Below are 69836 nucleotides of genomic sequence, written 5' to 3' on the forward strand. Positions count from 1 at the left end.
AAAGGGTACAAATGTCTCAGTCCCTCTAATATAATGTACATTGCAGATACTGTTCATTTTCAAGAACAAGAGTTTCCTTATTCTAATATGTTTACTCTTCCAAGTCCTGCTCCTATTGAATACTCCACTAATATACTTCCAATCTTGCCTCTACCTGACACTCCAGTTCCACATCAAGTCAATCTACCTGCATTAGAAAGCTCTCCCTCATCTGAAAGTTCTCCTCCTTCATCATCATCATCTTCTTCCACATCTTCAGCTCTTCTTTCTGCCACATCCTCTGCATCATCACCTCCTGCTCCATCTCCCTCTCCAACACCCTCTCCATCTCTCTTACCTCTCCCATCTCCAACCCCATCACCACCACCACCACCTCCTCCTCCTCTTCCCCTATCATCCACCACAACTACTCACTCCATGATTACCAGATCTAAGCGTGGGATTTTCAAGCCCAAAAGTTATATTGTTGATCAAGTTTCTGCTACTGTCAATTCTAATCAGGGTACTCTCACATCCTCCACTACTTCTTTAGGCTGCTTCACTATACAACAACATGAGGCCTTTATTGTTCAGAATATTACATCATCTTCTGCCTCCCAGCTGCCTTCTCTTCCCAAAACAGATGATGAGGCCTTAGCTCATCCAGAATGGTGCTCTGCTATGGAAAAAGAATTTCAGGCTCTGAATATTAAAGGTACCTGGACTTTAATACCGTCTTCTCCATTATACAAGATTATCAGCAATAAATGGCTTTACATAATTAAATCTCTCTCTTCTGGTGAGATGGATAAGCTTAAGGCAAGGCTTGTTACCCGAGGATTTGAGTAGTTGGCTGGTGTGGATTTCTTAGAAATTTTTAGCCCTGTTGTTAAGTCTTCTACTATTAGACTAATGTTTGCACTCGCAGCTTCAAAAGGGTGGGGTATCCAGCAGATTGATGTGAATAACGCATTTCTCAATGGAGATCTTGAGGATACTATTTACATGTCCCAACCTAAAGGTTTTGAAGACTTGGAGCATCCTGATTATGTGTGTAAGCTGAATAAATCTCTCTATGGTTTGAGACAAGCTCCTCGAGCTTGGTATGATAAGTTGAGAAACTGCATCTACTCTCTTGGCTTCAAACGGTCTGTCTCTGACTTCTCCCTCTTTTACAGAAATAAGAATGGTGGTTTACTTCTTATACTCATTTATGTGGATGACATTTTAATAACTGGTGATGATCATTCTGAGGTGCTTAGCTTGATTGATCTTTTGAACAAACAGTTTGCTCTTACTTCCATGGGGGAAGTGCATTATTTTTTAGGACTTGAAGTCACCAAGTCTGGTTCCAGCTATGCTCTTTGCCAATCCAAATACATTAAAGAGCTGTTGGATAAAACACATATGAGCTCTTGTCATCCATGCTCTACTCCAATTACTCCAGCCACAAGGCTTTCAAAAGAAGGAGGGGAGCCTTTTTCTGATTCATCTCTCTACCGCAGCACCATTGGGGCTTTACAATATCTCACACATACGCGGCCTGACATAGCTTTTGTTGTCAACAAACTTAGCCAGTTTTTGCACCATCCTGCTACTTTACACTGGGCAGCCTGCAAACGAGCACTGAGATATCTCAAAGGTTCCATGTCATTGGCTCTTCACTTTTCACCTTCCTCCTCATCCCAACTAATCAGTTTTGCAGATGCGGATTATGCTAGTTGTGTGGATGATAGGCGTTCCACCGGTGGATATTGTGTCTATTATGGCACCAATCTTATCACCTGGAGTTCTAAGAAACAGCACGTGGTGTCACACAGTAGCACAGAATCTGAATATAGAGCTATTGCCTCTACCACAACTGAGCTTCTTTGGCTTCATTCCTTATGCCAATAGCTCAATCTTCCTGTTGCCACACCTCATAAGCTTTGGTGTGATAGCTCCAGTGCAGTGGCTTTGTCTTCTAACCCAGTGTTTCATGCTCGCACAAAGCACATCGAAGTCGATGTGCATTTTATTCGGGAGAAGGTTCAAGACAAATTTGTGGAAGTTGGTCATGTTCCTGCTGCTGATCAAGTAGCTGATGTTTTTACCAAGCCTCTTGCTGAGCCTAGATTTTGTGCTCTTCGAAGATTGCTGTTACTTGAGCCGTTGGATGATCATGGATAAGTTTTTTGGAGCATATTGAAGTCTATTGTTTGCTTAGTTATTAGATGATTAGTTAGCTTCTTGTTAGTTAGTTTGATGAGTCAGCTTGTATTAGTTAGACAGTTAGTAGTCTGCGGTAGTATAAATATGTGTAAATCAGTTGATAATTATTCATTCAATCAAATGAAATCATTTCTCTCACTTCTCAAACCTCCTGCTTTCTATTAATTTTAACAAATTTTAGAGATAACATTATATATCAAATCTTTTTTTAGGTGGGGTATCATGACTAGTTGTATTCTCGTTCATGAGTTGGTTATTTTATGTCAATTCCAAATTAGTTGGTTTTAAGAAATCATTGCTATGGGATTGAGGAGTATGCCTCTATTGTTCTCGATAAACTCGATTGGAGAAAGGCGATTTCTCGCTGAATGTATCGTGATTCGTGCAAGATCGTTGATGGAAAATTTGTGAAGGATTTGGTGGAGATTGAAAGAAAGTTGAGCAGGGCGATGATCATCGATGATAATCCTAATTCATATAAGTTTCAGTTAGAAAATGCGATCTCGATTAGGACGTTTTGTGGATTATATGGCCTACGAGGAGTTGAGGAGGATGATGGAGGTATTTGAACACATTTGTAAATTAAAATAACAAACGATTGGTGGAGATTGAGAGAAAGTTGAGCAGGGAGATGATCATCGATGATAATCCTAATTCATATCAGTTTCAGTTAGAAAATGTGATCTCGATTAGGCCGTTTGTGGATTATATGGCCTATGAGGAGTTGAGGAGGATGATGGAGGTATTTGAACCACATTTGTAAATTAAAATAACAAACGATGTGTAACGACAAGTTGACGGAGGGGTGTAATTGCACCAAAATTGCGACATCGAGGGCGGATTGACCGAATGTTGAGTATACGGGGCAATAGTTCATATGGGTGTATTTGTTAGGGGCTAAATTGTTACTTTTCTCAATTAAATACCATGTAGGCGCTATGTCAGTTCGGAGGTTGTCAAAATAAAAAATTGTAAAAAAATTTAACCACCAATTAAATTCATATAAATTCATACAAAATTTAAAGTTCATAGAAAAATTGAAAATATTGTAAAATTCATACATTTTAATATAATTAACCCAAAAAATAATATAGTTTTGAGTTGACATGAGATTAAAAAGAATTAATTGTATATATTTTCAAGTCAACTTTGGAACAGTCTACTAATCTTTCATATGCCGAAATTCTCATCCTGAGGCGTATAAATTTTCACAATTTGAGTATTAAATAATTAAAATTAATACTTCATAATTTTAAAATAAAATTAATTAATGAAACATTTGACTATTTAGTCCAGAAATATATCGCAATCATTAAGAATCATTATTTCGAAGCGTTCCAAAAAAAAAGTTTAGAATTACAAAAGGTTTCTGTAATATAACCAAATAAACAATTCCTATACGGATAAAACCTCTACGTCACAAAAAAAAAAAAAAATTATCCACACGCAAGCAGAATCACTACTCACATAAAAGTGAAATACATAACATTTACACCACACAAAGATATGAGAAAATTATCCACATACATGCGAAACTACAACTCACATAAAATTGAAAATTATCCGCATGCAGGCGAAACTACTTTTTTTTTATATATATATATATATATATATATATATATATATATATAAAAGTTATTTTTTCCAGCCAAAGTAATAATTATTTATACGCCTCAGGATGAGTTATTTATAAAAGCTCAACCATTTATATAAATAATACTAAGTTATTTTTACCCGCCAAAATCACTTTACTATTTTTATAAATAATTAATATTATTTTTAATTTTTTTGTTTGTTCTTATTTACGTATGAAATATTTTTTTGTTATATTATCTATGTCATTTTCCTCATTCAATTTATTTCATTAAAAAATTAATTCATTTTAGTTTGAAATTTATCTAAAAAAATTATAAATTCACACCGAAAAGGAATATACATTTTGGTTAGCTCAAAACAGTCATTCAACTTTTTCTCATCTCTATTCTCCTCATCCGTGTTGATAAAATATACTCTATCGATCTCAATTAAATATACTCTAACATGCATACAAAAAATAAGTTTTAGAATAATCTTTTTTCTTAGTAGAAACCTTAAATAAAAAATATATGGATATTTTAACTAGCTAATAATGATTGTTGATAAAAATATGTTGTTAATTGAGATATTGGTCATTGATTTGACTCATATACAACTATAAAAGTCATCTTTATTTGAACAATTATAGTATTAGTGAGATCTATTATATGTATATGTTAGAAAAATTATTAATGTTATTTTTTAAGTTATGAAAATATTATATTTTTTAAAAAAAATTATGAAAATATTTCTAATTTTATCATAATTATATAATATAAAAAAATATTCAACTTCAAAATTATAAATTATTTATATTTTTTAATAATTTAGTTAAATAACTAGTAGGAGCAAAAACTAGTAAAAGTAAAAAAAAAAACTATACACACTCAGCGCTAGGTGTCACAACAAGAAAAAGAAATGAAAATACAAGTAGTATTTCATTTAAAAAGTTTATCCCAACACTGCGTCGTTTCGACGCGAACATCCCAAAACAATCTCATCCACCCACGGCTTCCACTCGGCAATCCAACGGCCAGATACTAAAAACCCTAAATTCTCCTTCACCTATACATAGTAATCTCTATAAAATCCCAAACCTATTCCTCTCGCCCCTCTCGCTGCTCTCACTCCTCCACCACTTTATCTCTCTAGGTTTTTGCATTATCTGCGACGATGTCTGACGAAGAGCACCAATTCGAATCCAAGGCCGACGCCGGAGCTTCCAAAACCTATCCCCAGCAGGCCGGGACTATCCGCAAGAACGGATACATTGTCATCAAAGGCCGCCCCTGCAAGGTTCGATTCCGATAGCAGCTGATTTAACCGAGAGAATTTATATATTTGATCTGAGTTTTTGCCGATATTAGACGTTTGTTTCGAGATCTGAAACGTAGCTGATTTTGTTTGTGAGCTGTCGGCGTACTAAATTTGTGGTTTTTCGATAGTTTTGAATAATATTCGATTGCAATATTCTGAATTAGAACGCTTGTGGAAAAGTTGATCGGATTGTTTATTTGTTGCCTTGTTTTTTATTTTATTGAAAATTCTATCTGCTTCAGCTGTTTGCGTGAGATTTAGCTGCGTTTAGATGTATTTTAATATCTGAAGAAGTTGAGAATAATGCGTTTAAGGATTGGGCTGTGATATGTGGATATATTTATTGCTTATTTCCAGATCAATAGTTTTTTGCATCGCATTCCTATCGTTTATGTTTTTATGTAGCTCTTGCGTTGATGACGAAGTACTAAGTGTTTTGTTTAATGATTTCACTAATATTTGGCGTATTTATCTTATAATTGATAGCAATAAGTTTCTGTTATAGTATTTGAAAGCTTTGAAAGTACAAATTAGTCTATAGATAGTTTATATATGATAAATTGATAAGTACAAACTAGTTTATATATGATAATTGATAAGTTTTTTGTTACAGGTTGTTGAAGTCTCAACTTCCAAAACTGGAAAGCACGGACATGCGAAATGTCACTTCGTTGCGATTGACATTTTTACTTCAAAGAAATTGGAAGATATTGTTCCATCTTCCCACAATTGTGATGTAAGTGTATCTTATATATATATACTCTATATTTTGTGATGTAAGTGTATCTTATGTATATATACTCTATATTGAATTTTGTCATTCAATGCCATTTATTCTTTAGTGTGATCACTAAAGTAATTTTAACTAAATGATAGGTTCCACACGTGAACCGTACTGATTACCAGCTCATCGACATTTCTGAAGATGGATTTGTAAGTAGTTTTGCATATCTTGATATCAGCTCTATAATCTTGTTTTTATCTTACATATCTTTGTTTTTGTCTTTGCTTATCTTAGCATTGTAACTAGTTTTGCATGTTTTGATATCAACTTTATAATCTTGTTTTTATTTGTGCTTAGCTCATGACATATTTTTGTTTTTGTCTTGCTTATCTTAGCATTAAGAATACATGTTGGAAATACAAAAATATATTTGTATACTTGCTTTTATCTTTGCTTTATGTCATGGTTAATAAATATATCTATGCGAGTTTGTTTACTGACAGCAATATATCTGTATCTTTGTTTTTGTCTTTGCAATATATGTATCTTTGCTTATCTCATGGTATCTCATGGTTAATAATGCATGATAAATATATTTAGGTGAGTCTGTTGACTGACAATGGCAACACTAAGGATGACCTCAGGCTTCCAACTGATGATTCTCTTCTTACTCAGGTTGGACTATGTTATAGACTCATGTTTTGTCTATTTTTTATTTATGATATATATGTATATATACGACTACTTTTATTAATTAATTAATATCTTGACATTTGATGTTTTGTTGAATTTCTAGATCAAGGATGGATTTGCTGAGGGTAAGGACCTTGTTGTGAGTGTTATGTCGGCCATGGGAGAGGAGCAGATTTGTGCTCTCAAGGACATTGGTCCCAAGTAGTTTTGTGCTTTGGTGACTTTGCATGTGGTTTTTAAATGCGTGATATTAATAGATTAGAGAATGGATGAAGGGAGTCGTCATATTTGGTCTTTGTCGTGACTGAATTGATGGTAACGTCCTTGACTATAAAAAATTGCAACTTGTTAAGGGTTACTAGTTTAAATTATGCTTTTGTTACTAGTTTAAATTATGCTTTTGTTACTCATCTCACACTGTTGTGTTTTACATTTGATTGTATTTTATTGTTCTGAATTCGTGGGGATTGAAATTTGCCAGCAATTGGTACGACTTTTGAATATCTAAGCGTTTTATCTCGTTTTTGTTGCACCAAAATGATTATTTGACTTTGATTTTGAGTGAATTGGGCTGATGAAAGCTTATATTTCTGGCCTGAATGAGTAAATTCTTGTTGAAGTAATTGTTGCTTTAAACTTTTATGAAGCCTGAGACATGTGATTTGTCACTATTTTTTATAGTTAAATGTCATTATATTGCTATAGTTTGCTTTGGTTAAATAAATTCAAATTGAAGTAAGTTTTGATTCCATTCGATAATGATCTCAATGTTTTTATTTCAAATATTCAGTTCGTTTGTCAATTATTAAAAAAAAGTTGAATGTTTGAATGGCCCGATATTTTTAGTGCTTGTGTGTTGCGTTTGACAAATTAATTTTAGTGGATTATATTTTCGTTGGCTGAGTCTGTGAGATACGTGTTTTGTAAATATTGTGTGTGAAAGATGATAAAAGTATAAATATACGTTATAAAATGAAAAAAAGAATTATATTTAATGTGAACAAATGAAAATGGTAAAAAAATTCACAGGTGGAGGGAGTAATAAAATTGCTTTTATAATTTGGTTGTTATTTACAATTTACAATATAATACTGAACAAGAAAGATCTAGTTGATTGTTGATGAACTTGTAATTTTCACCTTATAAACTTATTTGGAGCTTATTTTATCTAATACTTTTGTATAGTCTATAGTTTTTAAAACAGTTTATAAATATAGGCAAATATTCTCTCAATAGTGATTCTTATCTATAGATCTTACGTGCCGTGCACGCACTCACTCTTCCCTCAGTCTACTCGAGCGTCGCTTTCAATTACTGTAGATGTCACTTTCTAATCGTTTTTTCTTAATATTTCTTGTTTACATCATTGTTCATAAGAGTTGTCAATTAATTCTTTAGTTTGCAAATACTTTAGATGGATATTATTATTCGTCTATGGATTTGATACTTTTGAATCTATTTGATCATCTAAATCGTCAAATATCAAATTGTATAGTTTGTTAATCTAATAGCCTTGGTTTTTGTTTATATACAATTAGCGCTAATCCTCCCTTGCGATTCACGAGCATCAAAGTGAAATCATATAACATAAAATGATAATTTGTTAATATTTGCTAAATTTTATATACATATTTTTTGAATTATAGTTCTTCATATGATATTTAATTTGAAATGTATATTGCATATATTTTCATCGACAAAATTATACCGATTCTAAAAAATAGATTTTTTTTTTGAAAATATTACTCCCTTCGTCCACAATTTAAAGTCCTACTTCCTCTTAAAATTTTGTCCACATATTAAAGCTCTATTATGTTTTTTGTACTTTTTTTACTCTTCTTTTTTTTTTCCTATATTTACTATCTTTTGCCACTAATAAACCCATCATAAAACATTTTTATCATTTTTATATTTTATATTTACTACACTTTATCACTAGTGGATCAACTCACAACACCTTTATCACTTTAGTCAACTACCCTTATATTTTATCCACATCATCTTTTTCAGCTTTCTTAGTCTCCGTGCCCACACCAAAATGGGGCTTTAAATTGTGGACGGAGTGAGTAATAAATTTGACACTATTAAAAAATACACAAATACTCCTATGCAACCGGTTGCACCGTGCAACTGGTTTCCATAATGACACTACTTCATTCGGAAAATGTCACTTGAACATTTTCGAATGACGCTACTTCAACATACAAATGACACTTGAAGATCTTCAAGTGTCATTTGTATGTTGAAGTAATGTCATTCAGAAATCAATTGCACGATGCAACCGATTGCACGGGAGAACACCTCATTAAAATATTAGTAGGGTCTTAAGCCCTTCCCATCTCCTTCTGTGTCAACTACTATATATAAGGTTAGTTCGCATAATTAAATCGAGTATTTTAATGTGATATCACATAAATACTCATAGGCAGGGACGGAGCTAGGGAAGGGGGTCATTGGGCCCTTTCAAATTTTTAGTACGAGTAAGGTTAATATCATAATTTTAAAAATATATTATAAAAATACAAAATATAAATTTATCTCTATGACTATCATTATTGAGTTGAGCTATTTTTACATTGTTATCGACATACAAGTTTTAGAGTTGAATCGATATTTTGATGAAGTGAACACATAATTAAGTTATGCATGTTATGTTTGGATCATAGAGATTTATTTTTCGAATTTGGTTATTGAAAGTTACTTCCCCTTGCAAAGTTTTATTCATTTTAATTTTTTGAAATTGATTTATATGAATTTGAAAGTCAATTTGAAGGCACTTTTTGTAATTAAATAATATTATAATTATATTAATAATTATTTTTAATTTTATTTAATTATTAATTTTATTTAAAAAATTAGACCCCTTAAATTGAAAGTCTGGCTGTGTGTAAAATACCATGACTTGTACATATATTTGTGATATAAATAAGTGTGTATCCAAACAATTTATTCGGATAGCACTTCATTTTCAATCCTTGGTGCGTGTCTTTATTTATATCGTACAACTCTAAAACCATAGGCTGCGACAATTACTGCACAAATTCATATTGAAATTAATTATTTGTGGGTCCAAATTTTATAGAGCTGATCACCTAAAACCTAAGAATTACAGCTCATGTCAATTGTATTCACATCATCCTAGATCAACACAGCAGTAAAAATTTGGGTTTTCATCCAATTTAAAAATGGATTTAATTCGATTTGAAATTTTATTTCGAATCGAGGTGGATAAATAAAATTATTACCTAACATTTACAGCGAAATTTATTATTATTATTATTATTATTATTATTATTATTATTATTATTATTATTATTATTATTATTATTATTATTATAGGATTCAAATAGCAAGATGATGCATTATGTTCATCGTAAAAATCTTCACGACCGACGGAAGAATTGAGAATAAACCAATAAGGTATAGCTCAAGTATAAAAACTGAGGCATCCAAAGTCTCTTCTTTGTGAGAGGTCTCGAGTTCAATCCTACCTGCGTGCGGTGTAATTTTTTTCACTTTTATAATAGTAGTGATCCCGTCTGCATGCAGTTATTTCTCCATGTGTGGTGTAAAGGTCTCGTCTGTGCAGTGGTAGATCCAGGATTTTAAATTTGGGGGTGCGATAAATGAGCATATAATTACAAAGAGGTGAGATTCAGGTCACGAACACTGTCTTTTTCACCAATACTGTGTTCTCTGCCCGTGTTTGTAATGAGAAAAAAGGAAAAACGAAAAGGAACATACAATTGGAGGAAAATTTTAAATTTCAAGGGGTACAAAATACGAAAAATATTACTATTAATCATAAAGCATGACTATATAACATTGATACTATTTTTTTGGGGGTACAATTGTACCCCCAATGTCCTATACTGGATCCGCCAGTGTGTCTGCGTGCATGTTGGTTTATTTTGATTTTATTACCTTTTTTATATTATATTTGTGTGATGTAGAAGTCTCGTTTGCATACGAGTTGCTTATTTGATTATATTTAGATATCTCTTATAATTTTAATTGAATTATAGTATTGAAAGTTGTTTCTACTCTTCGTACCAGAGATGAAAAAATTCAAACAAAAACTGAAATTAATTTCAAACCAGATTAATTGCCAATCAAATGCATATAAATTGATTTGTCTGAATTGATTAAGAATTCTTCTAAATTTGGAGACATGATCCCAACTATCTTATGTTTGATTTGAGATTCATTTAAACGTCGAAATATTGTTAGCACGATTAATAACGTGGTACATAACTTTTATCTAATTCAGAAATTAAAGTCGCGATTGTGTTATTTTTAGTTTTAATATGAAAAATTTAAGGATTTGAGGGAGTAATATACTAATTTCAGAGGAGCATAAATCTTAAAACGACAAAAAGGATAAGAAAATATTATTTTAATAACATTTCTTTAGTCGGTATAGATATAGACATATAGTAAATCATTACTTCTAGTTGTATAGTTATTAATGTGATAAATAAATTTCCTGTTATTGGTCAATGGTAGCTGTATCCGATGCAGGTGATTTTCAATTCAACCCTTTTATTTTTAAAGAATTATCAATCGAGCCCTTCACTTATTTCCTAATTCATCTTCGTCACAATTTATCCATTGCACGAATGTTTTCTTGTGATTATTGAGAATATCATTAAGTGATATGTAGCATTCATCAAGTGTAACAAAATAATTTCAAAAAACACCGTTGAAAAAAGGTATAACCAAGCTCTTCTATCTATTACACTAATCCAACATTTATTATCTATGACCACACACATTTAATAAGTTTTAATTTCTTATAAACATTAATGTATATGAAAGATTATTAACATAGTATGGAAAAAATTGTAATTTTCATCTGAATTTTCAATTAAGATAAAAAATAGACGAATTTATATTTGTGTTGCAATTTTCAGATAAATTTGACTTTCAATGAAATTATAGCTTAATTGACAATCAAAATTAAGTCAAATATATTAACTTTTGCATTCTTAGACCTCCTATCATCATAAGTTAGACCAACATCATATGAATTTTCGACTGCCAACTAAATTATATTTTCACCGAAAATCAAATTCAGGTGAAAATTGCAACAAAAATACAAATTCATACTTAATTAAAAGTTCATGTAAAAATTACAACTTTTTTCAAAGTTTGTTTTTTTTTGTTATAACCCCAATAGTATATGCATGTTATCACATTACGACCAACCATAAATTTATACTATAAAATTTTCTATTCAAAATTATTAAGTTTTCAAGTACTTTTACTATTTATCCATATTATAGTTATTTATTTTTAATTTTTTTAATCTGAAAATGGCCAGATGCATGCCATATCTGTAATAATTGTACAATTCGATCTAAAAAGATACTACAATGTTGAGACCTTTTTTAGGAATAATCCAAATTTAATTAATTTTATATCTGCCAGAAGAAAATAGCGAGCTAACTGACACAGTTATTTCCCATTTGTATGCTCACAAAATTAGAAGAAGAAAAAAAGGGAATTTCAGTGCGCCGGAAAATGGAAAGCACATATATATATATATATAGAGAGAGAGAGAAGGAGAGAGAAAGAGGAAATTGCAAAACGACGACTTTGAGAAATTAGAAACCCAAAAAAGCAAAGGCTTTAAAACACCCAAAAAGCAATCGAAAGTCAAAGTGAGGCTGAATCCAATGGCTGGGAACAAGCCACCGCCATCGTCGTCGTCGTCCAAACCTCCGCCGTCGATCACTCTGCCGCCGCGAACTTCAATCGAGAGCCTCTTCACCGGCGGGGCGGGCGCCAGCCCGGGGCCGATGAGCTTGGTCTCCAGCTTCTTCGCCGAGAACGACCCCGACAATGACTGCCGCTCCTTCTCTCAGCTCCTCGCCGGCGCCGTGCAGTCTCCGGCGGACGAGTTTAGGTTCCAGCAGAACAGGCCGGCCGTTCTGGCCGTGTCGCATCCGCCGGGGGCGGGAACGTTCACTGTGCCGCCGGGATTGAGTCCGGCGACCTTGCTCGATTCGCCGGATTTGTTTTCGTCGTCGCAGGTACTACTTGATCAAGGTGTTTGATTCACCGCGCGCGCGCGCGTGTGTGTGTCAGTTATTTGACCTAATTATATGAGTTCGTTTTTGCTGCTAATGTCGTTTTAATGAAGCGGATTAGTTTTGGACTAGAAAACGGATTGCTTCGGATGATCAGAAATTGGGGGAAAATTAATTGTTTTTTTAATTTTCGGAATCATATAGAGATTTCGATTGGCTTTGGAGTTCAGGGGAAGAGGAATTTGCACTATAGATATCAAAATATGTTTGGAAATGTTATTAGAATTTAAAGTTGAAGCTGCACTTTCAATCCTCATATTTGTCAGTTTCACTTGATCAATGTGAGATCAGCTATCTAATTTGATGTTGAAACAGGGTAGAAGTTAACTAATGCAAGATCATCTATCTAGTTTAGAAGGACAAATGAACTATTTGTAACACTTTTATCCGACCGGGAGATCTATGATTCGAGATCTATGATTCTCCGGATAAAGTTGAGGCGATGTCTACAACAAAAGAATTTGGTTGATGAAGATTGAAGCATTTGGTAGGTTCAAGAGAATGTTATATTGCCAATGTTATAGCATAAAATCAACGGGGTAGTTCTTGGTGTACTCTGGAGTTTATTGTTTTCGTAGTGGAATGTCATGATTGTTTATCCTAACAGCATAGAGGTAGCAGGAGTTATACATCAGGCACACTTCCATGTCAAAGTTGAAAGCTCATCTTGACGTTATTTAGGGTGTTTCCGGAAGAGTAAGTTGAGAATGAGGTGTTAGAAAGGAAATGCATCGGATCACACTAAACTTGAATGTGTCTGGTTATATTCCGGGAGAAAGACTTGAGAAAGGAAAATATCAGGGTGAAACATGGCAAAATACACCCTTAGCTACTACTCTAATAGGACTTGATTTTAGTAGTTTTATGAATCTATAGGTAGCTATTACAATTCATTGAGTCATTATCTTTCTAGAATAATAGTATGTGCTATGCTTTGAATAGATTATGCTATTCTCTAAGATAGTCTACAATGGTTATTTGAGGTGCATGTGTCTACAATGTTTTGATCTTTTTGATTGAAATATGCTACCATACCATTAGAAATTTTTTTATGTCTGAAGCAACCACTCCATGGTCATGAGCACGAGCTTATAGATTTTAGGGCAAAATGGACCGATTTTCTGTACCTCCCACTACATTACAAGTTGTGTGACCTTTCTTCTGCTAAATACCACTCTGAATTAAATGATGGAGAAGGATCCGACGCACCATTCTGGGGGGAAGTCTGTTCATTTTTCTTTTTCTGTCTTTAGTTTTAAATCTCTAGGTTATAAAATTGTGTGAAAAACAGCTATTTCTTCTCCTATGCTCCTTTTTGCTGGTCTCATATTCATCCTCTATGTGGATATATGTTTTTATGCAGGCCTAATACGGTGATAAAATTTGAGAGTTCTTGAATCCTTGTGCATGGTTCATAGGTATTTATCCATATTGCAATTCCTGGAGCTCTAACCACTAGCTTAAAAGAATCTTTCCTCGAAACTGAAATGTGGGTTCAGTTTTTCTTATGGTGTAGTTGTTTTGCACAATTTTAGTAAACTAGAGCAGTTTGCGAGAGATATGGGAGCAGAATAACTTAGATAGTAAGACTAGCACTAATATTTGTCTTTGTTCTTTTTCATTGAAACAGGGCCATTTTGGGTTGTCGCATCATCAAATCCTAGCCCAGATTAGTGGTCAGGCTCAAGCTCAAGCTCAAGCTCAAATGCAATTTCAATACTCATCTTTCCCATCTGCTCCTGCCTCATCCATATCACACATGCAACCTATTCCTTCCAACGCATCGTTTCAGCAGCATATACCTCCACCTTTGCCTGACACAAAGAATATCAAAGAGTCGTCTGATTTTTCTCAATCGGATCAGAAATTTCAACCTGCTAACTTTGCTGTTGATAAGCCAACTGATGATGGGTACAATTGGCGGAAATATGGGCAGAAGCAGGTGAAGGGAAGTGAATTCCCTAGAAGCTACTATAAATGCACTCATCCAAGCTGTCCGGTAAAAAAGAAAGTGGAACGCTCTCTCGATGGTCAAATAACCGAAATCATATACAAAGGTCAACACAACCATCCCCAACCCAGTAAGCGCCCCAAAGACAGTGGAGGCTCAAACGGAACAATGAATCCTCAGAGAAGCTCTGAGTTTGGCGGTGACAGGCTGAGCAAGCCCGAGGAAGGGGGAGCTAAAGATCAAGGGTCGAGCCAGCTTACTCCTGAACAAGTATCTGGATCAAGTGACAGCGAGGAGGTGGCTGGTGGCGAAACTAGAGTTGATGACGGACATGAGGATGAACCCGAATCGAAAAGAAGGTACATTGTTTCATAGTGTGAACAGCTTGCCAACCAATGGTGGTTTAGTCCTTTTCTTGATATTGTTCTGTGCTGGAAACATTAGCAGGATTGTTGAGGTCCAGAATCCCGAGCAAGCATCTTCTTCCCATCGAACAGTTACTGAGCCTAGGATCATTGTCCAGACGACTAGTGAAGTTGACCTCTTAGACGACGGTTATAGGTGGCGAAAATATGGGCAGAAGGTTGTTAAAGGGAACCCTTACCCAAGGTGATATACCTTTTGTTCTCACTTCTTCTTAACTGGAAACTAATAACTCATATAGTGAGGATGTCTTATTATCTGCTCATGCCTAATTGCCTTTGCTTATATATATCGACTACATTTTCCTGAAAATTCCCGTTGCTTGGCGTCTCTGCAGAAGCTACTACAAGTGCACGACTGCTGGGTGTAATGTCCGTAAGCATGTAGAGCGGGCTGCAAGTGACCCGAAAGCAGTAATAACTACGTACGAGGGGAAGCATAACCACGACGTACCAGCTGCTAAGAACAGCAGCCACGGAAATGCCAATGCTGCCACACAGTTCAGACCTCAGAACCCCGTGGCCAACAGACCAGCAGCGAGTAGAGGAATCGAATATGGAAACGAGCAGCAATCTGTCGCCCTTCTCCGGTTCAAGGAAGAACAGATAACTTAACCCTCTCCAGAAAAGCATACCACCAAGGTATATGATGAGATTACTTTTGATGAAACACAGTGTGCTATATATGCTTGAGCCATTATTTGAATATGGCTACAATCATATTAACACATTTCCAAAGGTTGCGAAAAACCAGATTATACAAAAAGAAAGTTGTGAGCTTTGAATACGAGTGTTTGTAAATTTTGATCGACACGCAAAGAGTGATTGTAGTGTTACTGATACTGCATTCTTTCTGTAAATTATTTATATTGATAATTTCGTTTTGTGTGAGCGATGGGGAAGGATTATTGAAACCTTGCCTTTTCAAGAAATATATAGTATATATTTTTGTGTGCAAGTTTGAATAAATGTTTCTCACAAGCCTCCAAAAGTTGCCCCTAATTGTCAAGTAGGATATGAGACATGAAGTTTGCAAGATTCCCATGAGGTGGTCAAAAAAGTTGGAACCGTCGAATCGAACCGGAAGTCAACAGTTCTGGAATTGGAACTGTGGTCAACAGTTCTGAACCGAAACCGTAATCTTGTTCGGCCGGTCCATTTTCAGTTCCAAAAATCTCGAACTATTGATTTACGGTTCGGAACTGTAATCGCGTGGTTCGAACCGTGAACCATGTTATTATGCGAAACTGACAGTTCCACGGTTCGGACCGTGGAACCGTCTGCAGAACCGATGGTCATGATATTAAATGGATTCAGCAAAGCATTAGGCATTTTAATTTTAATTTTTGTATGCTAGCTTGTTCTTGATCACATCATAAAGTTTCTGCTATAATACCATGCAAAATTTTATTCTTTAATTGCTTGTATTTTCATGTTCTTTCTACACGTCTGGGATCATTTTATATTCTAGGATAATTTTACCATGTATTGACAATATTTAGCAAATCAAGAGTTTAAATTGAATTGAAACTTATTATTTTGGATAACAAATTTAGATCAAGATGGCTGACAAAAAAAATGAAATATCTGAATTGAACGAAAATACTACTCCAGTAGTTATTAGGAGTAATAAGTTTGAAGAATTTGGATTCTCTCCCACATAAATAATGGCTACCTTATGATAGTATTAAAGGAAAAGGGTTACATAAGAACTTTGTAACGAAAATACTAGGAGTATTATTTTGGTCTCAATAGGGACAAATATTTTTTTCTCAATAGGATACTTAGGCTGCGTTTACTTTGATGGATAAATTTATCCATTAAAAATGATGGATAACATAAATTTATGCCTTTAAATGTCTCATTCCTTTTCAAACATTTGACACAAAAAGAGATGTTCACCATTTTTCATTCCTTATTTTCATTTCAATGATGAATAATATTATCACACCAAAAATGGATGGATAATTATTCATCCTTGAAGTGAAAATAAGGAAGGAAAAATGGTGAGCATCTCTTTTTATGTCAGATGTTGGAAAAAGAAGGAGACATTTAAAGGCATAAATTTGTGTTATCCATCATTTTCCATGGATACATTTATCCATTAAAGTAAACGCAGCCTTTAAAGAAGAACAGAGGGAATATTGTTTTTTGATCAGTGTATATTTTTTTGTCATACTCTCGTTTTTTTCCCAATGTTTGTACCAAATTTATTAAAACTCTTAATTTTCGATTCTTACAGTTGACTAGCGGACGTAAAAATTAAATAATGTCTTTTTTGTAGGAACTTTTTATTATTATAGTATTAAGTTAAATTAAATAGTAGGACGTCTGAAAAGCCTTAGAATATGACAAATTATTTAAAGTTGTAAAGTTGTAATTTTCCATCTTTAAGTTGCAAGTACATTTTCTAATAAAATTATTGTGATACAAATGGTAAAAAAATCATTGCAAATTCGTACTTAGTACTTTGTTTCTTTTATTTCGATGTATACTTCATTACATTCTAATAAACAATACATCAAACAATCCAAACAATCCAAACAATAAATCTTGAAATGATTCATCAAATATCATGTTTGTCTAAAGGGGGTAAATCATACAAATTCCAAAAGGGAAAAATGGCATAAATAAGACCTCATAATTTAGCCTCTACCACAAAGTTTTGCAAGAAGTCGAGCACAATAAAATTGCAGTAAGTTAACATGGAAATGAAATCTAATGAGGTTTATGCCAATGGTATGTCAACAAAGACTACGATCAAGAATTGAAGTTGTGAAATATATGAGCAAGAGCATGTGAATGTGAACTATATTTTGCATAATGAATGTGGAAAAACATATGTAAAACCAAGAGCTCAGCATCTGTCTATTGAAAATCAGTTCTACACAGTCAAGGTGCTCAACAAGGCAACATGCCTCTTGCCTGAAACATAAGGTGGCAAAAATTCAGCGACGAGCGATGAACACGTTAAACCTTGATGATGCTAATGAAGTTTACTTATTAGTTTCATTTATCAGAACTCTCACAATCAAATATTGCCTTGCAAGTATTAACATCACAAACATACCATAATAAGATTGCAGTAGTTGAGTGATAAACCCTGCAAACACACACACAAATCCAACAGCAAAACCTCACTTAGTCTTCCTATCTTCCACAAAGATGAATCCATTGCCATCTCAAGTCTAAGAAGCTTCAAAAAAGGCAATCTCATTCAAAAAGATCATTTTTTTATTAAGCACTGAGTAAAACCAGAGGCTTTAACTATCACAAGTCTACATCTCCTGTACAACTCCACAACTACACAAGATACACCTCTAACAGCATATGCAGAAGCATTGTAAATCAAGGATATAGCAAGGTCATAAGCAGGAAAATTTCACAAGGTTTAAGCTGCAAACCTCAGCTACACGACGTAGACAACGTGGGAAAGCTTCCCATCATCGAAAGGCAGCCGGATATACTCCTGCGCGAACTCCTCCGCAATCTCAAAGGCAAGCTCCCCCTGCAAAGCCTTGCAATACATATACAGCACAGCAGTAGCCGCCACACTGTAGAGCATCAGAATCGTCATAAACCCCGTGTAGACGACGGCCTGAAACACGAATGCCCAGCTAATCCAGTCCCTGCTGCTCAATCCGCCCGCGCTGGGCACCACCGTCGAGCACAGCAAGCCCAGTAAGCCAAGCAGCGATTCAAACAACAGAATCAAGCAAAGCGCCACGCCTCTCATCCCTCTCACCAAGCTCGCGCTCCTCCTCAGCGCCGCAAACCCCCATTTCGACTCCACAACGACGATCACGAACGACAGGCACCACTCCACTTGCAGGTAAATCAGCACCCCCAAGAGCAGAGCAGTGATCAAGGCAACAAATCCCAAGAAATACAAATTGGTATAGTCGATTTCAACCCCAATTAGGGCTAGGGCATTATACACCATCATGGTAAAACCCCCAAATCCGAAAGCAATTAACCCCATAATGAACTTGCTGATAATTAGGGTTCCAATTAGGGGTAGAAACGATATGAGCACATACTTAATTGAGGAAACAAACTTCACCGGCCTGCCGTAGAAGCCGTGGAAGGTGCTGTGGGTGATTGAGGCGGTGGCGCAGAGGGATAAGAAGGCGACGAAGAGGGCGTAGGCAGTTGCGAGGATGAAGTGGGATCTGGCGATGGGTGGGAGGTCCGGCGAGGAGAAGAAGAAGAGGGAGCGGTGGTAGTGGGAGAGGGGCGAAGGGGAGTGAGAGAGGGAAGGGTAGACGACGAGAGAGAAGGAGAGGGGGAGGAGGAAGAGAACTGAGAGCGCCAAGAAATGGCGGGAGTGAGCATTGATTATGCGCTTGGTCTCGGAGAGCACTCCGCAGAGGTTTAGGCTGTGTGCTGACATGGATGCCGGAGGTGAAGTTTCAGGCTTTCTGTAGAGAGAGAGAGAGAGAGAGATGATTCGAGAAGACGATGAAGTGGAGAGATGGCAGCGGATATAAACAATTTCTGAGCTGAGTCCAACTTTCGTGCTATCTTATTGATTTTTTTTTTCTTTCTTTTTTATCGGTTTATATATACAGCAGAGAACGCACGTAAAAAGAAATTATTCTAATGAATAAATTGTTATGTGTGTAAATTTATATTTTATTTTATTTTATAGCAATATTTATCATTTTAATGTATTTTTGAACTAATTATTGATTAATATTTTAAAAGTATAATCTTATAGAACTCATAAAATTATAATAAAAATTTAATTTTATTTAATTAAACATCACCTAGTTTTGTCTTCATATTTATTTTATAGGTTTCATCTTTACATAATTAATTTTAATTCCAAAGATTCTAATAAAATTAAAATTGTAATTCTTTGTGTATTTTAATTATAAATTATTAAAATTATATAATAGGAAATAGTAACTTATATGATGAAGAGTCCTAATGGATACTACTTTAATAAAAATTGGGTTAAGTATCAGATTAGCCCTTAACGTAGAAGCCCCTATGGCATTGAGCACCTTATGGCAAGGGGGGTGTCAAATAAACCCCTATGGTAATAAAAATCGAACAAATAAACCCTAAACCCTAATGCCAACATAACGCCGTTTACTTAATATATTTTTTTTCCATTTTTTTAATTCGTGGGTCCCACCATAAATATTTGAGCGGGTGTTGGTATCAGACAAGGCATATGAATCGACGCTACTTCGTTTCTTCCTCATTCGAACTCGAAAATTCCAAACATCAAGGATTTAATGATGATGATTGCATCTATTCTTACATTCTTGTAAACACCAAATGATCATATGGATATGCAATGATCCTTGCAATTTTGCAAATAGCAAAATATCAATCATGTATGACACAAAATAGCTCCCTTTCATTTCCAATTTTCAAAACATAGTAGAACGAAATTCACAAAGGGAGACTAAACTAGTGCATAATATGCTATAAACAACCAAGAAACAATCAACATTGCAGTAACCAATCTAGATTTCTTCCTATAATTTTTTTGAATCTTCTTTCAGCATTTCAATGACATTCCAAATCTTGGCAAATTCAATCTCCATATCCATCTATTCCGAGCTTGAGCTTGCCTTATTCTTCATGACCTTCAACTCATTGATAACGTCTTTATCTCTTTCACTAATTGGTTCGTCAAGCCAATCAAAATAACCACAATTCTTCGTCTAAAACAAGAAATGGGATTTAATGGCCTAAAGTTCAACAAATACACAACTAATGGAACTCACAAACATACCTTACAATTTCGGCATCCATAAAATCTCCTACCGGGATTTTCGTCCATCCATGATGTCATTATCACAGCCCTCAACCTTCTTCCATCAGTTTAGCGCTCACAAAACCTTGGATTTTGATGGTCTTGAAACTGACGTTCACTGCGCGAAGAGCCCGATCCACAACCACCGGAGACGGGATTGAAACTCACGGGTCCTCATGAAATGCAAGCACACGGTGAATCTCTATGCTAATTTCGCAAAACTTTGTAAGATATTCTCCAATTTGAAGGCAAGCATCGCGATTTAGGGTTCTTCAAACTAACGAATATCCCCAAATAAAAAGGGAGATTTCAGTTAGTTACTGGTGGGCCCCGCATAATAAAAAAAAGAAAAAGAAAATTTGATACGGACGACGTTATGTTGGCGTTAGGATTTAGGTTTTAATTGTTCGATTTTTATTACCATAGGGGTTTATTTGACACCCCCCCTTGCCATAAGGTGCTCAATGTCATAGGGGCTTACACGTTAAGGGCTAATCTGATACTTAACCCATAAAAATATAAAGGATAAACTATATTCCCTCCGTCCCACGAATCTTGAGTCACTTTCCTTTTTGGACCGTCTCACGAATCTTGAGTCATTTCGTTTTTTGGCAAAAAAAATTCCCTTTATTCACCTTTCACCTACCGAAAAGAATTGACTCAAGATTCGCGGGACGGAGAGAGTAATATATTTATAGATATATTATGTGTATAATTTATTAAATTACATAATTAACCTTAAATTAAGTATATATATGAGAGATATAATAGGCAAATCAAATTTTGTAAAATAAGGCTCTTTTATAATAGGTATAGATTTGTTTGAAATACTCCATTAATTTGTAATTATACAAACTTTTCAGGCTTTCAAAAATTGCACATGAATTTTTGTAATATTAATACTCAATTTATTAATTCTAAAAAAAATACTCAATTTAGTACTTTTTTTTTGAACTAGCACATAATTTTAAATTTCATTCAAATTGAAGCTGAATGCATTAACCTGATCAAATTAACGATAAAAAAAATAATAAAATATTAAATTACATAAAAAACAATAATTTATAATTAAATAGTTATAAATTTTAAATTATATGATTTATAAATTTAAAATTTATATTATGACCATCATATTGATCAGATTGAAATTTTAGACAATCAATTAAATGGCGTGCAAATCAAAATAATTATAGTGCTCTCTTTATCCACGAAAAAATTTATTAGATAAAAGGGACATCGATTTTTATTAAGTGTGTTGGAATGGTGAAAAAATATTTTAATTAGTATTGGAAAGTAAAAATGTGCACAAATTGAGTCGACTGAATCGATCGATTTTCGGTTGAATTTTTTTGCTAGGGTCGGTCGATTCGACTCATTATTTAAAAAAAAAAAATGATTTTTAAAATCGATTCAATTTTTCCGAATTTGGTCGGTCGAATACCGAACCGATATTTTTAAAAAATTTTTCCTATTCCTAACCTAACTTCCAAACCCAAATTTCATATTTTTTCATCTAATTTCTCTCTCACTCTCATGTCACCCCAAACCAGAAATCGTCTCCCCAACCCAAACCTAGAATTCGCCCCCCTACCCCCAGCCCCAGTCCAGACCGGCGACACCTTCCTCCGGCGAGACGTGCGGTAGCTGCCTTCGACTCCAGACCAGCGAGACGCGCTCCAGGCCTGCCGCAGCTGCTCTCCACTCCGGCGAGACCACGCCTCCAGGCCCACCGCAGCCCTCCAGTCCGGCGAGACCGCGCCTCCAGCCAGGCCTTCCGGTAGCGTCATTTCATTTAGTTTGTTTTCCAGTTACTAGTTGTAAAGTGTAAACACAAGGGTTAAATTAGCATTTTCCAAAGAAAAATAAAAATGCGTTCATCAACAGTAGAAGGTAGGGTTTTGGAGCACGAGTGCAGAGTGCTATTGGAAAGTGGAAATGCCTTGATTGGATGCTGAGTGTATTGCCTGTGATTTGGTATAGGGCTGACATGGATACTGGATTATCAGAGGAAGTCAAAACGCTTGAGGAATTTGTTGAAGGGCGCTTGAAACCTAATCTTGTGCGTGCTATTGCTGAACGGTATTTCTCAGTTCCCTCCTTTTCATTTCGTTAATGCAACTAATTCTGCAATTACTTTTAAAATTTTCGCATAGTATTCTTGTAAAACCAGTTTATGATTAAGGTCCTTCTTTATTTTTGAATTTGCATAAGGAGAATTTGTTCCAATAGAAGGCCCAAAATGATTGATTTTTTATGCTACTTTTGCAGGGACAAGGTCTTTGAGCGGCAGAAGATTTTGTATCCTTTGTGTTTCTATAACTTATTTACACTTTTTGGTCACTTGCATCTACGAGTTCAGGCTCCAGAAGTTATTTTTAGATTAATTAGGGTGTATAATAGTTTGATAATGGGTAACCTTATAGTGTATGATTTCAATACCTTGAATATTTTGGCTAGATTATTTGTTGAATTTGCTTTCCTTAGCTTGGTCGCCGTAGCTCTGACCTTAGAAAAAACATTGAAAACCTGGAGAAGAATACCGTGACCTGTATGAGGACGCTCGTCAACATTGGCACTGAAATCTATACGGAAGCTGAAGCGTAAGCTCACATCTTGTTAGTGACCTGTGCTATGACCACAATTGCTGTTAAGTTTTCCCGAGTTGTGGCCATGCAAATGTTTGTGTGAGAGGTCTTTCCTTTGCTGCAAAGACAAAGTAACAGATTCTGTTTGTTCTTGCTCAGCATCTAGTTTGCCTAAAGAATTGATTTTGGTACTTTTTGAATATTTAAATAGCTTTTATAGATTGTCTCTAACATGTAAACAAAACCTAAGTACATAGAGATATTTCATATGTGAAGCGATAACAAAAAGTACTTACTTTGTCTCTGAGAATTGATGGATATTTATTGGATATGGTGCTTTGAAATTTGCAGACGCCATCAACGTGGGTCTGAATTGACATGATTGGTTTTTGATTGAAGCTGGGATTGTAGATTAATGGTTTCTTATTTCTGCATATTTTCAGGCCAGATACCCAGCATATATTCGTTGAAGTAGGACATGGATTTTATGTGGAGTTTACTTGGTCTGAAGCTCTGAGTTATATTGCTGAAAGGGAAAAACTATTATCCAGGTACGTTTGCTAAAGTGGGATCGACCTAAGGAGTGTGAATTTGTGAGCCGCATATAAATTATGTTGCTCACATGCTGAATTTGGCCAAGTGAATGTGAACTTTTGTTCAAATCTCGACCTAGAGAGCTTAATTTGTAATTAACATTTGTTTGAAAAGGAAAAGGTCCTAATCTTGCTCAAGTTCTGCCTGCTGTAGCCTGTACCATTGAAGTCCACTTCCACTTTCTCTCTTAACGTGCATGTGTTTTGTGCATGTGTTTTGTTTCTTTCCTAGAAGATAAAAAAGAAAATTCAGAGGTACCTAAATTGGATGATTTACATTTTACCCCCTAAAACTAGTGATTGCTTGTTCTCTCAAAATGGAAACTGGTGTTTATCGGTGTTAGCAGTTGGCTTTTCTGGTTTACTTGGAGAGGTGGGCACTTTCATTGCCTTACCTGGTAGATCATAGTATCAGCATCAGTATCTCCAAAGTCGAATTTCCCTTTTTAGTTTAAGCTCCACCAATATCTTTTCTGGCCTCAGAATCCTGGATTCGTGTTGGTTAGTCGTGCATTGATCAACATAATGGTTTTGAAGCTTTGCATGAAATCTTTCGTGACCTTTTTATTGATTGTTATTTGAGTACTGAAGCTGATTTCCACTTTCTATTTGTAGGCAAATAGAGGAGTACACCAGCAAAATTGGAGCTATCAAAGTTCAAATTAAAGTGGTAAGTAACTATGCACAGCCTCTTTCTCCATATCTCCCAACTGTTACATTTGTTCACGCGCAAACATCTAAAACTAAAACTTCTGGAAAGAAGTTAAAGAGTCGACCTTTTCATGGAGAAAAGTTCCTTTTGCTGGATGTCCTCGTATAGTCGATGTTCATCATAAAGAACCTTAATATCTTGATGGTTTTGACAGGCATTGGAAGCAGTAAGGAAATTACTCAAGATACCAGATGCTGAGCTATAACCTTTACAATTCAACATCAAATTCTTCAGAGTTCAGATATTTTCGCATACCAAGTTTTTGCAATGAAATGAAACATGATTTTGATTGTGAGAGAAACTTAGAGATAGGAAAGAGTACTTTTTGGAGCAGAATGTATTGTCTGTAAAAATCTCCCCCCCCCCCCCCCCCCTCAATTCTTGTTCTTATTATCATGAAAGATGAGTGTTTTGTAGGCTTTAGGAATCAGGAGAAATGTCAATGACATCACAAAGGGGGAATTAAACAAATGGAGTTAATTAGGTATAACCGTATAATTACACAGGTAGCTATATTCTTTAAATTTCAAATTATTAACAATTTTTTTTTTTTTAAATGTATAAGGGTCAAAGACAGTGTGAATTTTAATTGTTACTATTTTACATGTTAGTTCAGTATAATTTTGTGCATTTAAGTATAATTATTATATTTTTATGAAAACGTTAAAAATAGTTTATAATTTATATCGTAAGTTATTCTATGGCGTTGGATATTTTTATGACTCGACCTTTTGTATAAACGTAGTGTTGGATAAAATCAAAATATACATACAGAAAATAAATAAAGAGATATTTTTATGACTCGACCTTTTGTATAAACGTAGTGTTGGATAAAATCAAAATATACATACAGAAAATAAATAAAGAGAAAAATATTACTCCGTACTTATATTTATGTGAATACAGCTCACGTTTATTCCTGTTAATGTTATCTTTTTTTATTTTATTCATTTAAAAAATACAAAAAGCCAAGTTTGTCACGCCATAAGTTAAATTATACTCAAATCTATATATATAAAAGCTAAAACATAGCAAGAAAAAACAATACAAAAAGCCAAGTTTGTCACACCATATCATTAATAGATCAATATGTGAAAGCTAAACCATAGCAAGAAAAAATACAAAGAGCCAAGTTTGTCATACCATATCACTAATAAATAACTGAGTTTTAAATATAAGAATTATTTTAAAATTTATTTATTTTTTAAATGCTCTCTCCGTTCCGCTGTATCTGTGACTCTTTTTATTTAAGGCGTCCCACTGTAAGTGTGACTCTTTCCTTTTTGGTAAAGATTTTTTCCTTTAAACATATTTTTACTTTTTCACCTACAAATAAAATACAATTTTTTTAATTTCGTGTAAAAAAAAAAGGTCTCACATACAGTAGGATTAGGGATGGCAATCGGGTACGACGGGTACGGATAGTGACTATCCATACCCATACCCACGAACTAAATGAATAGTGATTTTTAACCACGAAACTATCCATGGATATCAAATGGTATCCAAACCCGCTACCCGCGAATACCCGCTACCCGTCGGGTATCCCCGAACCCGCTATCCGGCGGGTATCCGTCACCCGCTATTCGCCGAATACCTACTATCCGCCGGATACCCGCCACCTACTATCCGCCGGATACTCACGAAACAAAATTTAAATATAAATTTACAACAAATTTAATAGAAAAAAAAGGTTAAGTACCAAATACCCCCAACGTTGGGGTCCCTATCGCGTATAGGACCCTATAATCAGGGTAGGCGCTGTTTACTACCTCAACGTGGCTAAACCTAAGCAAATCCCCCCCTAAAATACCAAATACCCCCCTGCATTAAGTCACCGTTGGGGGGTATTTGGTACTTAATACCTGACTATAGGGTCCTATACGCGATAGGGGCCCGACGTTGGGGGGATTTGCTTAGGTTTAGCCATGTTGAGGTAGTAAACAACGCCTACCCCTGACTATAGGGTCCTATACGCGATAGGGGCCCCAACGTTGGGGGTATTTGGTACTTAACCCTTAAAAAAATCAACACAAATAACATAGTTCAAATCTATATGTTGAAATCCACAAAGAACAATGTTTAAATTCAAATTCATCAACTAAAATATAAAATCCAACAAAATTCAATAATTGCTCAACAAAATTCAAATTTAAATTAGACTATTATAATTTGGGTCGTAGTTCAATTTCTGTTTGGGCCTATTTTAAGATATATGCTAGCCATAATCTCAAAATATATATTCAAAGCCCATATTTTATGGAATTTTTTGTGGATATTTGACGGGTAATTCACGGATAATTGACGGGTAATTGGCGGGTATTTTTTGTGGGTAAATGGGTTTCGCGGGTATGGATAGTAAGTATCCAAACCCATATCCACGAACTAAATGGATAGTGAATTGCAACCACAAAACTATCCGTGGATATTAAATGGTATTCAAACCCATCTAATAAGTTCGGATTTTCGCCGCGCGGGTAGATTGCCATCCCTAAGTAGGATGGAGGGAGTAACGTCTCAGTGTTGCTATCAAAGAAAGTAAGTAGTAGTAACTTCCAATATTTTGGACGTCATTTTGAACACTCCGCAATGAAAATGGCGCGCTGCCCGCCAAAACAGCTTGCCCTAAAAGCTGAAATTTAGGGTTTTAGATTTCAAAAATCAAACTGCACTATTCTTTCTCTGGAGTTGAAATTTCGCGTGAAGAAATCCCTTCCTGCACTCTACCTCCAATTTCGTCGGCGAGATTGTATCAGGTATGACCTATCGTTTCAATTCAATTTCGTTCGCTTGAAGTGCTCGGCCATCGAATCTCATTCGGCGTACCTGCAAATTGAAATGATTCAGTATCGTATTAACAGATTTACTCAGAAAGAGAGTATTTTTATTTATAAATCTTGTTAATTTAGTCGTTTCTGAAGCTGTACATTGTTGAAGTGAAAAATTTTATTTTGCTCCTTATGCATGTGATGCTAGTAGCTCGAAATGGCTTGGTGGGAAGGCTTAGATGAAACTCGAGTTCTGATTGCACAAGGTTTTTTTTCCCCCTTCGTTTAATTTATTTGAAGTAATGATGCATTTGGTTGAATTATTTTAGAAACGCTTAAGCATAATGTCTGCAGATCCTTCTACTAGCGGGAAAAATCAGGGTTCATTTTTATCACTACGGCATCCGAGAACAGGTAATATCCCACGAACTTCGTTTTGCCTCTCATTGAACAATATCAATTGTTTGCAATATTTTATGTGTTGTTATTATTTGAACCTGTAATGTTTTTTGCTCGTGTTACTGATTACGAGGCTTGGCCAATCTGCTCGATGTTGTTTTATTCCTTGTTAACCTGTTTCTGTGTTGAACTTCTTATATTTGAAAGCCTGTTACTTTGCATAATCTGGAGTTTAAGACTTTGGGATTATTATGTTGTGCAACCAGGGAACAAAGCGTGCTACCTCTGTGCTGATGGGGTACTTCAAGAGCTTCACTGGTTTAAGCAATCTTATGGATCCTGGTTCCTTGGGGATTATGTTTGTGAAGGTAATGATCGATGCCATTAGAATGATTGCAAGTTGGCAACTTATGTGCATCCTAATTGCCAAAGATAATGAATTTGGAAGATTCTGTCAAGCCTTGTTATATGCCAATCACCAAAATCTAGTTGCATTCTTTTTTAGCTGTTGTCTTGTTACAGTTGCCATGGTACCATCCACCTATATGAAAACATGTTACATGGGATTCTTATATAGTTTTTTGTGTTTTGCCGCCATGCAGATGGCCGTTTGTATACTGCCACTCCCGTTGATCCTGTTTTCATTCTTTTGCCAGTCTTTGAGGAAGCTCGAATGAAGGTTTGCTTTTGCTGTTGCTGTTAGTTTCCTGTTGGAACAAACTTCTTGTTCCTTACTAATATCAAATGCTTCTACTTAGATTTGTCAAACCCCTCTATACATGAAGTAAATTGCATGATCAATTATATTCTATAATCTGTATGTGACCTCTTTCAGCCTCTTATTACGATTTTGAATTTTCAACCAATGATTGGAATGGACATGTTGCTTGTATTTCCCTAATCATCAGTAGTGACGATTAATCTAATGAATGCAGAAAGGAAATGAAGCAGGGAAGTTTAGGCAACTTGATGAGATTATGTATATTCATGGGTTTCCTGGATATCAATCTCTGTCATCTGTTGCAGAGAAGGCTATGGAAGTTGTTTGTGATCTTAAAGGTAGTCCACTAGCTATTTCTTTTGAGAGTAATTAAATCCCCCTACATATTACGAATGTTGAACACATGCAACAGTTTGTTTTTTGGGTTTAAGTTTTTCTGGACATGATTTAAGTCACAATACTTCAATCACAGAAGTGTCTGGATATGGAGTATAAGCTTTGCTGGTTCTATGTAGATTTTGGTTACAAAAATGGATTAAATTGAGATCAACGGTTGATTTCTTTCTCAATTTGAACAGAAGTTGGGTCTACCAAGTTTTTCAGGCTCGATGACTTGAAGGTACTGAAGTGGTTATGTTATAAGGTTAGTCTCAACTCCTTTCCAAGTTAAGCATTACCTGCCATGAAATCATTACACATCAATTTTATATCCTGGCAATCGTGTTCCATTTTCTTTCCCGTTGCCCAACTGTCTAATATGTTTGAAATGCAGGTACAACAATTGAAGCAGACACTACAGACATTGGATAAGAATTATGCTGCCCGAGATGAGAAAGATACATGTATGTTATCATATTTTTATCACACTATTTTCCTGAAACTTGTCAAAGAAGAGCTTTAGGTTTATTGACCCAACATATCATCAATGCATGAAGTTTGTCATCATTCCATGCAACGTAAATTCCTTGACGTTCTTTTAGTAAACTACCAACTTGAAATCTCCACAAGCTGTATAATAACAGTTACCTTTGTGCCATCTTCACAGATGCCTAATGTTTTCTTCCCCTGCCAATGGCAAACATATCACTGTGCAAATTCAGCTAGTTTGCATGGAAAATGCTACATCGTATTTGTTTACCAAATTTCGTGCAGCATGAAGAGGCTGTAATCTTCAACAAACCTACCAATGGTTACTGATTAAGAATGTTTTCACGTTGCAGTGTTTGACGCAGTGACAATCATCCGGGAGTACTTGAAGGATGAGCCTTGGATAAATCTTCTATGCAACAAATTGAAGTACTGAGTACATCTTTTCAAGTTTATATCTGAAGCAAACTGAGACAATTTAGATCACCACTTTTCCTAGACATTTTCTTGAATATTGTCAAATTGCACTGGGTTGGGACTATTTTCTTTTATTTGTCGACACCTCTAAATTCTCAGTGCTCGCTTTTGCAGATTAAACGTAGAAGACTTGACAAAGACACAAGACGTCGCAGTGCTTCCGCCTTCCACAGGAAATGATCTCGGATCATTTACTTCGGTACAGGTACAAAGTCACTCACCCACTCAAACAAATCTGGTTTTAGTATGCAACTGCAAAGAACTCTGCTGTCTGCTAACTGCATCCATTGCTATGGAAATTCTGAGATCAATGCCGTTCGTTCCTTCAGGAGAGCAACGGGACGGGGAAGAATGCCTCACGGACTACTAGGCAACAAGCGAAGAAGGCGAAAGTGGAGAAAGATTCACAAAACATCAAGGACATGTTCAGCAGGGTTACTAGAAAGAGAGGGTAAGAAAGCTTTTCTTTACCATGAATTACATTCCTGTTATACAATGTGACATTTCTGGATTTTGATAGCATTTTCTAAGATCATTCAAAATGTAAAAGTGAGGAGCTTAGTTTATCATATGTATTCATGTGCATTTAATAGATCATTAGTTGATGCCCCACTTTGTGCTCTTATTCTTAAGACACATGGTATACCTTAAGACATAATAATATAATTAATTCCCACATTTTAAAAGACCCGTCGATCCATATCTCGCCCATTAATTGAATGCATCCAGCTATGAAACAACAAAAAGGAAGGTCAATGTTTTCAACTGACACACGTTTGGGCCGTGTTAACTCTCATCTACCGACTGTGTATCGCTTTGAATGCCGGTCATTTCAGAGAGACGCATGCATTCATGAACCCTAATATTTATTAATATGCGCTTTAGACAGGAATTGCTGCACTTTGCAAAAATCTACCATTTCAACTTCTTCCTCTCACCACTTTCGTCCCAATGGCTCAGACTCAGCAATACCTCGGTGCATGGACCGACGCAGAAACAAGCGAAGTGATCAAAGTGCTTCATTACAAAACTGGCGACGTAGACAAAGATATGTCGGACCCGCAGGAAGTGCGGCTCATGCTCGATGAAATAGAATCGTGCTTGGTTACCTTCACTCCTACTCAATTTCGCAGGACTCGCGACGAGATTCTGGGTAAAATAAAAGATTTCATCAAGACGTACAACAGGTTCGTCTCTTTCATTTCCAAATCCCAGATCATCTACGATGTTGAGTCCAACCTCGTTCGCGTCGAAGGAATCTACGACTACAACATGGTAAACACTCATTACTAAACTCAGTACTGTTATCAAAAATCGGCGAAAGTGGAGATCTGGACTTATTTGGTAATGAGTGTTTATCCTGTTGTAGTCGTAGATTTCTTCGACGCGAACGAGGTTGGACTCAACATCGTAGATGATCTGGGGTTTGGAAATGAAGGAGACGAACCTGTTGTACGTCTTGATGAAATCCTTTATTTGACCCAGAATCTCGCCGCGAGTCCTGCGAAATTGAGTAGGAGTGAAGGTAGCCAAGCACGATTCTATTTCGTCGAGCATGAGCCGCACTTCCTGCGGGTCCGACATATCTTTGTCTACGTCGCCGGTTTTGTAATGAAGCACTTTGATCACTTCGCTTGTTTCTGCGTCGGTCCATGCACCAAGGTATTGCTGAGTCTGAGCCATTAGGACGAAAGTGGTGAGAGGAAGAAGTGAAAGGGTAGATTTTTGCAAAGTGCGGCAGTGCCCGTCTAAAGCGCATAATAATAAATATTAGGGTTCATGAATGCACGCGTCTCTCCGAAATGACCGGCATTCAAAGCGATAAACAGTCGGTATATGAGAGTTAACATGGCCCAAACGTGTGTCAGTTGAAAACATTGACCTTCCTTTTTGTTGTTTCATAGCTGGATGCATTCAATTAATGGGCGAGATATGGATCGACGGGTCTTTTAAAATGTGGGAGTTAATAAAAAATATTAGTGGAAAATATTAATACAAATATTTTCGAATAATATTTTAATAAAAATATTAATAGTATGATACTCCCTCCGTCCACGAAAGAACTTTCTATTTTTCCTTTTTGAGACGTCCATAAAAGAACTTCCTTCCTATATTTGGACTATACCCCACCACTTATAATCCTCTTACTTTTCACTTTTCACAACTCCCAATATTACTTATAACACATTTTCACCACTCTCAATACACTCAACTACCTTTTATCCACTTTCAATACACTCAATAATATTTTTTCTTAAAACTCGTGTCATTCCCTCCTAGGAAGTTCTTTCATGGACGGATGGAGTATATATTAAGAAAATATATTAATAAAGAATGATAATGGAAAATATTCTCATATAATAACCCAATAAAAAATGGTGAGAAATATTAATGATATCACTAATAGTGTTGATCGTTGTTATGTTAAATTATGATTGTTATATTATAATTCTGAACTCTAAACTTATGTAAGTAAAAGCTTCACTTGTTATTTTTATAAATACCAAATTATAAATATAAATTTAAAACTTATGTTCATAATGTTAGTAATTGATTCACTTGTTATTTCAAAAATACTTCCTCCGTCCATGAAAGAACTTCCTATATTTCCTTTTTGGGACGTCCACAAAAGAACTTCCTATCTATTTTTGGACTATATCCCACCACTTATAATCTTCTTACTTTTCACTGTTCACAACTCCTAATATTAATTATAACACATTTTCACCACTTCCAATATACTCAACTACCTTTTATCCACTCTCAATACACTCAATAATATTTTTTCTTAAAACCCGTGCCACTCTCTCCTAGGAAGTTCTTTCATGGACGGAGGGAGTATCAAATTATAAATATAAGTTTTTAAACTTATATTTGAGATGTAAGTAAATGAATATCAAATTATATGTACAAGTTTCAAATTTATATCCGAGAATGATTAGTGGAAATTCAATTGGGGATTCTCAAATTTAAGTATGATTAGTTGAAATTCAATTGGGGATTCTCAAAATTCATGTATGATTAGTTAAAAATTGATTGAGGATTCTGAAATTCAAGTATGATTAGTGGGTAATCGATTGCAGATTGTCAAATTCAAGTATGATTAGATGAAAATTTATCGAGGATTCTCAAATTCAAGCATGATTAATGAAAAATCGATTGAGGATTCTCAAATTTAAGTTTTCTTTTACTATTTCTCTTATTCTTAACTCTCTTTTTTTTCTTTTTTCTTTTTTTGATATTTCGACTTTTAGCAAATTATGTAAGCCTTTTTATTTCATACTAAATTTTCAATATTTTAGGATACCATGTCACTTTTATAAAAATGAGGCATATTATATATTACAATCTATATTAAGAAGAAAATTATAATTCTGACATTGAAAATGGATATTTGGGAATGTTTGTTAATACAAGAATGATGTAACTATTTTTCTTGATTTGGTTAATTATTTATTTATAAAAACATTAAAACTCTTTTTTTCTATTTTTTCTATTTTGATTCTTTTTTCTAACGATTGTCAACTTCGACTCACAAAAAAATAGAATTTCATATATTATATAGATTTATTCAATTTTTGTTTATGTTTTTTGTATGAATTATTTATCTATTTATTTATTTTATTAATATATTTGTTGTTATTTGTTTTTTGATATATTTAAATATGGACTTTTAGTAATAATATAGTTTGGACTATTGATTTTTTTATATTGATAGTTAAGTACTATTTGCTTAAAATGAGACCAAATTAAATTATTTACTTTACAATCTATAAATTTAACTATTATTACACTATGCTCATGAAATTTAATATTACACTCATTGACTTGATAATATTATTATTTTACACTACTTCAAATCAAATACTTATATTTTAATTAATATAAATTATTTTTATTATCTATTAATCTAACTCATAAATGATGATATTTTAATTTTTATTATCTATTAATCTAACTCATAAATGATGATATTTTAATATTTTTTTATAATTTATTTTTTTTAAATAATAAAATATAGTATACCTAGCAGGTTGCTCGCAGGGGGATATTCATCAAAATTTCCCATAATTTGAGTTTGAATGGGTTAAATTAAAATCAATAAGACACGATTAAAAAAAAAAGCCCACTAGCCCACTACTTAAACTATATAGTGAAAAAGTTGTGTTAACCTAATTTATCTACTTTTCATGCGCCGCGCCTGTGTATTGACTATTTCTTCTTCTTCTTCTTCTTCTTTTTTCCATCTCCCGTAAGTCTGCAATTTTTTTTTCGTACACTTTCTTTCTTCTTATTTTTAGTACTATTATATTATTTTTGAAATTATTACAAATCTGATACTCCCTCCGTCCCAATAAAAGTGGCCACCTTTCTATTTTGGTTTGTCCCACTAAAAGTGGCCACTTTCTTAAAATAGAAATATTTACTTTAATTAAATCATACTCCCTCCGTCCGTGAATTAAAGCCCCATTTACTGTTGGGCACGGAGACTAAGAAAGCTGAAAAAGGTGTTGTAGGTAAAAGATAAGGGTAGTTGTTTACTTTTTGCTAATCTTTACTTAAGAGAATGCTTTTACTTTATTGACTTTAAGCTTTCCATTTAATTTTATGTTTCAATTTAAGTCTTAATTTTATGTTTCATTGATTAATTAATTTAAAGAAACAAAATTGGCTCCACCTGTGTTGCTGCCAAAATAAATTCATTAAAATTGAATAGGCATAGGCAAAAATTCAAAGAAACAAAAAGGATGGTACACGTGTGTTGCTGCCAAAATAAATTCATTAAAATAGGCATCATCCAAATTGGCTCCAAAACTTTGGAGCCAAAAGTACAAGGGCCCGCCATTTACACTATAAATCCATGAATATACCTCATTCAATTCCCACCTAATTTTCCTTAAATCCTACTGTATCTGGCAGAACAAAAAATGGCTATAGAAAGGCCAAAGTTAGAAGATGATCAAAGAAACAAAGTTGCCCAGTGGCTGTTAGAGCATAGCAGTGAAGGCAAACTTCGCCATGGAGCAAAAAAAGAGGCGGCACTTCACTTCAAAGTAAACTTGAAGACCATTTGGAGGATTTGGAGCCATGTCTCCAATCAAAGAGCATCCGGTGTACCTGTCCAGGTTAAATCAATTAGAAAAGGATGTATACACAAGGATAAGATGCTCATTGATGGTGAAAAAGTCAAAAAACTTTCAGTTTTAGAAAGAAGTACACTGAGATGCATGTCGACTCACCTAGGAGTGTCTAAATCTTTGCTTCATCAATGGGTGAAGGAGAAAAAACTGAAACCACATACAAATGCCATAAAACCCTTCCTTACCACACAAAACAAGCTATGTAGGCTGAGGTGGAGCCTTAAACAGCTGAGTGGGGTCAGTGAGGATGGTTTTATACCATTTCAAAGTATGTACAACACTATCCACATCGATGAAAAATGGTTCTATCTTACCAAAACCAATGATAGATACTACCTGCTGCCCGATGAGGAAGAACCACATAGGACATGCAAATCAAAAAGGCATATTGAAAAAATCATGTTTATGTGTGCTGCTGCGAGGCCGATCATTGATGAAGATGGCACAGTCATATTCGATGGAAAGTTAGGCATTTATCCTTTCATAACCACAGAGCCAGCACAAAGGAACTCGAAAAACAGAGTGAAAGGTACGCTGGAAGTTAAGGCAATTGCAGCAATCACTAAGCCCATCATTAGAGACTGCCTTATAAAACAGGTAAGCATGCTCAATTTTTTTTTATTAAATGCTATCAGAATATTTGCAAATTCATCATATAGCCTTAATCTGGCAGATGGTTCCTGACTTCATGGCCAAGTGGCCGAAGACATCAAGCAAGCACATATATATCCAACAAGATAATGCCAAACCACACATTCAAGCAAATGATCCAGAGTTTCAAGCGGTTGCAAATACTAATGGATTTAAATTCCAATTAGTATGCCAGCCAGCTAATTCACCGGATACAAATGTCAACGACCTCGGGTTTTTCAGAGCTATTCAGAGCCTAAAAGATCAAAAACCAGCCAAGAATGTCGAGGAGTTACTAGAGAATGTGAAAGCTGCGTACGAGGAATACCCACCAGAGAAGCTCAACAATGTTTTCCTAACCTTACAAGGCTGCTATCAAGAGATAATCAAGTGTAAGGGTGGGAACAACTACAAGATTCCACATATGAATAAAGAAAGATTGTCCAGGCAGGGGATTTTACCACGATGTATTCAAGTTGAAGAATCACTTGTCAAGGAAAGTCTAGAGTTCCTACAGATGGAATCAAGTGAAGAAGGAGAGCTTTTAAGGCTTGAAGATGTCATAGAAGGGCTGAATGAAGTGTTACTTATAGACTAGAATTCTGTAGAAGCCTATGTAATTACAGGTGAAAATGTTTACAAGGACAAACACCATGCATGTTTTTGGGGTGTTTGGAATGTAAACTTTTTGTAGATGTTGCCCTCAGACTTTAACATCATCACTGGGCTATTACAATTACCTCAATTGGCACCAATGTCACTCAATCGGCACCAAAGTCACTCAATCGGCACCAACGATGCCGATTGTGCACCAAAGATGCACAATCGATATCACAGGTACATAGAGAGCATCACAGGTACACAGAGAGCAACAAAGGTACACAATCGGCATTCACCATGCAAAACATAAGGCATCACAGAGAACAAATAGAGCATCACAGGTACACAATGAAGGCAGACAGAGAACTCAATCAAGAGCACAGAGAAGGCAGCAAACACATAAGGCATCACCAGCCATCCCCACCAAAGAAGCTGAAATGAAAACACACATAAGGCATCACCAGCCATCCCCACCAAAGTAAAAATCACAATTTCACCTGGTTTAACAGAACGAGAAAACCTGATTCGCTTGGCCTCCTCGCGCTCTCGTCTAAAATATTCTCAAAGGTCTGAAATTCGAGCGGCCTTCTCCCGATCGCGTCTGAAAGATTCGCGGAGCTCTGAGATTCGATCGGTTTTTTCCCTCTCTCGTCTGATGTGTTCAGAGAGATGGAAGCCGTCAGAATCATAGTCCGGTGATTCAGAGAGAGATTCCTCCGATTCAGAGAGAGGGAGGCCCGGCGGCTCAGTTTCTAGCAGCAACCACGGCGCCGCTTCAGCTACCGGCGAGATTTGCTCCAATTCAGAGAGAGGAAGACGAGCCGCTTTAGTATCTGGCAGCAACCATGGCGCCGCTTCAGCTACCGGCGAGATCTGCTCCGATTCAGAGAGAGGGAGACGAGCCGCTTCAGTATCTGGCAGCAACCATGGCGCCGCTTCAGCTACCGGCGAGATCTGCTCAGATTCAGAGAGAGGGAGACGAGCCGCTTCAGTATCTGGCAGCAACCATGCCGCCGCTTCAGCTACCGGCGAGATCTGCTCCGATTCAGAGAGAGGGAGACGAGCCGCTTCAGTATCCGGCAGCAACCACGGCGCCGCTTCAGATACCGACGTCGTTTTCTCCGATTCAGAGAGAGGGAGGCCCGGCGGCTCGGTTTCAGCCATCAACCACGGCGCCAATTCACAGAGATTAGAGGCCGGGGTTTCCGGCACAATCGATTCAGTTTCAAAGGGATGATCCATGGAGTAACACAACAATGGTAGATTTAGGAAGAACAAGAGAGAGACGATGCTCTGAGAGAAGAACCAGATGAAAAAGTCTAGGGTTTGGTAGAGAGAGAGGGGCAACTGCGAAATGTGGAATTCTCTAGAATTCCATTTGATAGACATAAATTTAATGGGGCTTTAATTAAGGATGAATACTTAATGAATAATTAAGTAGGTTAAAAAATTAGGTGGGATAATTAATGGCAAAGGGTAGTAATTTAAAGTAAAGAGGGAGGGTAAAAGGGACAAAAAGGCAAATGGGGCTTTAATTCGCGGACAAATATTTAGAGGCAAATGGGGCTTTAATTCGCGGACGGAGGGAGTATTAATTAATTTAATTAAAGATTCTAACTAAACCTAAACACTACTCAAATAAACACACACACACACACAATACACACAAACACACGCACACTCGGCCGCTGCCCCCCTCCCGCTTTCTTCTTCTCTATCTTACTTCTACTCCGGCGAACAACAGCAGCGCCGGCCGCCGCCCCGTCCCCGACCTCCTTCTCACTCGTCTCTGCTCTATCCCTCTCTCTCGTTGCGCTCACACACACCCCGAAAGCGTCGTTTCACGCACACAGACGCACAAATCTGAGGGTGGTCGGCGGCGTGGCTGCCTAGATCTGAGGGCGGTCGGCGATGGTGGAGGTGGTTGGTGGACGTCGCCAACCACCAAATAATTCCTGCGGAATTACCAAAATAAATTAGTATAATGGTAAGCAGGGTCGATCCCACAGAGAGCAGTTAAAAACCATTCAAATCCCTAAATCTATAAAAACGGTGATGCCACCACGCCTTAAATTTAAGTGGAGTTAATTAAACTAAGAATGCATAATTAAATCAAATAAAATACGCTTGAATTAAATCAATAAAAAGGGTAATTCGGCTCAAATAAATCCACTCTAATTCAACTATGATCCTCGACGCAATAATTAATCAATCCCTATCAACCAACCAGTTATAGGATACCGTGAAACGCAACGGACGTACCCCAATTCCTACTTACTGTGTCGATAAACAGCTGGAGACGTCAGACCTGCTTATTTCCCTTATTAAAATATAACCTAGCTGGAGACGCCAGACCTAGATTTAATATTCTAATAGCATTAAGATGAAGGAACCCAATTTATATCAATTATCCTAGAGACGCTAGTAATAATTAATATACCAATTAATTCCCCCTACGAACACGGTAGTTGTATCACTAATTAGTCCAATTCCTACAATTACGGATTGGCATGAACTAATTGACTGTAATCCAATTAAACTTAAGTTGATCAGGCTTAAATAAAATCAGAATTATCTTGGAACCTAGGAATTAATCGGAATCAATAGGAATCAATTTTAAACCAATTAGGTCTCACAGATCATTAAATTAGAGTTTCATTATTCTCGCCGAATTAAAGATTTAGCTACTCATGCTTAAAATAAAAACAATCAAATAAATAAAAATAAACATAAATAAATAACGAACAATACTAAGAAAATAAATTGCACGAATTGAAATAACCCTTGAATCAACCCAAAACTCGTTGCCCTTGATCAATTCCAATCCAGCCGCTATTCCAGAAACAAATGCAAGAATTAAACTAAATTAAACTTTGAAAGCGAAGGACTAAAAAAACGTGGGAATCGAAAATTTGCATGAAGAAAAAGGGTTGCATGAATTAAAAGTCAACTACTATCACTAATTCAAATATTGCGGCTGCAAGGTATGTAAAAGTGTGTGTTCCTCAAAATTAAAACCTAACTAATATATATATCTCCTAACTATGCGGCCCTAACACCAAAATAAGGAAATAAATCCCTTCTAGGCCGCTTAAACCAAAATAACATGGGCTTCGGCCCTAAACTTAATTAAGTCCAAAATAAAATAAAACTAAGAGTTTTGAGCTTTATAAAAAAATATAACAATTAAATTAAAAGCTCAATCTCTACTTTCTTCCATCTTCACGTCAAATCCCATCGCAAACTCGTCTGTCTCCACTTTCTTCCAATTAGCAGCTCCATCTCCAATTCTTCTCATTCCTGCGCCAAAACATAGCAAAACATGTAATATCACATGAAACCACGGCAAAACGCACACTAAACTAGGTAGCTAAAATACACACATCAAATCCCCTCACACTTAGATCATACTTGTCCTCAAGTATGAAATAAGAGAAGAATTAATGGTGAAATTCAGCCCCTAGAAGCAACTCCCTTCCTTGACACGAAGACTCTAGAAACGAACGAACGGAAAACAGACACAACAACACACGCAAAGAACAGGAAAATAAAAAGGGAAACGAGACAAGACACGAACAACCAAACGACTAGCCAAGCAATATCAAAGCATCAGGAATGCAACGGTCTATCAAATCGAATCATGCAATTCACCATCACTTCCCAACTCTCGAACTAAAAACATGAACCTCCAAAGTGTGTTTCCATCATCAATCTAGTCCAAATTAGGCAACAATGAGTGCAACTCTCACGCTCATTCAATCTTTCCATAAGATAAGGTAATTCTCACACAAGAAGAAACTCCAATTAGTCATGATATTTCGCAGTCACATTATGGCTCAAAAAGGTCTTTCTTCTTTGGTTGTAATGGGGCTAAGGACTATCAATGATGTAGGCACGATCCTACGGGTCCTAAGCTCAAACATTGAAGATCAAATATCGTGCATGCTCGAATCAAATCACACCCAAGAAATCTAAACATATGAAGAATAACCTCCAACTCAACCATGGGCAACAATCATCAAACAACTCAATGCATGTATACTAATTCAACCTTGGTGCAACCTTTATTTTCTCTCTCTTTTTTTTTTTTTTTTTTTTTTTTTTTTTTCTGCACCACTCATTAAAACAACACAATCATGCAAAGAGTACATCAAAAACAATCTGCCCAACTGTCAAAATCCTCCTCTGTTCGGCCAAACAGACCATCCGTCCTAGATTAGAATGCAATTTCGGCTCGGTTCTGTTTGGGCAAACAAGTATCCTTATGCACATTCCTCAAAAATTCACTTAAGATGTAATTCAATTCTAACATGCACAATGGGACCAAAGAGAAGGTTCAGAAAAAACAAGCCTTGACTATATATATATATATAGTGACTAATATGAACAATCACGGCAAGGCTCAAACATGGCTCACTAGGGGTTAGTGTACGGGTAGGAATTCAAAAGCAGGCCAATTGGCTACCCTAGTGCCTCTTATCATTCACCACATATGACACACTTGATATCACGACTTCATGGATAATCAAATCTCTCAAAACAAAGAATAGTAGAGAGTGCTCTACTCTATTAGGCTCAACACCTCACTTATGTGTAGTTTAGATTCACTCATCGCCCTTATTTTGTCATTCCAGACATCATGTAATCAAAACACACATTGTCAATCACAAGCTCTCAATTCTTAAGTCGGGAAAGATCAAGTTATCACACATTTTCAATCTAACAGCATGCTCCAACACTGAGCTTATCAATTACTTTGGCTAGAAGACTCACAAGACTCAACATAAACTGACTTAACAAGCAAAGACTCAACAACGCCCCCCCTCACACTTAAATTTTGCTTGCCCTCAAGCAACACAAAATAACACATAAGGAAGGGACAACGAAAAACACAAAACACACTCAAAACAGAAAAAACCAACACAAGAACAAACAAAACGAAAAGGAAAAAGGAAAGGAATCACCGCGCGCGCTGCCGCCGCAGGTCCTGTCTGATCGTGGCGCTCAGATTGGCTATGCTCTCCTGCAATGCTGCGACGTGCCTGTCCATCCTCGCAAACTGCTGCGTCACCTCTGCTCGGAACTGCCCGAACTCATCCCGCAAGCTCTGGAGATCCAAACTCAAAGCTTCTAATGAAACTGGACCTGCAGGAGCACCAATGCTCGGGGGGTTCTCCCCCGGCTCATAAAAGCGAGGCTCGCCATCCGAGTTAAAGTAGAAAACTCGGGCGGTGGCCAAGATGTCAAGGTCAAAGCGGGATGGTCCCTTGCACAAGGTCATAGAAGAGTGAGCAGTAAAATCAAAGTTACGGGCAATGAAAATACCAAGAAAGTGGCATAAAGTGAGGTGACGTGCAGGGTGTGTGCTGATATGATGCATGCTTGATGCGATCCAATATCCTAAGTTTACTTTCAATCCCTCATGCATGCATCGCAAAAAGAACAGATCAACCCCACTAACTTTGGAGAAAGTAGTCGATCTACCAGTCAGATTGTAAAATAGAAATAGATGACACATTCTCAATACTGGATCCACTACATCACACACAGAAGACCGGGACGCATCAAACGGCGACGCTGCCGGCCGAGCAAGTATGGCCCAAGACACCCCTGCATTCCCTACATCCGACTCTACAGACCCTAATCCACAATAAGCAGCCCTGAAATCATGTTCTACCACCTCCTCCATCGTACAAATTCCTAACTTCACTGACCATTCAACCAACGACAGATCGTGGTGCATATTGAACAGACGAAAGGAAATGCATTTTTTGTCAATATCAGTTGTATCATTAAATTTAAATGTAGAGAAAAATTCGAGAGCAAGTTCTTGATACACTGGATATGAAGACTCACATAATAGCCACGACCAACCAATTTTTTCAAAATACCCAACAAAACTGTCCTTCACACCAAGACGTTCAGTAGCAGCAACTGTCCTTCACACCAAGACGTTCAAAACTGTCCTCGATTTCAGCCGGGTCCGAGAACTCTACCGGGAACTTTTGGGCAGCGGCCTCATCTCCCATTTTGGCGGAGGAGGCATCTGAATCGGCGAAGGTGTGAAGGACAGTTTTGTTGCTATTGAACGTCTTGGTGTGAAGGACAGTTTTGTTGGGTATTTTGAAAAAATTGGTTGGTCGTGGCTATTATGTGAGTCTTCATATCCAGTGTATCAAGAACTTGCTCTCGAATTTTTCTCTACATTTAAATTTAATGATACAGCTGATATTGACAAAAAATGCATTTCCTTTCGTCTGTTCAATATGCACCACGATCTGTCATTGGTTGAATGGTCAGTGAAGTTAGGAATTTGTACGATGGAGGAGGTGGTAGAACATGATTTCAGGGCTGCTTATTGTGGATTAGGGTCTGTAGAGTCGGATGTAGGGAATGCAGGGGTGTCTTGGGCCATACTTGCTCGGCCGGCAGCGTCGCCGTTTGATGCGTCCCGGTCTTCTGTGTGTGATGTAGTGGATCCAGTATTGAGAATGTGTCATCTATTTCTATTTTACAATCTGACTGGTAGATCGACTACTTTCTCCAAAGTTAGTGGGGTTGATCTGTTCTTTTTGCGATGCATGCATGAGGGATTGAAAGTAAACTTAGGATATTGGATCGCATCAAGCATGCATCATATCAGCACACACCCTGCACGTCACCTCACTTTATGCCACTTTCTTGGTATTTTCATTGCCCGTAACTTTGATTTTACTGCTCACTCTTCTATGACCTTGTGCAAGGGACCATCCCGCTTTGACCTTGACATCTTGGCCACCGCCCGAGTTTTCTACTTTAACTCGGATGGCGAGCCTCGCTTTTATGAGCCGGGGGAGAACCCCCCGAGCATTGGTGCTCCTGCAGGTCCAGTTTCATTAGAAGCTTTGAGTTTGGATCTCCAGAGCTTGCGGGATGAGTTCGGGCAGTTCCGAGCAGAGGTGACGCAGCAGTTTGCGAGGATGGACAGGCACGTCGCAGCATTGCAGGAGAGCATAGCCAATCTGAGCGCCACGATCAGACAGGACCTGCGGCGGCAGCGCGCGCGGTGATTCCTTTCCTTTTTCCTTTTCGTTTTGTTTGTTCTTGTGTTGGTTTTTTCTGTTTTGAGTGTGTTTTGTGTTTTTCGTTGTCCCTTCCTTATGTGTTATTTTGTGTTGCTTGAGGGCAAGCAAAATTTAAGTGTGAGGGGGGGCGTTGTTGAGTCTTTGCTTGTTAAGTCAGTTTATGTTGAGTCTTGTGAGTCTTCTAGCCAAAGTAATTGATAAGCTCAGTGTTGGAGCATGCTGTTAGATTGAAAATGTGTGATAACTTGATCTTTCCCGACTTAAGAATTGAGAGCTTGTGATTGACAATGTGTGTTTTGATTACATGATGTCTGGAATGACAAAATAAGGGCGATGAGTGAATCTAAACTACACATAAGTGAGGTGTTGAGCCTAATAGAGTAGAGCACTCTCTACTATTCTTTGTTTTGAGAGATTTGATTATCCATGAAGTCGTGATATCAAGTGTGTCATATGTGGTGAATGATAAGAGGCACTAGGGTAGCCAATTGGCCTGCTTTTGAATTCCTACCCGTACACTAACCCCTAGTGAGCCATGTTTGAGCCTTGCCGTGATTGTTCATATTAGTCACTATATATATATATATAGTCAAGGCTTGTTTTTTCTGAACCTTCTCTTTGGTCCCATTGTGCATGTTAGAATTGAATTACATCTTAAGTGAATTTTTGAGGAATGTGCATAAGGATACTTGTTTGCCCAAACAGAACCGAGCCGAAATTGCATTCTAATCTAGGACGGATGGTCTGTTTGGCCGAACAGAGGAGGATTTTGACAGTTGGGCAGATTGTTTTTGATGTACTCTTTGCATGATTGTGTTGTTTTAATGAGTGGTGCAGAAAAAAAAAAAAAAAAAAAAAAAAAAAAAGAGAGAGAAAATAAAGGTTGCACCAAGGTTGAATTAGTATACATGCATTGAGTTGTTTGATGATTGTTGCCCATGGTTGAGTTGGAGGTTATTCTTCATATGTTTAGATTTCTTGGGTGTGATTTGATTCGAGCATGCACGATATTTGATCTTCAATGTTTGAGCTTAGGACCCGTAGGATCGTGCCTACATCATTGATAGTCCTTAGCCCCATTACAACCAAAGAAGAAAGACCTTTTTGAGCCATAATGTGACTGCGAAATATCATGACTAATTGGAGTTTCTTCTTGTGTGAGAATTACCTTATCTTATGGAAAGATTGAATGAGCGTGAGAGTTGCACTCATTGTTGCCTAATTTGGACTAGATTGATGATGGAAACACACTTTGGAGGTTCATGTTTTTAGTTCGAGAGTTGGGAAGTGATGGTGAATTGCATGATTCGATTTGATAGACCGTTGCATTCCTGATGCTTTGATATTGCTTGGCTAGTCGTTTGGTTGTTCGTGTCTTGTCTCGTTTCCCTTTTTATTTTCCTGTTCTTTGCGTGTGTTGTTGTGTCTGTTTTCCGTTCGTTCGTTTCTAGAGTCTTCGTGTCAAGGAAGGGAGTTGCTTCTAGGGGCTGAATTTCACCATTAATTCTTCTCTTATTTCATACTTGAGGACAAGTATGATCTAAGTGTGAGGGGATTTGATGTGTGTATTTTAGCTACCTAGTTTAGTGTGCGTTTTGCCGTGGTTTCATGTGATATTACATGTTTTGCTATGTTTTGGCGCAGGAATGAGAAGAATTGGAGATGGAGCTGCTAATTGGAAGAAAGTGGAGACAGACGAGTTTGCGATGGAATTTGACGTGAAGATGGAAGAAAGTAGAGATTGAGCTTTTAATTTAATTGTTATATTTTTTTATAAAGCTCAAAACTCTTAGTTTTATTTTATTTTGGACTTAATTAAGTTTAGGGCCGAAGCCCATGTTATTTTGGTTTAAGCGGCCTAGAAGAGATTTATTTCCTTATTTTGGTGTTAGGGCCGCATAGTTAGGAGATATATATATTAGTTAGGTTTTAATTTTGAGGAACACACACTTTTACATACCTTGCAGCCGCAATATTTGAATTAGTGATAGTAGTTGACTTTTAATTCATGCAACCCTTTTTCTTCATGCAAATTTTCGATTCCCACGTTTTTTTAGTCCTTCGCTTTCAAAGTTTAATTTAGTTTAATTCTTGCATTTGTTTCTGGAATAGCGGCTGGATTGGAATTGATCAAGGGCAGCGAGTTTTGGATTGATTCAAGGGTTATTTCAATTCGTGCAATTTATTTTCTTAGTATTGTTCGTTATTTATTTATGTTTATTTTTATTTATTTGATTGTTTTTATTTTAAGCATGAGTAGCTAAATCTTTAATTCGGCGAGAATAATGAAACTCTAATTTAATGATCTGTGAGACCTAATTGGTTTAAAATTGATTCCGATTAATTCCTAGGTTCCAAGATAATTCTGATTTTATTTAAGTCTGATCAACTTAAGTTTAATTGGATTACAGTCAATTAGTTCCTGCCAATCCGTAATTGTTGGAATTGGACTAATTAGTGATACAACTACCGTGTTCGTAGGGGGAATTAATTGGTATATTAATTATTACTAGCGTCTCTAGGATAATTGATATAAATTGGGTTCCTTCATCTTAATGCTATTAGAATATTAAATCTAGGTCTGGCGTCTCCAGCTAGATTATATTTTAATAAGGGAAATAAGCAGGTCTGACGTCTCCAGCTGTTTATCGACACAGTAAGTAGGAATTGGGGTACGTCCGTTGCGTTTCACGGTATCCTATAACTGGTTGGTTGATAGGGATTGATTAATTATTGCGTCGAGGATCATAGTTGAATTAGAGTGGATTTATTTGAGCCGAATTACCCTTTTTATTGATTTAATTCAAGCGTATTTTATTTGATTTAATTATGCATTCTTAGTTTAATTAACTCCACTTAAATTTAAGGCGTGGTGGCATCACCGTTTTTATAGATTTAGGGATTTGAATGGTTTTTAACTGCTCTCTGTGGGATCGACCCTGCTTACCATTATACTAATTTATTTTGGTAATTCCGCAGGAATTATTTGGTGGTTGGCGACAGCTGCAGCAAGCTTCGTGAGACGTACGATGGAATAGTACACATCGTGTCCGATTTACAGATGTCGTCGTTTTCACAATAAAACGCAACTGTTGTTGGTCGGCCTCCGTAGGATTTTCAACAATGCTTACATTCAATGAGTGATTGGCCTCAAACTCATAAGAAACAAAAACAGCTCGTGTAAAGAATTTTGCTGCAGCTTCCACCAATGGATTGTGCTCTACAAATTGACCGGGCATCCCAATACACAAAGCATCGTCCGCTCTTTCTTTAACCCACCAATCCTTTTGAATTTGTTCGTAATTGAGGACAAATTCAAATAGCGAACCACTTCTTCTACTCAAATCCTTCAAAACCCTATTCGTTACTTCACTTCGCGAAGTAGCATGCAATCCGGCAGAAAAAAGAGAATTAGTGAAAACAGAAGACCATCTCTTACGCAGTTTGTACATACTTGCAAACCACCGATGCTCACTCAATCCATAATCTCCAATCATTTTCGACCACACTCTTTCAAATTCTTCCTCGCTCTCGCACCAATTCATGCAATGATGCCAATCTCTCTTGAACTCACTGTTACCATTCAAGGACCCAAAGTGAGAAGGGGCATTTTGATTGATATGCCATTGACATAGGCGATGGCTAGCGCCTTTGAATTGAGAATCAATAGCATTCATCAAAGCTTGACATTGATCGGAGAATATAACTTGCGGTTGCTTCCCATTCATTGACTCGAGGAAGGTTGAAAACAACCATTCAAAGGTCTCCGTTGTCTCATTAGAAAGGAAAGCCAACCCAAACATACAATTCTTCAAGTGATGATTAATACCTACAAAATCAACATAATAAAAATATAATAAGTTTGAGAAAAATAGGTAATGTTAAGCCTTAATGTATGTAAGAACGAAGGTGTACATAAGTTGTTCTTAATTTAACCCAAATAAAGCTCGAAAAACAATTTGTGTGGATGGCAAATAATGTTCAAAAAAACTTTTATAAAAATATGTAATGTTATCTGGATCCAAATAAAAATAATTAAGCCTTAGGAAAAAAAAAATATAAAATATGTCTATCATCTTCATTTTTGGACTTCTCATGTATTATCACAAATTAGAGGCCGAATGTATGTGGAAAGGCATTATCAATTTTAGCTTAAATTAATGAACTATAACTACTTCATGCAATCAAAGATAAAATATTTAAGGGCATTCTCAATTATTCAAAAGTGATGATCCATACCTATAAAAGGAGCACAAATAAGATCATATTTGTTGGTCTTGTAGGTTGTGTCAATAGATAGCACATCACCAAAATACTCGTAATCAAGCCCACTACGAGAATCACGGTAGAAGAAATTCATAAGTCGGCCATCATCATCCTTTTGCATATTCCAGTAGAAATAAAGCTCTTTGTTCGACTTGTCAACAAAGTACTGCATGAGAGCCATGGAATCTCCATCCGTTTGTATGTAGTTGTCGCGGTTCGACACCTAGTAGTCACATTGATGGTCGTTTACCTGTATATAAGAAGCAAACAACTCGGTCCAACTGTTAAGCCCTTTTGAGGGTTGCTCGTGTTGAGGGAGGGCCGTGGAAGGTAACGACATTCACTAAAGAGCACAACCACGAGTTAGTTGCCAAGGATCAAGCCTATTTGCTTCGTTCTAGTCGTCACCTTTCGCATGGTAACAAGTCTATGTTGGAGGCTTTGACTTCAACCGGCATACCTATAAGCCGGGCTTGTCGTTTCATGGAGAATGAATCTGGTGGGCTTGAAAACGCCGGATTTATTCGTAAAGATGCTTACCATCATATGGACAATGTTAGAAGAAAGTGATGATCCATACCTATAAAAGGAGCACAAATAAGATCATATTTGTTGGTCTTGTAGGTTGTGTCAATAGATAGCACATCACCAAAATACTCGTAATCAAGCCCACTACGAGAATCACGGTAGAAGAAATTCATAAGTCGGCCATCATCATCCTTTTGCATATTCCAGTAGAAATAAAGCTCTTTGTTCGACTTGTCAACAAAGTACTGCATGAGAGCCATGGAATCTCCATCCGTCATCTTAGACTTTCTTCTAACATTGTCCATATGATGGTAAGCATCTTTACGAATAAATCCGGCGTTTTCAAGCCCACCAGATTCATTCTCCATGAAACGACAAGCCCGGCTTATAGGTATGCCGGTTGAAGTCAAAGCCTCCAACATAGACTTGTTACCATGCGAAAGGTGACGACTAGAACGAAGCAAATAGGCTTGATCCTTGGCAACTAACTCGTGGTTGTGCTCTTTAGTGAATGTCGTTACCTTCCACGGCCCTCCCTCAACACGAGCAACCCTCAAAAGGGCTTGACAGTTGGACCGAGTTGTTTGCTTCTTATATACAGGTAAACGACCATCAATGTGACTACTAGGTGTCGAACCGCGACAACTACATACAAATGTCTTCATACGCAATAATTTTGTCCGCTTAAATTTTTCTTCGTTCCCTCTCCTTACACTGAATCCGGTCATTTTGGCATAGGCACAATATAACAAAAAAGCCTCATCGGCTCCATCAACTAAACACCCAGGTGATAATTTGTCCTCTAACTCTCTAGATGTTGAATTAACATCTTCATTCGCCACATCTTCACCATCGTCGAGAAACTCAGATTCCACATCTTCAACATTCTCTTCTTCTTCATTCACAACCTCTTCATTCACAACCTCTTCATTCACATCTACATCTTCTACATTCACATTTTCTTCCGTTTCAAACCCATATGCTGAAAATTCCTCAGCACGTACATTATTCATGCCCCAGTCTATTGCATCATCATTCACAATATTATTGTAATATTCCAATTCATCTATTCCAGCCGGCACATTCAAATCTAACACCATTTTCACTAATCAAAGAAAAAATGACTACAATTAAACAATTATTTTATGACAAAACATTATACAATAATACTACAGGAATCAAAAGACTCATATTAAATAAAGAAGCCATCGAATAACCCATTTGGGGTATCTGTTCCTCCAGAAAAATAATGTTCGCAGATCCAAGAAACTCAGCCAAAAAACAAAAAAAACAACCTTCACATACACCAAATTGACGAACTCAGGGCTCACATTACATATCCACACACAAAACTAAAAACCCTAATTGCATTTAACTACCTACCACATTTCATAAGAGCAACAACTACATGCATACACCATTTCTACAATATAGTATATACGAATAACATATAAAGATTTTCAAAATTAAAAAGAACAAATGTCTACCAAAATTTCGCTATTTCAGAATCTCACTTGCTTCTGCTATACCGCCATACCGGAGCTTCGGTTCGCTAGTGGGTTAACGCCATCCACAGCTAGGGGAAGATGTCGTCAACGCAGTCGGTGACATACTTCTTAAAGATAGATGCAAAATGACGAACATAGTACCATTGGACCTTCCAACCCAAAAAAACCTCCGCCAGGGGCTTAACGACAACCGTTGCTCCGGGAAGATGTCTCCGGAAAGGCTGCCAAAGTTGACGGTGACGGAGTTCTTAGTTTGATGAAAAATGTAGAACAAAATCGCATTCTCTGTTCCCACCAAAAAAAATGACGAAAGAAAATTTTTGCCACAAAATTTGGCAAATTCGAACTGAAATGGGACCCACATGTAAAATTCAAAAATAATTAAATGATGTTTCAGATCTTTTTAAGGAATAGAAGCTTCCCTTGTAAGCTTTTGCAATAGCGGGGCCCGCATATGTATTTCAAATTAAAATTAAAATGAAATACTCCCTCCGTCCGCCAAAAGTGGACCATTTTTACTATATTGGGCGTCCGCAAAGAGTGTACCACTTTCCTTTTATAGAAATGGTCCCACCATCCACTTTAATCTTTTATCCTTACAAACACTCTTTATTTACAAAAAAACCACTCCAAATTCAATTTCAACCACACATATCATAAAGTAGTGGGACCCTTTCTCCACTATATCAAAATCATTACCAATTTTCTTAAATCCCGTGCCTAGCCAAAGTGGTCCACTTTTGGCGGACGGAGGGAGTACAATATAAAGAATGTATTGACCATACCCAGTTGGCCGGTGGGGCCCACTTTTCGAACTTGGGTTGAGTTAAATGATTAAAAAAAATAAAAGGAAATGGAATTGAATTGGACGACACGTGGCGGCCATCCAGCACCTAGGTACAATGCACCTAGGTGCAAGATGGAAAAAACCTCAATTTAATTGCGACGGAGTTTCTTAATATTTTGTATAGATTAATTGAAAAGGCAGAGTTGCAATAGTAGTATTATGACAAAGACAGCTGCACAGCTTGTACCGTTTCTGCATGTGAGTTGATTGATTGGCAAATTCAGTTGCGACGTGAGATTCTCTGTTTCTTGCTGAACTTATTTACTACAGTAAAATTCATTTTTTATATAAATAAAAAAATACAGAAAAATGCATTTTTGGAAAATATAAAATAACTTAAACCAAAATAACATTAAAAAAGGGGGAAAAATATATAAATCAATGTCTGGCAACAAATGACGCCGGGAATCTGCGTAGCGGGGGAGCCCGCAGAGGGAATCTCGTGCAGCGCGGTGTACGGGAACTGCGTAGTCGCATCGGGGTATCCGGTCAATCTAACGGGCTGCATTTATTATCAAGGGTTGATGAGAGAGGGACCACGTGATGGATGATGTACTGCACAACAGCGAAAAGGAATTTATACGGCAAAAGGAACAATACCCGTTTCGTGATTGGTCGTTGCCGCTTCGAATTTTCTTTTTATTTTCCCTATGAGTAATGTATTTACTAAATTCAACTTTAAATTAATTTCTATTAAGATTATTTAAAAGTTAAAATTGATTATGAGCAGCAATAGTATGAATAGGAATATTGTATGCCGAGATTTATCTCATTAAAATGAACAACTTTTTCTCTGAAAAAAATTAAATTTGTTAAAAACAGTTTGACTAATTTATGCTAATGAGTTTCACTAAATAAGTTTATTTTGCTATTATTCAATTATATTTAGTTTCATTCTTTCTAATTTATTTTTGTTCCTTAAAAGAAATTCTAACTTTTTGTTCCATGTAGGAACAAATTTTGTTTTAAAATACTCAAAACACTTGAAATTGAATCGATTCTTAATTTGAAATCGAGTTAAACTTTTTTGATCTATTTATCTAATAAATTAATAATTAAATACATAAATTTAAAAATCATATCACGGTGAACTAAAACATCACTAAAACTTTAAGTATGGAATTACAATTTTCCCTTCCTTTTTGCACCAATATTTCTATTTCACAAGTAAATCATCTAGCCCCCGGTTAGATGATCTGGTCGCCCGGGCGATTAGATGATCTAGCCACCGGATAAATGAAATCTTAATCGATAGCGCTGTCAAATCATTGTCTTTTTCAGATTTTTTCTACATATGTTTAGCTTATAGCTGTCAAATCGATAGAATCTATAAAAAAAAATTTCATAAAAAAAATCAAATAAAGTCATCAACATCAAAATGTATTTAAGTAAGTTAATTTAATCTAAACATAATATGCTTGTGTTTATAAAAAGGAACATTTTTCAAAATTTGATTCAATTTTCAATGGCCCATTAAGAGCCAAATTGAAGCATGAATATATATGAAGTAAGGTAAAGCAATCCCAAGAAAGGACATATAGGTTATAATTGAAGTTTGCACAGATTTGGGGCCCCTTTTGTTTGCAGAGTGCTCTGCCCAAACTGTAAAATTACACAAGAAAACTAGAGACATAAGTTGTACCCAACAAAAATAAGTGAATACAAATCAAAGATAGAAAGAGAGAGGCAGACAGAAAGGCAAAAGTTGGAAAAAGACAAACTCACAAACTTAGTACACATTTGCTCAAATTCTTGGCCCTTTTTTCTTTTGTTTCTTTCTGCCTCACTTTGCTAATTTACTAGTTTTGTTGATTTAATTAGTACATCCTTCAACTAAGAGTGTAACATAATTATCCGATTAAGTATCCACGAAGAATGTACCCCTTCCGTCCCATGAAGCATGACACAGTTATGCTTCGTGGGACGGAGGGAGTAACATTTTTTTTAAGACATGATTCTATTATTTCAATTCAATCACAACCACTTATTTCTACTTTATACATATCTATCAATTATTTTTTTAGAACCAGTATCCACCAAAAGTGTTACACTATTGGTGGACAAAGGTAGTATATTATTCCCCTTTTGTTTAAACTTATATCAAATTTTAAGAAATCATTTTTTTTTCTTTTGTATAAAAGTTGAACTCTATTTCAAGATAACTTATTAATCTGTCGATATAACTTATTTACGTGCATTAAATGATTCCAACCCCAACCTATCAATATCTATGTTCTCAATTTGGGTTCACTCTTTGTCTAAATCTGATGTAGGATTTACTCGTCAAAATCTATCAACTTGGGTTTAAATTCAAACATATATTAAATCTTTTCTTATAGGCATGAATATCAAATTTTTTTATATTCAAATTTTTACTTGTGCATTGAATATCAACCAACATGCACAAAAATAGTGGACGCATCGTTAAAAAAATGTGAGTTTTTAATTTATTTATTTAGAACATTCATAATGGAGAATTCATATGGACTCTTAAAAATAATAATTTCCTCTATGAGAGCAACGAGGCTCGATAATGATGAGCCCCATCTCTACCGAGCTCGTAGTAAATTTTTATCATAATTTATTACTCCCTTCGTACCACTTCAATTGACACTTTTGAGTTAGATACGGATATTAAGGAATATTTGCCGTAAAATACACGAACTTTCAGCAAATTCTGGTTTTTCCCATAACTTTTAAAATTTGAAAAAAAATGCACCACCTTTCGATTTTTTCTGATTTTTCCCACGAGTATGAAATACCCTCAAATAAAAGTTGATTTTAGAACTTTTGGCTTAGATTTATTGATATCTAAGCCGATGCATCGACTTTATTATGCCACATTTATTATCCGGCATGCTTAGGTATCAAAAAATCTAAGTCAAAAGTCCTAAAATCAACTTTTATTTGGGGGTATTTCATACCCGTGGGAAAAATCAGAAAAAATCGAAAGGTGGTGTATTTTTTTTCAAATTTTAAAGGTTATGGGAAAAACCAGAATTTGCTGAAAGTTCGTGTATTTTACGGCAAATATCCTGGATATTAAAAATAAATGGTTAAGAGTGTAAAGTAGGTAGGTTCCACTTATTTTATGTGAGTAGAGAAAGTAGGAACCACATACTATTTTAAGAAAGTGTCAATTGAAGTGGGACAAACAAAAAACGTAAGTGTGCCAATTGAAGTGGAACGGAGGGAGTATTATTATTGGGTGGTATCCCCACGCGCGCAACCTCTCTCCTTTTCACGCCCAGCTCGCATAGGCGCAACCCACATTACTTTAGGGGGGCTCGACATTGGGGCGGGGCATGTGCCTGCTCCGCGAGCCCCCATTGCGGAAGCTTACTTTTCGAAGTACTCCTTTCGTCTCAGCTTTTAATATCCATTTGAGAGTGACACGAGTTTTAAAGTGGTTGAGTGCGTTGTAAGTGGAATAAATGTCTCATCTTTTATATGTGAGTGTTAAAATAATTAAAGTGAAGCAAGAGTTCCACCTATTTTTACTAAAAATAAAATTGAATACGAAAATATGAAATGATCAAAAAAAAAAATTTGAATACTACTAAAAACTGAGACGACGAGAGTATTCGGTATTCCTCCACAATATTGACGATTAATGCGCAATCTCTATTTAATTTGATTTATTGATGTGTAGATTTAGTAATAGAATAATGCTAAACAGCCACATTGTGGCTACCCACAATTTACTTAAGTAGAAAATAATTTAATTTATTTAACTTATTTTTTAAAATAAAAATAAGATTTAGTTATTTTATCATATTCTCTACATTATAGTTATTTTTTTGCAATTTTTTGGTAACTTTTTATTTTTATTAAAAAATAAATAAAAAATAAAAAATGCAAAAAAAAATTAAAAAAATAAGTACAATGTAGAAAATATAATAAAATAACTAAATCCTATTTTTGTTTTAAAAAATAAATTAAATAAATCAAGATTATCCTTATTATATTAGTGTGTGGGTGGCCACAATGTGGCTGCATAGATTTATTGTTAGTAATAACATCCATCTCAATTCACTAAACTATCTGAATGGTTTTGTCAATTTTATCAGAAACCGAGCGTATAAATGCGCGCAGAGCTTAAGTCAGACTTTTTTTTTTTTTTGATTTCTTACAGAGTCCCAGTTTTACACATCCCAAAATACCCCTACATTCTCTCTCTTGATTCTTGAATTCTGAGTGTGACTATTCATCTCCCACCAATGACACATTCTCTCTCTTCCAAACTGCAGTTATGTGACCATTCAAAATTTCTGGTGCTATCAAAAGGATTCTTTGCCTCAAGAAGGCTAATATCTCTTGAGAAATTGCATAATATTTGAGTGAAAGAGCTGCATAATAACTCCATTCATGTCAACTCAATAATGGTAGGTTTAGTTCCATTCCATCCATCCCACTACCATTATTGCCCACTAAGTGACAAATTCCCAACCACATTCCTTATATACATATACATACAGAATTTCTATCAATTTCTCTCCCACATCAACATGTATTGTATGGAGGGTAAACTCGTACTTTCACCTCTTAATATTCTCCTACTCCTTGCATCCTCTTTTACAATCTTGTACTCCATCCGTCCAAGAAAAATAGTCTCGTTTGAGAATAAACATATACTCCCTCCGTCCCGCTTCAAATGATTCTAATTTTTTCGGCACGAAGATTAAGGAATGTGTGATAAAGGTGTAAAGGGGTGGTGAGACCATTCAAAAAGTAATGTTAAATATTTATATAAATGGAATGAGGTCATTTGAAGTGAGACAACCCAAAATAGAAATAGGGTAATTTGAAGTGGGACGGAGGGAGTATATATATATATATATATATATATATATATATATTTTAAATTATAAGATGTATCTATTATATAATCAAAGAATCAACTCACACGCAGACGAGACCTCTACATCTCACAAAGGTGGAAAAACTACTTGCACGCAAATTTTAATAAAATTGTTAAAATTATTGTAAGTTGAATAAAAGTATAATTTGTAGGAATACTATGAATACAAAAATGTAGAATAAACATAAAGTACTATTATAATTTATAATTAAATATAAGTGACAATGTATAATTTAATGGTTCAAAAAGCAAACTGAGATTCTTTTTCGTGGATGAAGGAGTATTATTTGTACGCCTTATTTTAATAGGCCACCAACTAAAATGAAAACACAATATATAATAAATATCTCAATATAACTCATTATTTATACTACATAGTATCATTATTGAACAAAAATACTTATTTTATCTCGCTCATAATTAGTTATCTCTGTTTTGACAAATATACTCTCATAAATTTTTTATTTTATTTTATTATAAACTATTTATTTTTTAATATACGTGTCCGAACCTTGAAGCCTATTCAATGAGACGGATATTTTTTTCCTTCAAAAATCAGATTATTTGCTTCGAATATGCATTCTATATAGAATGAGCTAAAATGAAAATGTATTTTAAAATATAAATTAAGAATCATTTCTAATTTTTTATAGCTCACCACTACACACAAATCATCACTTTTAGTAATACTAATCTCTAATATTGCGGCGCGGATGCAGCTTTGTATCCACACACATTCTTGTGCTTTCGTGATGAACATATAATTCATCAAACATTATAATTGCTGTTTGGAAACAGTCAATTCCTTCAACTGCTTTCAATTTTGTCATCTTATGTAACATTTACTAACTAGTATTTATTGGCAGTGGTCACCTTCTTACCAAAAAATCTCTACTACATCTTCAAACATTACATACCCCCAAAAAAAAAAAAAAAATCAAGATTCCTTTTCAAATTGAGACAATCATGAAATGTTGGTTAATTTTGTAGTAGTAGTGAAGATTATTATTACACCAACATATTAGAAAACTGATGATCACACTACTGTACAATGCTGTCCAAGAACAACAATCACAAATCTAATCAAACAATGATAGGATAAAGATAGTATATCATCATCATCATCAAGGTGTAGTTAGAGAGAGACCTAATTTTCTGATTTTTCCCGCGAAAAATCAGCAGTAAAACATTAGCTTCCTAATATTCTCACTAAGTTTAGGTAAGGGCATTGCCTGAGGTGGGGAAGACCGCGAGACGGTGGAGCTCGTCGTGGTGGTGGTGGTGGTGGTGGTGCTAGGGATTGAATCCGAGCGGTCGAGGTAGAGGCGGCCCCTATATGCGGCGAGGTGCGCGTAGTAGGCGGGCGGCACCAACGAGATAGGCTTGGTGCACCTCATAAAGGTGTAGCAGAGGTTGTAGACCAGCTTCTGGGCCTCGTCGGACGAGAAGCCGCTCTCGTCCCACAGCACGTGGTAGTGGATGGGGCGGCTCGTCCCCTTCACGCCCCAGTGGCTGCAGAGGTAGAAGTCGAACTCCCGGGGGTGGGTGATGACGGTGTCCACGACCGTCCCCGGATGCACGTTCTCGTCGTTGGACCGGGACGGGTCCGTGGCCTCGCACGGGAAGAGGCGGGTGTGGTGCCTCTTCTGCACGACCACGAACGTGATTGGCGGGTCGTAGCCGGGGAACTTCGAGCAGGCGCGCCGTATGGCCTCCAGCTCGTCGCGCAGCACCTTGTCGAACTGCGTCTCGCTCACCCCGTCGCGGAAGAACACGATCCTCCTCGGGAGTTGCGAGAGCTCCTCGTAGAAGTCATCCAAGATCTCCTTCACCATCGGTGACAGATCTTGGATGATCTCTTGGCGGTGCGTTTGGGACCTCATCCGTGACGCGTACTTGTTGGCCGCGGGCCAGTTCACGCTGCCCACGACCGCGGCAACGGAGGGGCTGCAGTCGTCCAATGGGTGGGGGTGAGTCACGTCGGCCCCCATGAAGATGACCGGCTCGTCCTGCTTGAAGAGCCTCGGCATCTGGCAGGGCAACGAGTTGTACAACGCGACCGTGGATCCCCCGACTTTGGCGTTGATCTTGAGGGCTATGTTGGCGAGGAACTGCGAGCTCGGCCTGCCAAGGTTCGAATAGAGGCAGCACTGGCTCAACACCCCGATGCTCGTCTCAGCGATCCGTTTCAAGTCGGCGTAGCCCTTGTGCTTCCTCTCCATCACACATATAAGGAGCTGCAAATTGTTGAAGGCAGCCTTGTGAATCTTTCTCAGCTTTGATTCCAACACTTTGGCATTTGCAAGCACATGCATTGGCTCAAAGAGTGGGCTAATCACAGTGTTCTTGTTGAGAAAAATGCCCAATTGCTCACACCTTTGGCACAGCTGGTTTATGAATCTCGGGATGCCAGATTTCTGGTCGGTCGAGCCGCCAAAGCTTATGATCGCCCACCTCTCGACCCGCGTGCCCTCCAAGACATGGCTGTCAAGAAGGTTCCATTGGCAGTCGTGGCGCGAAGGGGTCAGATTTCTCACATGGCCACCGTGTCCGAGCATGAGCTTCGGAGGGTAGAGGATTCTCCCTTTCAACTGTGTCATCTCTCTGGCAACGTGCAGCTTGAACTCGTTCGCCACGCTCCCACTGTTGAGAAACGGACAAGCTAAACGAATCAAAAATACACAATCTTTCACCAAATTAGGGCAAGAAAATGGAAGATAGCAACAACACTAGACATGCTCATACCTCGTTGGTCCGGCCGGTCCATCCATAACTCCATCAATGATGGCCTTGCGTTGCAAGGGCCGTTGGCAGCCGATTTTGAGGAGCTTCGCGGTCTGATCATCCGAGAGCTTTCCAAAAAACTTCTGCCCTTCACAGATCATACAAAGCTCCATAGGCAGATAGCAAGGTTTCCTCCTACTAATCTGCAAACATGGCAGATTTCTATACTGCACATCATAATCATAATGATCTTTAAAATAATTTAAGAGTCTCAAACTTTTCCCATCTCTATCAGGAAACCATAGATTCTCAGTGACTTCCTCAGTTAAGCTATGGACTCGATATCTCTGAACCGTTTCCCGGTGGCATACGAAGATCCTGATATTCTTGAGGGCCCTCTCGACCTCCTTCCTCTCTTCGCTTGTCAAGCACCTCGCCTTCCTCTGGCAGACTTCGTGCATGAAGTCAAAGCGTTTCTGAAGGTAAGGGATCACTCCGATACTCTCGTGGAAAGCAGTCACCGAGAAATCCACATTGAGGGCTAGACCTTGCTGTGTTGGTCTTAGGCTCTGAAAGAACCCTCTGTATGCAATGGCTCCTCCTCCGATCTCCTTCGCCCCTCCCATCAAACTCGAGTAGAACGACCTCCCCGAGGCGATGCACTTCTCCGTCGGCCCCTCCCTCAGCACCACATCAAGAGCATGGATGTACTCCTGAGGAAGAGGGGTGGCATCATCTCCTTTGCTGTCCAAATAGCTGCTCAGAACCTTCCCATCCAACTTCGACACGAGCTTGATATTCACTCGGAAGATCTTGTGCTGCTGCTTCTTCTTCTGTAACAAGTCCACCAATTCTTCCCCAGATGTTTTACCTACAGATATCGGGAGGCTGATGAAGAACTCGAGCCTATCGTCTTGGAACTCAACGGGGCTGTATATAGTCCTCCGGCCATCATAAACCGGGAGAGCACCGGATAAGTGACGTGGATGCTCCTCAACAAGCTTCTTCTTGATTCTACGTGCAATGTCCTTCGAGGGACTCGGAGATATCTCAACATCGTAGTGGAAAACCTGGTGGGACGGGCTGAATTTGACTAGGAAATGGTTGGCAAGAAGGGTCACAACTCTCCCTTCCACCCCACCAGAATCTGGCCTTCTTGCTATTACATATGACTTTGCCTTAGAATCTGATTTGTTTCTTCCATTTTCCTTCCTGTTATAAGGCAGGCTAACTGGATTTTTTATTTCCTTTTTACCTGAGCAACAAATTTCTAGTGATTAAACTACCAAAAAAAATCCCCTACAACTTAAGCAATAACTGTATAATCAATCATCAAACTACAAAAACTTAAGCAGAAACTATATTATCAATCATCAAACTGCAAAAGCTTAAGCAGAAACTATATTATCAATCATCAACTAGGCCAATATCCTTTGACATAGTACCAATCTATTTTTTGTCATAATCTTGTGAGTTCAATAATATATACAACATTTGAAAAGTGAGGTCTATAATATTGAACTAACCACCAAGATTCCTTTTTATTTGCTTGCTAAGCACAGAATGAGTTAGCATGCTACAAGCAAACATGCAATATGAAATAACCACACAAACATAGCAAGGATAGAGATTGGAAAAACCCCATATTCAAGAACACCAAAACAAAAAAAAAGGGTATTAATTTTTTAAAACCTCAATGTTTTTTTTTATTTTACCTGCAGAGAAATCTTGAACATGGTAATCTGAGGAAGTTGCAAGAGCAGGACTACATAGGCCTCTCCGAAGATGGGATTTGTGTCCAAAGGTGTGATTTTGAGGGAAAGGTGAAGTGACTGTGAGCTGCAGAGGTATGGTTGGAGGCAGAGGGAGCAAAGCAGGGAAACTTTGGTATTGATTTTGGTAGCCAAATCCAAAGCCATAGCCAAAGCTGTAGGAATTCTGCAGCAGGTGGTGGTGGTGGTGGTGGTGGTGGTGATAGGTGTAAGCTCTCTCTCTCCTCTCTCTAAAACTCCTAGTTTTGGGAGTGCATTTTGTGCTGGTATTGGACTCTTCTTCTTCTTCCATAACTTGTTTGAGAGAGGAAGCTAAAGGAGTCAGCAAAAGGGCCTATATTCATGAAACAGAAACAGAAACAGCAATTTATACAAGTAGCAATTAATGGTTAAGTTAATTCCCCTCCTGCTAGAGAGAGAGAGAGAGAGGCAGACAGACTGAGAGTTTATTTTGCTCTCTACTTTTGCTGCTCAGTGGTTTTAAGATACTGGGAAATGCTAATGGTCAGGAGGTAAAAGGTGGGCCTGATTTTACCTTTGTCAAAAACAGAAAAATATTTCTTTTTATTAAAAACAACAACAAAGTTTCTTGTTTCTAATCAAGATTGGGTTTTTGATGATACCCTAAAAAAGATTAGATTTTGATGATGCCCTTAAAAAAAGATTAGATTTTGCTGAGAGCAACTATTCTATTGGTGAAAACTGTGTTGTTATTGGCATAAAAAAACATATGACTCTTTAATGTTTGTGTTTATTTTGTATATGTTTCCTTTTGACTTTAAAGAAATATTAGTATAATCTTTGGCCCTTTTGTCTTTGAAGTCAAGAATTGAGCTTTTTTGTTGTATGCTTTTGTGCTTTATCAACTTTATAATGACTTGTAATAATACTAATAATCTTGATTTTGATTGAACTTGCAACTTATCATTCCACATTAACTACCTAACCTAATCTTTAATAAAAAGATTAAAAAAAAACATAATGTTTGTTTAATCATCACTATATTCAATGAACATAGTAATAATCACCGTGGTTGTCATCATCGTTGTGTTTCTTCTTTTTGTTGCAAATTTTGCCGAATTTCACGTTTATGTTTAAGCAAAATTTAGTTGAATTTGATATTTTTTTTGGGCCTTATTTTGGCAAGCACAAAACCAAAAAGATTCTTCCTTTATGTAAATCAAATTATCCAATGGCGATTTAATTTTATACCGATAAAGTTATTTGTAAAGTATTTAAAATTTAATTGACGTATTATCTTAGTATTAACATATACTTGAGATGTTGGTATTCAAATAATACAAATAAGTATGCATGGGGAGATTGAACTTTTCTTAGTTCTCTATGTAGTAGAACATTGAATGACTTCAAATTTTTATAATATTAGTATGATTTATTAATTTAAAAAAATGACGAGACTTTCTTCGTCTTGTAATATGGTTCTTGTTGAAATAGTTTCACAAAGTCGATGAAAAAGATTTAAATATTTTTTTAACTTTGGTGAAATGGAAAACTTCGGAACCATCTCATTTTAGACATGTTGTGATTTACGTGGTTCGATCGTAAAGATCTATATTCACGGATGGAGTTTTGGGGTTTTCCACTATACTTGAGAATTTACACTTTACATTATGAGCTTAGAAAATGAAGGAGCCTCTCTAATCTAATCAACAAGCTTCTATTTATATGCATTAGAGTAAACCTAAAGTCCTTAGGCCCATTAATTCAAGTAGATGACTCAAACCCCTATTACATTAGTCTTTGTTTCCGAGCTGAATAGTCAGCGATGGGAGCCAAGGCTGGACTATTTGAATTGAAGTAGAGTCGAATTGTCGAGGCTGGGAGACAAGATTGGGTTGCCAAGGCGAGAACATGTTAAGCTGCTAAGACAATTTTCGACTAATAAAGTCAGTCCTGTCAAGTCAGCGTTGCATCAAATATTCAAGATAACAGTAACAATAATAATTAAGAAAAATATTCCAACACTATTAAATACTGCGTTGATGCACAATTTAATCCTCATCGTGTTGGATCTTCTTCTTCTTTCCACTTTTTTTTTTTTGGTGATGTCGAAGGAACAATAAAGTTAATATACATATCCCTAAAATTATCCAAAATTACTAGATGAAATAGCTAAAAAGAAATACATTCATTTATAGTAATTAAATAAGATTGAGCCGTACTAAATCCAAAACCTATTAGATCCCAATCATTTATTCGAATAAATTTCTTGCACCGAATCACCTTTGACAACTTTAGATAAGGGTGGGATCGGCTCCTATTTAGCATTCATCATCAATCATCATGATCGTTCTAATAAGTCAATTCTTTTTTTAAATTATTCTCTTTTTTATTTAAATCTTTTTGGGGTTTGGAAAGCTAACTGTTTTTGTATTTAATTACATCTTCGAGCATATAATTATTTAAAATTTTCACTTTTTTATACAATTAATACTTAGGCAGACTCGAATATAATTAATTAATTAATTATAATAGGGAATCCAAAACAATGCCTATATATATATTACTCTCAGGGGTTTGTTGGTCCTTTTTTTTTTTTCCTCTTTTTAATAAACTTTCTATTTCAGCATATATTACTCCATAATGAATGCTAAACATTCATATTGTGGCCACCCACAAATTACTTAAATAGAAAAAAAAATTAATTGATTTTTTTTTCAAAATAAAAATAAAATTTAATTATTTTATTGTATTATCTATATTGTAGTTATTTTTTATAACTTTTTTATTTTTATTAAAAACTAAAATAAAATAATGTAATTTTTTTTAAAAAATAAGTACAATGTAGAAAATATAATAAAATAATTAAAATTTTATTTTTATTTTAAAATATAAATTAAATAAATTATTTTTTTATTATTAGTATTAAATTGTGGATGGTCCCAGTGTAGCTACATAAATTTACAATAAATCTAAGCAGCCACATTGTGGTCACCCACATTTTAATTTAATAGAGAAAATTTTAATTTATTTTTTAAAATAAAAATAGGATTAAGTTATTTTATTGTATTCTCTATATTGTAGTTATTTTTTGTAATTTTTTTTGCATTTTTTATTTTTAATTTATTTTTTAATAAAAATAAAAAAAGTTGAAAAAAATTATTAAAAAATAACTAAAATGTAGAGAATACAATAAAATAACTAAATCCTATTTTTATTTTAAAAAATAAATTAAATAAATTCAAATTTTCTCTATTAAATTAGAATGTGAGTGGCCACAGTGTGGCTATTTAACATCGCTCATAAATTTATTGTATTATAATTGAATGTAATGATCCCTTTGAGAAAAGAAGAATAGAAGGTGCACTAGTTTTAGGTTTAATCCTCAAATATGTCCTACTTTATGCTTTCAGCCACTTTTTTGCCTCAGCTTTTATCAACATGTTCATTCTTGTGCTTTGAAATATGGACCCCCTTTTCATTTCTTTAAGGGTTTAAATATTTACATATGTTATAATATGCAAATTATATTGGACTGATAGAGATAGACCCTATTGAGCCATTACACACTTAAGAAAAATAAACTTTCTTGAGGTTGAGGGTCACTTGACTCACTTTAAGGGAAAAAAATAATTAATTGCTATAAAATATAATTAAACAAACACGAAAATTCCAAATGCATGTTTGTGTGTTAGTGATGAAATTTGAGAGATGTTTTATTAGAAAGTCGTTTGTTTAATGTGTTTTAAGTGTTTGTAATATAAACAAATTGTAGTAACCGAGTGAAATTATAATAGTTTTATCCAATACTCACTCCGTTCAATTAAACATGGCTCTTTACTTTTGATACGATTATTCAGTGATTGAAAAAGAAAAATGATAGAAAGTGATGGAATCCACAATTTTTTGTCAGGTAAAGGGACTTTCTTTTTTTCGGATAGAGCCATTTGTAATGGGACAATTCAAAATGGCAAGTAGGCCATATTAAATTGGACGGACAGAGTAGTAATAAATTAATATACAATGTACCCTCTCAAAAAGAGTTACTCCCTCTGTTCCACTAAACATGACTCACTTTCTATCTTAGATTCTCATTAAAAATGATTCATTTTCATAAAAGACAATATTTAACTCTTGAAAATTGTAGATGCCACCACTTTTATTTAATTTACATCTTCTCTTTAATATTCACGTCGAAAATAAGTGAGTCATATTTAATAAGACATAGGGAGTAATGTATGGTGTAACTATTTTATGTAGATGATATATATAGAAATCTTTGCTTTATCAAGAATTTCAATTTTGAATTAAACAAAATATTAACCGATATCTATCGCACTCTTATCACGAACAACAAAATGAGTTGTACATTTACATATAGAAAAGTTTTTTGAATATTGGGAAAATGATAGGGGAGCCAAATTATATTTGTGGCAATACCTGATTACTTACATCAAATTTCACCAAAAATGCTATGTTTGGCTAAATACATCTTTTCGAATAAGTATCAATATTACAATTGCATTAAAATATCTCAACGTGCACAATAATGTCCACTTCACTATTTTCCAAGGGGCTATTAATATTAATGAAAAAAAAACAATAATTAGCTTTTGGATTACATATCACCTAAACCCATTGAGTGGTTGATGGATAATCTCTATTCTTTCTCTACTGCTTTGATTTTTCAAGTAAATACAATATTAAATATCGTAAAATTCATGTTAGAGGTGGCCAAAAAAATCGGAATCGGGAATCGAATCGGAAAACCGGACCGTCCGGGATGATTATGAAACCGGAACCGTGATACACGGTTCCAAACCGGAACCGAAACCGTGCTCTGCCGGTTCGATTACGGTTCGGATTTCTCAAACCGCCGGTTCCCGGTTCCGAACCGGAACCGAATCGTGGAACCGGGAACCGGGATGGAACCGTGCCAGAACCGCCTTGAAACCGTGAACCGAAGGTTCCACGGTTAGAACCGTGGAACCGTGCCCAGAACCGCCTTGTATATTTTTTAAAAATAAAAAAATAGAAACAAAATAATTATTGACTCAATAAAAATTAATTATTCATATGAAGAAATGTAATATTTCAAAATTATTAGTATTTTTTTCACGATAATTGTTATTTTGACGCATGAAAACTTGTAATTTTAGTTATTTGGTCAAATAATTATTGCCGTAAGAAAAAAATAACAATTGATATGAATAAATGTAATATTTTTAGAAAAGATGAAATAATAGGAAAAAAAGAAAAAATATAAAAAATGTGAAAATAAAAAATTAACGAAAAAATAAAAGAAAATAAAGAAAATCCTTTACTAAAATAAAATAAAGAAAATATTTGGTCAAATAATTATTGTCGTAAGAAAATCCTTTACTATTAATACGATGCAAGGTAATCTATAAAAAATATTACTACATTTTTTCATATTGATAGTTATTTTTTATCATAATAATAATTGCTTTGAAATAAATAAAATAAAATAAATATTGTAAAAAAAGGAGAATAGAAATAAAAAAAGTGAAATAGAAAAAGTTGTAATTATAACTTAAATGTTATAATTAAGCTCAAGTTCTATTTCCTTTATTTCTTTTTTCCCCAATTAAAAGTTGTAAACTAAATTGCCTTAATTTTATTTTAGCATTCAAATGTTGTAATTTGTAAATTTTATTTACAAGAGTTGTAAGGTATAACTTTGAATTATAAGTTCAATTTAGAAAATAATGTATATGAACTTTATATTTTCTTGTGTCATTTATTTTATTAAAGCAAATTTCATTAAATCACAACAATACATAAAATAATACAAATTACATTAAAAAAAAAAACGAACGGTTCTAACGGTTCGAACCGGAATTGGCGGTTCGGAACCGGAACCACCGGTTCACGGTTCGAAACCGAAACCGTGAGGGTTATTTTTCGGTTTCGGTTCCGGTTCTAGTTTTTGGAACCGAGAACCGGTGGTTCTGGTTCCGGTTCGAACCGGGAACCGAACCGTGGCCACCTCTAATTCATGTGATGATGTAAAATATTGATGATAATATATAGGGTTAATGGTTGAAAATACCCATTTTCATAAACAAAACCTAAAATGTACCCACCTATTTAAAAACATACAAAATGTACCCACTTAGGACAACTTTGCCCTTTAGCTATTTCCACCCTTAACATTACTTTGACCAAATTTTGCTTTGGACAAGTAATTCTTGGAATTCTCTTTACTTCATTATATACATTAATCCGCGCTTCAAAAATTGGTATCAGAGCGGGTTTTTATAGAGGAATTATATTATGTTTATTTTATTTTATAATTAACCATGTGGGAGGAGACTCCATAAAAAATTGTTGTATGGATCCGGACGAGTGTCCGAGATGTCTTGTTTATAGGATTTCTCTCCAATCTTTGGAGAGAGAAAACGGTCGCCTACTAGGCGAGTTACGAGTTTATTGTCGAACCTTAGCGGTTCACATTAACGAAGACGAAGAGACGGTTCGTGAGATCATCACGTACATCCAGGGATATCTTGATGCCCTATTGGAAAATACCGAGGCCATATCGGCAAACCGACGAGCTAGAGACAACCTCCATCGACAATATCATACTTGATGGAACCAAAGGACAAGGCGGGAGTAGCTTTTCCAAGCTACCACAAGATCGAGCCAAGCTCTTCCGACAACGTCAACTTGCGGGAGATTCAAAAAACGGTGGAATATTACGGCGTCAAGCTGTATGAACTACCGATGGAAATAAGCAAAATATCACTTAAGCAGGAGGAAATTTTAAACCTCTTATGTGATATCAAGAAGAAGGTGGAGGACATCGAACGACGAAAACCATGTTCCGAAAAAATTCGGAATAAATGGTCCAAAGATCCGACGTATCCACTACCACTCAATGCAGCACCCAAGGAGTTGCAGCCGGAAGATATAATTCGATTCGTGAAAGGGAAACAACATGAATAACCTTGATCGAATCGGATTAGAAGATCTGCAAGAATTAGCAGAATCTTTTGCTAACCTTAACATGGTTGATCTAAAGATGAACCAAGGAGGAGAGGTGCCCAAAACAGAGCATCAGCAAGCAGGGTCGTCAAAGAAAGGTGGGGCTCAAGAAGATTCGAGCCAATATCAACGTACCAGACGACGCAGGCCTCAGATGCGGGATACTCCTGTAGGAAAGGCCACACTTGAACCAATCCATCCATACGGATTGATTCTCAACCTCGATGAAGCCAGTTTCAAGGATTGGGAAGGACTCATCGACGAATGGTCTTCAGCAATGAAGATCGTTATTGCCACAATAGACTATGACAAAGAGGAGTTTGTCAAAATCTTCGAGGCAAGTTTTGCAGGCATGGCAAAACAATTCTGGGATAATGCGGTAACCGAGGGGAAGAATGAACTGTTTACCAAAACATCAGTTTCAGAAATCCTTGAGGGAGCGACCCAGCAGATTAAAGTCCATTTTCTTGGAATGGGTTTTTTCGAAGGCTCAGCCGAGGAAAAGCGCAAAAAATATCGACAGGCACTTTACAATCTAAGATTGGTGGTGCTAGAGCCAAAAGCTCTCAATGAATTTTTGCGCCTGTACGCCCTATATGCTCATATGGGGGTAATCGATGATCAAACCGCCATGGACCTTTTCTTCACAAAGTTTCCGAGTCCATGGAGAGAGATGCTCATCAACGAGTACGTATCACCAGGAGATTATCCTCTTGATAGCGCTTCAAGAAGGATGTCATATGTTCACAGCAAGCTGTCCGAATGGTGTCAGAAGGCAGCGGATCAGAGAAATCTCAAGAAACTGAGAAGACTCAACAAAAGATCTCCGTTGATGTGCGACAACATCGATCTTCCAACAGAGATTGGAGCCGAATTGCTGTATCAACAGAAGAGTAGAAAGAAACATAGGTACCAACCCTATGAAAAAAAGGAGTTATTGGAAGCCAAGAACTATGTGGACAAGACAGAAAGCACGCTCCTACAAATCAGGCCAAAGGAGCGGACCATCAAGAAGCCGGTTTTCATCCCAAAAGCGAATCCTGGCGAAGAAAACTTTCAAGCGAACTCAAGCCAAAACAAATGAAAGTTTCAAAGATTGCAACTGCTGGACGTGTGGTGCAAAAGGGCATATTTCAACCAATTGCCCAGATAACCAGATACGAAGATTCGAATCCACATCGGATATCGAAGACGCTATTTATCACCAGGAATTGATACCCGTGTATCAGTTCGAAGATATATCCTCTGACGAAAGTATATACGAACAAGAAGAAGTCTTTAGCTCGGAAGATTCGGATTTGACCAATGGATCAACCGGAGACGAGTCAGACTAAAGAAGAGAACGAGGTTTTCCACACTCAAAAGGAGGATCAGAATGGATTTACCAGCCATTTTTTGATTCCACAAGAAGAAGTGGTGAAAAAGATCGTGAAAAAACTCAAGAAGGAAACCGATGAGGTACAAACATACCAAGGGTTTTCTAGCGGAAGAATGAATCAAGTTTTACATAGCTTGAGTCCATTCAAAAGGAAGCATCATGTTTATTTCAGCGTAACCAGTCGAGAAATGGCGCTTCCAATTGAGATAACCAGCAATCAGGTGGAGATCCAACTTGTTCCAGCGGAAGATATCAAGCGGGATCTCCAAAGAATGAAGCCAGAAGTCGCTAGTACGATGAAATGGATCCATATCGGAGCAATTCAGTTGGTAATCAAATCTGCCCTCGCACCTGGGACAGATCAACCGACTGATGTTGCACTTTGCGACAAGAGGATTAGAGATGCCAAAGTTTCAGTTCTTGGAGCTTTCTCAGGCAATCTCTATGCCAAGAAGATTATAACCGAGCTTTATCCACAAATCGCTTATAATCTACAAGATTCATCCTTCAGCCGTGCCCTGACACTCTATCAGGATTACAAGAAGAAGGATCTCATGACGGGAGGAAATATGCCATACTCACTTACATATCAAGTATCGTATGCTCTATCAAATTCCCATCACACGGAATTATTTCTGGGAAAGGAATTCATTGAAGTACCAGAAATATTCAAAGAAGTTGCCAAGACAGTCAATCCGAACCGAGTTGAAATTCCCCAGATTCGGGAAATTGACATCGAAGTAGGAGATAAGTAGGTGCTAAACTACAATCAGAGTCTCAGATTGGGAGCACCAAGGCTATCATTCCAAGGAAATAGGCTGACTTCAAGGCCTTTGGAAAGAAGTTTCTCTCATTCTTACGAGAGAAGGACGATTCAAGAGATACCAGCTCCAGACATGAAGGTAAAACTCAAATGTCCCGAAGGATGGAGAAGGGTTTCCACAAGAATTGATACAACCGAAAGGAAAAATCAATTTCCTTGCGACGCGTTGTATTACTTGGCAAATCTAGAAAGTAACCGATACATCGGAACACTGGAGGTCGGAAACTTTGAAATCCAAGTTGAAGGCCAAACCGGACAAGAAGCTGACGTCCTAATCTTAGGACGCAATTTCCTTGACCAATATCAACCATGGTCATGGAAAGCAAATGGAATGGAGATCACAATCGGCGGAAGAAGATTGATGATCCAATGACGAGCCCATTCTCGATATACATTTCCATAGGGATGTTATACGAGAAGTTCAAAGCAGAATATTTTGCTGCTTATATCGACTCAGGAGCAGGAATCTGTACAGCAAAAAGAGGAGTTTTTTCAGCAGAAGTTGAAAAAGAACTACCTCGAATTGCGGGAAGGGACTTCTCCAAAAAGATTTTGCTCCTATCAAAGGGAGTGAAACATACAGAAATATTGATCGGCGGTGCATGACAAACACTTTGGTACAAGGTCAAGACTCCACCGATATATTTCCATGATACCGGAGCAGATATATTATTCGGCAATAATTTTCTGCAAACTTTCAAGCGGTACACACAAGACAATGAGGCCAGAAGGCTGGTGTTCACAACCAATTGTGACCACAAGATCATTGTGCAAAGGCTCGAATGAGCTTTTAATCGATCAATGCCATTACAATTTCGCAGCAAGCGTGGTGATAATGATGGCAGACTCCGGAGACCACAAATGAA

General features: G+C 36.3%; 9 protein-coding genes across 19 annotated transcripts; 6 read left to right on the forward strand and 3 right to left on the reverse strand.

The window, feature by feature from the left end:
* The first annotated feature begins 4744 nt into the window (after nt 1-4744).
* Nucleotides 4745-7002, forward strand: LOC131025166 (eukaryotic translation initiation factor 5A-2-like). Its single transcript, XM_057954795.1, has 5 exons — nt 4745-5061; nt 5696-5818; nt 5959-6015; nt 6407-6481; nt 6603-7002. The coding sequence occupies exons 1-5, from the start codon at nt 4939-4941 to the stop codon at nt 6702-6704; spliced, it is 480 nt and encodes a 159-aa protein (XP_057810778.1). The 5' UTR covers nt 4745-4938; the 3' UTR covers nt 6705-7002.
* A 4988-nt stretch (nt 7003-11990) lies between these two features.
* Nucleotides 11991-15922, forward strand: LOC131025167 (probable WRKY transcription factor 4). Of its 2 annotated transcripts, none has more exons than XM_057954797.1 (4): nt 11991-12534; nt 14222-14901; nt 14990-15151; nt 15303-15922. In XM_057954797.1, the coding sequence occupies exons 1-4, from the start codon at nt 12178-12180 to the stop codon at nt 15577-15579; spliced, it is 1476 nt and encodes a 491-aa protein (XP_057810780.1). In that variant the 5' UTR covers nt 11991-12177; the 3' UTR covers nt 15580-15922. The 2 variants fall into 2 exon arrangements, with proteins under 2 accessions (XP_057810780.1, XP_057810779.1); XM_057954796.1 differs by having other exon boundaries at nt 12043-12534; nt 14987-15151.
* A 1827-nt stretch (nt 15923-17749) lies between these two features.
* Nucleotides 17750-19545, reverse strand: LOC131025168 (uncharacterized). 4 transcript variants are annotated; one of them, XM_057954800.1, is made up of 3 exons: nt 18369-19498; nt 18035-18067; nt 17750-17889 (listed from the first exon to the last, which is right to left on the reverse strand). In XM_057954800.1, exon 1 carries the CDS (start codon nt 19355-19357, stop codon nt 18374-18376), a length of 984 nt encoding a protein of 327 aa, XP_057810783.1. In that variant the 5' UTR covers nt 19358-19498; the 3' UTR covers nt 17750-17889; nt 18035-18067; nt 18369-18373. The 4 variants fall into 4 exon arrangements, with proteins under 4 accessions (XP_057810783.1, XP_057810781.1, XP_057810782.1 ...); XM_057954798.1 differs by lacking the exon at nt 18035-18067; XM_057954799.1 differs by having other exon boundaries at nt 17750-18067.
* Nucleotides 19546-22219: 2674 nt separating this feature from the next.
* On the forward strand, nt 22220-25028 carry LOC131025169 (uncharacterized). 3 transcript variants are annotated; one of them, XR_009102100.1, is made up of 7 exons: nt 22220-22816; nt 23006-23035; nt 23236-23337; nt 23766-23873; nt 24263-24416; nt 24531-24585; nt 24782-25028. XR_009102100.1 is itself a non-coding variant. In XM_057954804.1 (7 exons), exons 2-7 carry the CDS (start codon nt 22725-22727, stop codon nt 24830-24832), a joined length of 438 nt encoding a protein of 145 aa, XP_057810787.1. In that variant the 5' UTR covers nt 22225-22514; nt 22718-22724; the 3' UTR covers nt 24833-25028. The 3 variants fall into 3 exon arrangements, 2 of the variants coding, with proteins under 2 accessions (XP_057810785.1, XP_057810787.1); XM_057954804.1 differs by lacking the exon at nt 24263-24416 and having other exon boundaries at nt 22225-22514; nt 22718-22816; XM_057954802.1 differs by lacking the exon at nt 24263-24416 and having other exon boundaries at nt 22224-22816.
* A 2083-nt stretch (nt 25029-27111) lies between these two features.
* On the forward strand, nt 27112-46391 carry LOC131025171 (uncharacterized). 5 transcript variants are annotated; one of them, XM_057954806.1, is made up of 12 exons: nt 27146-27383; nt 27604-27661; nt 27750-27809; nt 28061-28162; nt 28397-28473; nt 28730-28853; nt 29094-29158; nt 29288-29357; nt 29736-29811; nt 29974-30064; nt 30189-30310; nt 46274-46391. In XM_057954806.1, the coding sequence occupies exons 2-12, from the start codon at nt 27613-27615 to the stop codon at nt 46374-46376; spliced, it is 939 nt and encodes a 312-aa protein (XP_057810789.1). In that variant the 5' UTR covers nt 27146-27383; nt 27604-27612; the 3' UTR covers nt 46377-46391. The 5 variants fall into 5 exon arrangements, with proteins under 5 accessions (XP_057810793.1, XP_057810789.1, XP_057810790.1 ...); XM_057954807.1 differs by having other exon boundaries at nt 27607-27661; XM_057954809.1 differs by lacking the exon at nt 46274-46391 and adding an exon at nt 44939-45298 and having other exon boundaries at nt 27148-27383.
* LOC131025170 (uncharacterized) lies at nt 34786-36349 on the forward strand. The gene is made up of 2 exons (XM_057954805.1): nt 34786-35597; nt 35674-36349. Exons 1-2 carry the CDS (start codon nt 34788-34790, stop codon nt 36226-36228), a joined length of 1365 nt encoding a protein of 454 aa, XP_057810788.1. The 5' UTR covers nt 34786-34787; the 3' UTR covers nt 36229-36349.
* A 1122-nt stretch (nt 46392-47513) lies between the features above and the next one.
* Nucleotides 47514-49188, reverse strand: LOC131026134 (protein FAR1-RELATED SEQUENCE 5-like). Its single transcript, XM_057955904.1, has 3 exons — nt 48218-49188; nt 48101-48140; nt 47514-47783 (listed from the first exon to the last, which is right to left on the reverse strand). Exons 1-3 carry the CDS (start codon nt 49186-49188, stop codon nt 47514-47516), a joined length of 1281 nt encoding a protein of 426 aa, XP_057811887.1.
* A 7053-nt stretch (nt 49189-56241) lies between these two features.
* Nucleotides 56242-60444, reverse strand: LOC131025172 (protein argonaute 7). Its single transcript, XM_057954811.1, has 3 exons — nt 59744-60444; nt 58050-59283; nt 56242-57947 (listed from the first exon to the last, which is right to left on the reverse strand). The coding sequence occupies exons 1-3, from the start codon at nt 60090-60092 to the stop codon at nt 56480-56482; spliced, it is 3051 nt and encodes a 1016-aa protein (XP_057810794.1). The 5' UTR covers nt 60093-60444; the 3' UTR covers nt 56242-56479.
* A 7891-nt stretch (nt 60445-68335) lies between these two features.
* On the forward strand, nt 68336-68902 carry LOC131026135 (uncharacterized). Its single transcript, XM_057955905.1, has 3 exons — nt 68336-68438; nt 68508-68582; nt 68646-68902. Exons 1-3 carry the CDS (start codon nt 68336-68338, stop codon nt 68900-68902), a joined length of 435 nt encoding a protein of 144 aa, XP_057811888.1.
* Nucleotides 68903-69836: the final 934 nt, after the last annotated feature.

The sequence above is a fragment of the Salvia miltiorrhiza genome, chromosome 5, assembly GCF_028751815.1.
Source record: "Salvia miltiorrhiza cultivar Shanhuang (shh) chromosome 5, IMPLAD_Smil_shh, whole genome shotgun sequence".
NCBI classification, from domain to species: Eukaryota; Viridiplantae; Streptophyta; class Magnoliopsida; order Lamiales; family Lamiaceae; genus Salvia; species Salvia miltiorrhiza.

Coding starts and splice junctions, on each gene's coding strand:
- LOC131025171 (XM_057954806.1), top strand. CDS start 27,613: ATGGCTTGGTGGGAAGGCTTAGATGAAACTCGAGTTCTGATTGCACAA. Junction 27,662..27,749: donor TCGAGTTCTGATTGCACAAG/GTTTTTTTTCCC, acceptor TAATGTCTGCAG/ATCCTTCTACTAGCGGGAAA. Junction 30,311..46,273: donor AGGGTTACTAGAAAGAGAGG/GTAAGAAAGCTT, acceptor GTAATTCCGCAG/GAATTATTTGGTGGTTGGCG.
- LOC131026134 (XM_057955904.1), bottom strand. CDS start 49,188: ATGGTGTTAGATTTGAATGTGCCGGCTGGAATAGATGAATTGGAATAT. Junction 48,141..48,217: donor CGTAGTGGGCTTGATTACGA/GTATTTTGGTGA, acceptor CTCCTTTTATAG/GTATGGATCATCACTTTCTT. Junction 47,784..48,100: donor CTAACATTGTCCATATGATG/GTAAGCATCTTT, acceptor TGTGACTACTAG/GTGTCGAACCGCGACAACTA.
- LOC131025170 (XM_057954805.1), top strand. CDS start 34,788: ATGGCTATAGAAAGGCCAAAGTTAGAAGATGATCAAAGAAACAAAGTT. Junction 35,598..35,673: donor GAGACTGCCTTATAAAACAG/GTAAGCATGCTC, acceptor TTAATCTGGCAG/ATGGTTCCTGACTTCATGGC.
- LOC131025168 (XM_057954798.1), bottom strand. CDS start 19,357: ATGTCAGCACACAGCCTAAACCTCTGCGGAGTGCTCTCCGAGACCAAG.
- LOC131026135 (XM_057955905.1), top strand. CDS start 68,336: ATGGCGCTTCCAATTGAGATAACCAGCAATCAGGTGGAGATCCAACTT. Junction 68,439..68,507: donor AATGAAGCCAGAAGTCGCTA/GTACGATGAAAT, acceptor CACCTGGGACAG/ATCAACCGACTGATGTTGCA. Junction 68,583..68,645: donor AGTTCTTGGAGCTTTCTCAG/GCAATCTCTATG, acceptor ATAATCTACAAG/ATTCATCCTTCAGCCGTGCC.
- LOC131025166 (XM_057954795.1), top strand. CDS start 4,939: ATGTCTGACGAAGAGCACCAATTCGAATCCAAGGCCGACGCCGGAGCT. Junction 6,016..6,406: donor ACATTTCTGAAGATGGATTT/GTAAGTAGTTTT, acceptor AAATATATTTAG/GTGAGTCTGTTGACTGACAA. Junction 6,482..6,602: donor ATGATTCTCTTCTTACTCAG/GTTGGACTATGT, acceptor TTGAATTTCTAG/ATCAAGGATGGATTTGCTGA.
- LOC131025169 (XM_057954802.1), top strand. CDS start 22,686: ATGCTGAGTGTATTGCCTGTGATTTGGTATAGGGCTGACATGGATACT. Junction 22,817..23,005: donor GTGCGTGCTATTGCTGAACG/GTATTTCTCAGT, acceptor CTACTTTTGCAG/GGACAAGGTCTTTGAGCGGC. Junction 23,036..23,235: donor TTTGAGCGGCAGAAGATTTT/GTATCCTTTGTG, acceptor TGGTCGCCGTAG/CTCTGACCTTAGAAAAAACA.
- LOC131025172 (XM_057954811.1), bottom strand. CDS start 60,092: ATGGAAGAAGAAGAAGAGTCCAATACCAGCACAAAATGCACTCCCAAA. Junction 59,284..59,743: donor TGTTCAAGATTTCTCTGCAG/GTAAAATAAAAA, acceptor TTTGTTGCTCAG/GTAAAAAGGAAATAAAAAAT. Junction 57,948..58,049: donor GGACCGGCCGGACCAACGAG/GTATGAGCATGT, acceptor GTTTCTCAACAG/TGGGAGCGTGGCGAACGAGT.
- LOC131025167 (XM_057954796.1), top strand. CDS start 12,178: ATGGCTGGGAACAAGCCACCGCCATCGTCGTCGTCGTCCAAACCTCCG. Junction 12,535..14,221: donor ATTTGTTTTCGTCGTCGCAG/GTACTACTTGAT, acceptor TCATTGAAACAG/GGCCATTTTGGGTTGTCGCA. Junction 14,902..14,986: donor GAACCCGAATCGAAAAGAAG/GTACATTGTTTC, acceptor TGGAAACATTAG/CAGGATTGTTGAGGTCCAGA.